Source organism: Hemiscyllium ocellatum, chromosome 12, assembly GCF_020745735.1.
Source record: "Hemiscyllium ocellatum isolate sHemOce1 chromosome 12, sHemOce1.pat.X.cur, whole genome shotgun sequence".
Lineage (NCBI taxonomy): Eukaryota > Metazoa > Chordata > Chondrichthyes > Orectolobiformes > Hemiscylliidae > Hemiscyllium > Hemiscyllium ocellatum.
This window is the reverse complement of record NC_083412.1, coordinates 87,924,327-87,996,415: the sequence shown is the minus strand read 5'-3', so window position 1 is coordinate 87,996,415 and position 72,089 is coordinate 87,924,327.

The window sequence follows — 72,089 nt, the reverse complement described above, 5'->3', positions numbered from 1 at the left end:
AGGGCGAGTGGGAGGGAGTTAGGGGTCTGGAGGGGAGCTGTGGGAGAAATGAGAGAGATGGCTGGTGAGGGATGGCGGATGGTGCAAACCTTAAACCTTTCCAAAAGCTCTGCATCTGGCGAAGGGCTGGGTCTTCAAAATACTCCAGGGCCTGCATTCTTTCTAAATGAGCAAAGTTAGGTGCGGAGCTCAGAGCAGTTTAAAAGAAGTTGAAAAATAAAGAAATGATGAATGGCCAATTTTAGAAGGATTCTGAATTCATGGGTCAGGCAAGGGGTAGTTTTAATTACAGCACCTGTAGAAGATCGTCAAGCTTTGTGCATTTCTTCCTTTTAGTAAATTGAGTGACTTTAACTGAACTTGGCAGACCTTCTCTCAGCCAACTTTGAGAAAAATATCCACATGCTGTCATTCCTTATTGCTCTCCCATTGCAATGTATGGTACTATTTCTTTTTCCCTCTCTCTCTCTCTTCAGTGGAATTTCTGACAGTGCAGCCCAACTTTCTACCAGTAATTTTACAATTTACAGAAGATCTGTTTAATATGTCTTGCAGAGCTGCTTGCAGTTCAAGCAAAAATGCTGAAAAGCTGATGGATTGCATATTGAAGAAAATAACTTGGACTGCAATGTTGAAAGTGGTGGTCCTGAGCCAAGGACAGGCTAATATGGCTGCCTGAATCTGCTGCCATGGCAACCAGTGAAGGAATGCTGTTGTCCTTATGAAGCTATTATCTTGGTTTTGTGTTTCTGCTCTGTTTCAGTAATACAAATACATAATTTGTACTGTCACGACATTAGTCCTGCTGACAAAATGTCACTTCTTTATTCTCCCATGATCCTGTCTGCCTCACTGCTCTTCAGCCATTTCCACATCCATCGTCTACTCCTGCCTCTGCTGAACACTTAACCGACAGTCTCTGTTCTCATCTGTTTTTCCATCCCACTGTCCACTCCAAACTCCGCTGTCTTCATTTCCTCCATTGAGTCATTGCCAAGGCCTTCAGCACTGCAGTTGAAAGCACGTCATGGTCTTGAGGCAACTTTCCCATGGATCATTAAACATATCTTCCATTCCTCTGATCCCAAATTACTTCCCCAACACAGTGCCCCGATTACCCCACTGGCGGTCATTCTCTCAGCTAAAACACCCCTCTTACAGGAAGGATATCATTAAGCTGGAGAGGCGTCAGAAAAGATATACTAGAATGTTGCTGGGAATGGAGGGTTTGAGTTATAAGGAGATGCTGGTTAGGTATAGGCTTTTTTCATGGCAGTGAAGGAAGTGTTGAGGGGGGACCTTATAGAGGTTTGTAATCCATATCCCTTGATACCATTAAAGTTCCACTGATGTGAGTTTGTCTGAAATCTGACACAGCCCCATTCAGCATGCTGGTAACTATACCATCTCAGATTAAATAACCTTTCAAGCATCTGTAGCTGCGATTTTTTTGCTTCCATCACCATAAATCGCTTATAAGCGAATTGGTGGATTCCTCTGCACACAGACTTCCTTGGCTGAATTTCATCCTATTGAATCATCAAATTTTCCTTCAGGGGTGAAGGAGCTAAGGCAGAGAAGCTGAAGTGAGCCACAGATCAAACACAATCCAACTGGAGTTGAAGGCTTGATGGCCTAGTCCTGCTCCTATGTTACTGCGCCCAATATGGTCCTGTAAGGCCTCCCTTCAACACTTCCTTCACTGCAGTGAAAAAAGTCCATACCTAACCAACCTCTCCTTATGACTCAAACCCTCCATTCCTGGCAAAATTATGTGCTGGAGATCTGCAAAGTTGTGAAGTCTCTGCAGATCGTTAATTCAGTTGCAAATCCAGATGTCCATCATTTCTGACAGAGCCCATTTTTTATGTGTGGAGGGAAAGGAGGGTAACCTTCCCTGTGGTGTAGGAGTTACACGTTAATGGAGGAGACAAAACATTCTAGAAGGTAGATGTGTAGAACTACCAGATGGTAAAGTTACTTAAATCTCAGCCTTTTTGTATCATTGACAGCTAATAATCTATATTAACAGTTATAGTGACTGTTTATTGACAGTTCACAGTTCATTGGCAGCTTGTTAAAGGATTTCATGTATGTTATGTGCTGTCATGGATAGAACAACTTGTTTTGTATACAAGATTAAGTACTTGGTGGGTCTTTTAAAGTTTTGCATTTTTTTTCTGAATAGGAGTTTTTTTAAAATTACAGGAAGAGTTTGAGTGGATATTTAGATCTTTAGTCACAGCTCCTGAGGTCTGCCCATAGTGAATGCTGTTGAGTTTGCATGGATGGTATAAAGGCCAAGGGTGGTGGGTGTAGGGCATGGCATGAATTGGTGTAATTTGGCAATGGGGCCATCATGTCCATGGGAGGGTCTGGGTAAGGGAAATCAAATTGGCATAGAGGATATGAGTGTCCGTAATGGCAGGTGAGTCAGTTAGTGGGATGTGAGAGGGATGTGTTAGTGTGGAAGTGAGTGGGATGGGGCATGGTGAGCGAAATGTCAAGGCTTCAGGGCCACTCAGTACTTAACTAGACAGCAGGTACACTGGGCCATTTAAGCACTCCACCTCAGCACTTCAATAACCCCTGGCATCCTCTGATCTGGGTTCAGGGGTGATACACCTGATGTGATCCCACCTCCCGCACTCCACTAGCCTTCCCACTTCAAAGTGAAAATATTGTGGTCAGGGAATTTTCTGACTTGAGATACTTGTCATGGGAATGAAAATCTGGACATCGCTCAGAGTAGAGTCTGACAGAGGAAGATTTTGAAAGTTGGCAGGGTTGGCCAACTGAGTCACCATTGCGTGTCTCCATTTGGTGCCATCATGATTATAGAATGGCCAGGCAAAGATGATATGTATCCACATCCTTTTTTGAACCAGGTTTGACAACCTGTGGCCAGGATCAAGAACTATGAAGACTGTATTGGCTGCCTGGTGCCCAGGATATCTTATCTGTATGCAGGGGAACTTGGAAGGGAGGGGAAAGAGCCAGCCATCATTGTCCATGTCGGTACCAATGATATTGGTAAAATAAGGAAAAAAGTTCTGTTGAGAGAATATGAGCAACTAGAGGCTAAATTAGAAAACAGAATCAAAAAGCTGAATTAGGGTCAGCAAGATTAAAGAAGTAAATGTGTGGCTCCAAAACTGGTGTGGGAGAAACCGATTTGAGTTCATGGGGCATTGACATCAGTGTAGGGGAAGGAGGAAGCTGTTCCAAAGACATTGGCTTCACCTGAATCATGTTGGAACCAGAGTCCCAGCGAATCACTCAGCTCGGGCTATGGATAGGGGCTTTGATCTACAAAATGGGGGTGCTTGTTCAATTGCATGGAATAGTTAAATGTGGGTGAGGGCTAAGCAGAGGTTACTAAAGTTTCCAGAACAAGTAAAAGATAGAGAGTATGGAAAAGGCCAGAAATCTAACTTCAGGTAGGGTGCATAACGTCGCACCTGTAAGAAAAGGCAGTCAATTCAGGGCTGAGGGTGTTGCACCTAAATGCATACAGCATACAAAACAAGGTAAATGAACTTGTAGCACAAATTGAAATTGGCAGGTTTTGTTGGTATCACAGAGGTAAGGCTGCAAGGGGTTCAGGGTTGGGACTAACTATCCAAGGATACACACCCTATTGAAGCGACAGGCAGATGGGCAGAGGGAGTGGGGTCACCTTGTTCATAAGAAATGAAATTAAATCAATCTCAATACATGATATTTATTCATAAAGCCTGGAATCTTAGACTTGAGGTGGGTAGAGTTGAGGAACCACAGAGGAAAAAATGACCCTGATGGGAGTTAAGTACAGGCCTCCTAGAGTAGTTGGGATGTGGAAAAGAAAATAAATCAGGAGCTAGAAAACTCAAGTAAGACAGGCACTATTACAATACTCATGGGGGGACTTCAATATGCAAGTGGTAACAGATCCTGAGAAAAGGAATTTCTGGAATTTCTACAAAATGCTTTTTGGAGAAGCTTGTGGTATAGCCCACTAGGGAACAGGCAATTCTGGATTTGGTGATGTGGAATGAGGCAGGGGGTCTTAAAGTGTAGGAGGCACCAATGCCATCAATTCCTTAGTCCAGATTGTTAATGTATAACATGAATAGTTATGGTCACAAAATGGAATCTTCAGAATTCCACTAGTCACTGGCTGACATCCTGTAAAAGTCCCCTTTTTAAGTCTGGTCTCTGAGCTTCTGTCAGTCAGCCAATCCTCTATGCATGCTAGTATCTAACTGCAAACACCATGGGTTCCTTATCTTATTTAGCAACACAACTATTCAAATTATACATTAATTGTCTGGACTAAGGAACTGAGGGCATTGTTGCTAAGTTTGCAAATGATACAAAGATAGGTGGAGAGACAAGTAACATTGAGGAAGCAGGGAGGTTGCAGAAGTATTTGGACAGGCTGGGAGTGTGGACAAAGAAATGAAAGATCAAATAGTATGAAGTTATGCATTTTAGTTGGAAGAATAGAGGGATCGACCATTGTCTAAATAGAGAGAGGTTCAGAAATCTGAAGCAAAAAGGGACTCAGGTATCCCAGTTCAGAATTTCTTTAAGGTTAACATACAGGTTCAATTGCCAGTTAGGAAAACATTTCAAAAGGGCTAGACTGCAAATACATAACTGTATTTCTGAGGATCATCAGACAGCCTTTGAAAACTTGTGAGCAGTTTTGGGGCCCTGTATCTAAGGAGGGATGTGCTGCTGTTGGAGGGAGTCCAGAGGAGGGTTACAAGAGCAATCCTGGGAATGAACAGCTTGTCATATGAGAAGCACTTGAGGACTCTGGGTCTGTACATGATGGGGTTTAGGACGATGGGGATCTTATTGAAACTTACAGAATACTGAGAGGCCTGGATAGAATGGAAGTGGAGAAGATATTTCCAATAGTAGGAGAGATTAGGATCTGCAGGCACTGCCTCAGAGTGAAGGGACTTTCGAACTGAGATAAGGAGTCAGAGCATGGTTAATCTGTGGAACTTATTGCTTCAGAAGATCATGGAGGACAAGTCATTGTTTATATTTCAGACAGACAGAGACAGATTTCTTGATTGGTGAGGGGATCAAGGGTTATGGGGAGAAGGCAGGAGAATGAGGTTGAAAAACATATCAGACATGATTGAATAGCAGAGCAGACTCAATGGGCTAAATTGTCTAATTCTGCTTCTATGTCTTATGGTAACTGTAGCCAGACAGGTCGCTCAAAATGATAGACTTACAAAGAAAAAGGGGGCATAAAATGAAGCATGCTGGGAAATTGAGGCAAGCCTTGGCCAAAGTGACTGTGCTGAAAGACTCTGAGATAAACAAGCTGTAGGATCAAGACAAGCTGCAGATACAGACAGACAGTATATAACTGACCCAGCAGCTGCAGGCAATACAATAGACACTTGAATTTGAATCAAATGGAATCGACCTGAATGCCATCCCCAGGACGATCGGAAACACTGAGTTGTTTACCAAATGAAGGGGACACCTCACACCTTTATTTGGAAAAGGCTACCTGACCTATTTGCCCCCAACATCTCCAGGAATGGATGCCAAAGGACCATCCTGTCTATCGACATGTCAACGTCTGATTGGGTCCAATTAATCAAAGTGATCGAGCCCTGATTGATCTATTGGTTCACATTGAAGACCCTCCCGAAAGGGCATTAAGACATCTAAGTATAACAATCACTGGAACACCACTCTCAGGGCGGTAATTTGAGACCACCCACCATGAAAAGAAGACACTTCTGGGACCACTGGGAGAAGAAGAGCAGATGATCATTGCCACATGGATCAAGACCAAGATTCGGCGTGGTGGTATATGATCATCCAGAGTTAAGTTAAAGCCCAAGGTTGTTGATTAGATTTATTGTGTAAATTGTTAGTTTATTGTGTATTTTGTTATTATAATATTAGTTAAGTTGATTAACAGTTTCTTTGATAGATATATGAGTTAAAATACACTGTGTGGTAGGCACAACCCTTCTGAAAAGATAATCAAAGTAGAATAAATATTCCAGTATTGAAATGTTGAAATGTTAAACCAAATGCTGAGGCACAACAACTAGCTCCTTGAAATAAAATGCTTGACATGGGAATCATTTTGCGAGCATGAAAATTAATTTAAGTTAAATCACTTGGAGAAGATATTTCAATGTTGTGGTACAGTCAATGTAAACAATGATTTGGCTCAGAACCACAGAGCTGAGTGAAGAAAGATACAAATTTACAATGTTCAGACAGAAGCACCAATACTTGGTCAGCGCAGCTTGAGTTTGTTTGTAACTTCTTTTTTAAAAATAATTGCAATTAACATTTAACAGCATTGTTTAATGGTCCAGGAAGACACATTTACATTACCTGTACATCAAAGAACTCCAACTTTTTTTTTTGTTTGCTATAGTGAAATTTCCTCAATGGAATGCGAACACAGTCCAGAGGATCCCAGGCATAAAGGGCCTGTCATGTGAGGAGCGGATTAGTACTTTAGAACTGAGATGAGGAGGTATTTCCTCATCTGGAAGGCTGTGAATCTGTAGAACTCATTGCTGCAGAGGGATGTGGAGGTCAAGTTATTGAATGTATTTAAGACAGAGATAGATAGGTTCCTAGTGGTTCAAGAGGTACAGGGAGAAGGCATGAGAACAGGGTGGAGAAACATATCAGCCAAATGGCTGAGCAGACTTGATGGGCCAAATGGCCCAAATCTGTTCCTATATCTTATGATTTTATGAAGGCTAGAATAAAAAAAAGGAGATCCAAAAATATAAGACTACTTTTTAAAGGCCTGAGTGATAGAACACAACAAATTAGAGCAAACGATGTGCTAGTATTGCATAAACTATTAATTATGCTATACATAGAGCACTCTATTCATTTCTGGGAATGGGACTCTGTCAGGAAGGAAGTTATCGCCTGAGAGGGGGGTACAGCCATAACCACCTGAATTAAAAGTTGCCATAATCAAACCAGACCATTGTGCTGCTCTCTCACTGGAGAGAGATGACTGGTGGTGGTTTAACCTGAGGGTCATCATGCCCCATACAAAGGGAGAGATTGAGAAGGAGAATCCCTCATGGTGACCTCAACCAATGTGTTGACATTACTCTGAATGAGATATGAGCCTCCCAACCAACTGAACTAACCGAGCCCCCCTCACCTGAAATATCCTGGGACTACAGGGGTTAAATCAGTCAGAAAAGCTCCATTAAGTTGGCATGTATCCCCTTGGGTGTAGAAGATTAAAGGATAATTTAATTGTGCTGTTTAAGATGATTAAAGGATTTGATAAATTAAATAAAGGAAAACTATTTCCTTTAGCGGGGGAGTCTCGGACAAAGGTTCATAACCTTAACATTAGATAGAGTCCAATCAAAGCTGATATCCAGTCAAGCATATACTTCTCCAGAGAAGGAGTGGTGGAAATCTGGAACTGTCCCACTGCAAAAAGTTGATGAGACAGCAGTGAAAATGTCCGAACCACGATGAATTAATATTTCTTTGGACAAATCTATTTAGGTGCATGGTATGAAAGAGGTAAAAGGAGTTAAGATACAGATCCCTTGGCATCTAACTGAATGGAAGAACAGACTCAAGAGACTAACTGGTCTGTTCCTATTCTTATCAAATCATGAATTAAACCTTTGGAAGAAGGGCAGAGGCAAGATAGAGAAACATTGAAAATGTTTACAATAGCAGGAGGGTCTGTAACCAAGGAGTCCAGAATTAAGATAATTGACAGAAAGGCCAAAAGGAAGATGAACTCATTTTTGAGTTATTGTGATTTGGTACATACTGTCTTAAAGAATAATGGGAGTGGAATTAATGGTGACTTTCATCAGAGCACAGACATAGGAAAAAGTAATTCAGAGCTGTGATTGTCTTTTACTGATATGTACATAATAGGCCAAATGGTTTCCTAATAATTTGCTGTAAAAATTCAACAATTCTTTGAATCAATGATTTGTATCTTGATTTTATTTCTAACTCATTCATTCCATATCCTATTCCCTAGAGATATAAAGTTTAATTCATCAAAGAGCAAGCATTCACTGCTTTTGGGGGGGTTAGGTTCCATATTTTACCAGCCTTTAGCATCTTCTAACCTCTCTCCTGAAAGGCCTGGCTTTGACTGTAGGATTAATTCCTCTTTTCTGGGCACCTCCAACAATGGAAAACTTCACTTCATCACTTTGTCTTAAAACCATAAAGACCTTAATAAAATTAGTACTTAAAGTTTGTTTTCTGGAGACTAAAAGTCTAGTTTATACAATCTCTCCTCATAACACAATTCCTGGAGGTTTGGTAACACTCCATTGAAGGCCAATGTATTCTTTCTGAGTTGCAGACCTCACAACTCCACAGTTGGCCTAAACAGGGCTTTGTATGGCTATTCCTAAACTTCTTTCTCTTTACACCCTAGTCATCTCATTATAAAATCGACCATGTCATTAGCTTTTTTTCAACGCTATCGTCCTAACTTTTCATAATTTAAACCACAGGTTGCTGGATCCTTTCTTAATCCAAAGTTGGTGACCTTGAACTTACCAGCATTGAAATCCAACTACAATAATTTTACCTGTTCATTTAATCTATCACGGTCTCCTTTTAACTTTATGCGCTCATTTACGCTGCTTGCTATCACATGAATCTTTGTTTTATTGCCCAGCTTGTTCTATGCCTCTCTTATTGTTTTACCTAATTCCTTAATAGTAGAATGAATAGTGAGGCCCCAATTGTTGCAGAGCACTACAAGCCATTTCCTGCTAATTGAGCTCATGAACAATGCTCTCCTTTCTCTATTGCCCAACTGTTCTTTTTACTAACACAGCAATTTGCCTTCTGTGTGAGCTCCAATTGTACATAAACATTCTCTTCAGGGAAGCCTTATTGGGAGTGTATATAGACTGCATCCATAGATATTCCATATACCTGTAAGATATAGGAGCAGAATTGGGCCATTTGCCCCAACAAGACTGCTTTGCCATTTGATCATGGCTGATATGTTTCTCAACCGCATTCCCCTGCCTACTCCCCATAACCCTTGACCCCCTTACTAATCAAGCACCTATCTATCTCTGTCTTAAAGACACTCAATGAGTTGGCATCTACAATCTTCTGTGGCATTCTGAGTTCACAGATTCACCACCAAAAAGCCCTCCCCTTAGTTCTAAAGGGTGGTCCCTTCACCCTGATGCTGTGTCTTAGGTCCTAGTCTCTCCTATTAATGGAATCATCTTCTCCATATCCAATCTATCCAAGTCTCTCAATAATTCTGTCAGTTTCAATGATGTCTCCCCTCATCCTTCTAAACTCCATCAAATACAGACCAACAGTCCTCAACTGCTCCTCATCTGAAAAGCCTTTCATTTCTGGGATCATTCTTGTGAACCCCCTCAGGACCTCCTTTCTTACATGGCCCAAAACTGATCACAATATTCCAAATGCAGTCTGACCAGACCTTGACACAGCCTCAGCAGTGCATCTCTGCTCTTGTACTCTAGCACTCTTGAAATGAAACTAATATTGTATGTGCCTTCCTAACTGCTGACAGAACTTGCCGGTTAACCTTAAGAGAATCCTAAACTAGGACTCATAAGTCTCTTCGTGCTTCAGATTTCTGAAGCCATTCCCTAATAAAAAAATTACCAATACCTCAATTTGTCTTACCGCTTTCCAATGTTGCATTCCACCTGTCACTTCTTTGCCTGAGATCCACTTTGCTTTCTCAGCATGACCTGTCCCACCACCTATCTTTGTGTCATCTGCAAACCTAGCAACAATGCCCTCAGTTCCTTTGTCCATGTGCACTATTTGTATTCTAATTTCATATAATTTCTTTATACACAACCAACCCTTTACACTAAGGTTAGCTTAAATTTCTCAAAGTACTCAATCACTCTACTTTTAATTATGGATTCCAATCACATCTCCACAAGAGATGTTAGACCATCAGATCCATTATTTTCTGTGTTTAGCTGTCACCTTTTCTGAAAAATGAAGTTAAGTTGCAATTTCATAATTTAAGGGGTAATCCCTGAATCAAGCAACGTTTGGGCGATTAAAGCATCTTGAAAGTCCTCACATACTTTCTTTAAAACCCTAAGGATTTATCAGATTTTGATGCTCTTTTTTCTAGTATAGTTCTCTTCCTCATGTAACCGTTAATGAGCCCAGTACTTGATTTATAATTACTTTTACAGAAATTCTTGGTTTATTATTTTCTTCCTCTACTGTGAGGACTGACATTAAGTAATTATTCAATGAGTTTGCCATTTCCGTATTTTCGTCTACAATATTACCACGTCTGTTTTAAAGGAGCCACATTAACCTTGAATACCTTTTTTATTTCTAACATGATTGTGATTTTGTTTTTGGCAAACCTGCTATCCCTCAAAATTCATTTTGCTTATTTTTTGCAATTCTATCTTTTTGGTCTTGCTTATCTGTTGTATGTATTTCACCCAGTCCCTGGATTCTTGTTCCTTTATAAACCCTTCCATTTAGCTTTATGTTATTTTTTATCTCTTTTGTTGATCATGACAGTTTTATTTGCTATATTGAGCTGATTTCCCTTTGGGGTATACATAGGTCCTGCATTGTTAAAGTTTTTATTGAATGCCTCCCACCAGCAGTTTGAACTGATAATAGTTTTGACAGATTACTGACTCATCTTGTTAACATTACCAAACCTTACAATATTGACAACTGGGTTAAGTTCTTCATAAACCTAACACTGAAAATTTGATCTAGCGTAATCAGTTTTTATATATAATCTTAACAAAATCTGACCGTGCGCTCATTATTAAATTTTATTTGGCCTCCCCAATACTGAATAGAGAACTTACATTTCCAGAAACTATTCTGGATGCAATTAAGAAATTTCAGATGGGAACTGCATTGCAATCAGTACGATAATAAAACTCTCCCATTTGGACAGCTTTGTTATTGCTACAAAGCTCTTGAATTTCAACCAATTCATTGGAACTTTCAGGAGGCCTTCAAATAATTTCCATCAGAGTTTCTAATCATTGAACCTCTGAAGCTAATCTACTGATTGATTTTCTTTGCCAGTAATCATTGCAAGGCACAAGCAAGACCTTTGCAAATAACACAAAATTTGGCTGCTTTGTTGGTGTGAAGACGGAAGCCGGAAACTGTAGGATGCAATTGACGGACTAGGTTGGATGGCGGAAAAGTGGCTGATGAAATTCAACCCAGAGGAGTTTGGGGTGGGAGTGGTGCAGTTGGAGAGGTCAAATAAGGCAAAAGAACATGCAACAAAATGACAGATTACTGAGAGATGTAGAGAAAAGACCGTGGAATGAATGTCCATAGATCTCTAAAGGAGATGTTGATAAGCTGACGAAGCAAATGTATGGGATCTTTAAAATTTATTATAAAATTCAGCACAGCGTGATCTCTCTACTATTTTGTTTTGCATGAATGAAATCAAAAATAATCACGTTAAAATTTCAAAATTCTCTTAAGTCTTCATATGTTTTCAACTCCAGGTCAAACGTTCTGATGAACTTTAGATTATAGGTTACAGAGTCAATAGATGCTTCAAGAGGAGGGGTCAAAACAGATTGATGCCAAAAGGGTGTTCCCCCTTGTGGGAGAAACTTAGAACAGCCTTTCAGGCCCAAACTTTCTTCATACCCTTCAGTCCTAAGACTTAGTTGAGTCAAAAATCTCTGAAAAGCTTCTAGTACAATTACATCCTTTCTTAAAGCAGGGGACCATCAACCACATATTCCATTTCTCTTGGTTTTCCCTTTCAACTGTAGAAGTGGTGTTTGTCAACACTGCTTAAACAGCCCATGATGGATAGTCTGCTTATCACTTTCTCAGTTTCCACAGCAGCACATGCAGAGACATGATGGGCTGAATGGCTTCCTTCTGTATTGTGCTAGTGCTGTGACACCTCTTGATGTCCCTGTGATGCAATGGAAACTTAGGTGGACATTGTGGCAGTTATGAAAGATCAGGCAGAATGGGCTGAGACTAGTTTTCCTGGAGCTTCAGAGGCTGAAGGGGTGAGTAACCAAGGTCCTTTTTTTCCCAGGGTAGGAGAGTCCAAAACTAAAGGACATATGTTTAAGGTGAGAGGGGAATGGTTTCACAGGGATCTAAGTTGCAACCTTTTTAAACATGTATGGAATGAGCTGCCAGAGGAAGTGGTGAAGGCTGGTACAATTACAATATTTAAAAGGCACCTGGATGAGCATATAAATAGGAAGGGTTCTGAGGGATATGAACCAAAAACTGGGAAATGGGACTAGATTAATTTAGGATACCCAGTCGGCATGGATGAGTTGGAATGAAGGGTCTATTTCTGTGCTGTATAACTCTATGACTCCATCAGATAATTGTCATCAGTCATCATCAAGAATAACAACAAAAACAGAAATTGTTGGGAAAACTCAGCAGGTCTGGCAGCATCTGTGGAGAGAAAGCAGAGTCCCACTCATCCCTTCTATCCTGACACACAGCCTGCACTGTCATTTCCTATTACCTGCTGATTCATCAATTACTGTGTCATGGTGATGGATCAGAATTCCAAAACACAATGGGCACTTGTAAATTTTTAATTCTAAAATGTGCTTTTTAAAAAATGACAGCAGAAGTGATTTCAATGCTGTCGGGCAAAGTCCTGTATGTTCCCTATGGAGTGTCACATCTGTAGAAAGTGAAGAGAAATTCTGCCACAGATAGAGACAGAGACAGAGACAGAGAGAGAGCGTGAGAGAGAGGGAGGGGGGGAGAGAGAGAGAGAGAAAAAAAGATATAAATTAAAAGAAATAGCTGGAGAAACTCAGCAGATCTGGCAGCATCTGTGGAGAGAAAAACTCTTCTTTAGAATGCATTGACCTATTGGCTTGATTTGATTTGACTTGACATTATTGTCACATGTACTGAAATACAGCAAAAGATATTGTTATATGTACTATCCAGTCAAATCTTACTTTACATAAGTATATCAGGGCAATAGAATGGAATGCAGAATTTAGTGTTGTAGCTACAGAGACGTTGAAAAGAAAAATCAACCCAATACATGAGAGGTCCATTCATAAGTCTGATAACACACAGGAAGAAGCTGTTGTTAAATGTGAAGGTATGTGTTTTCAAACTTTTGTGTCTTCTTCCCAATGGAAGTGGTTGAAGGAGAGTATAATCAGGATGGGAGGAGTCTTTGATAATGTTGGCTGCTTTCTCAAGGCAGCAGGAGGTATAGACCAAGTCATTGGATGGAAGGCTGGTTTTCATGATGGGCTGGGATGTGTTCACAACTCTCTGAAATTTCTTGTGGTCTTTCAAAGATAATGGGTCATATGGCTAGATTCCGCACTCCGTGATCCGACGAGTTAAATTTGTAGTCTTGTGTGTCTACCTTTGAAATATAAAAAAATTGAGTCAAAATTCAGACACGATGAAATCCCAAGCTGCTTTTCTGGATCAGTCATGCTCAAAAGCAGGTTGCTGCGCAAATTGGAACAGACCAGCTTTCAAAACACAATCCATGCTGAAGGTCTTTGATGGTTGCTGTCACAAGTTGGCTGCTTCCAGTCTGAGCTGTGAGCTACTGATGGCCGTTTTCCTCCTGGGTTCATCAGTGACCTCACAACACAGAGCCCGTTCGGAGTCCTGCTTTGATTCTCAGCCAAACCTCATGCCTCTCGGAAAGGAAAAATCAACTTGCAGACAAAGAAAGAAAAAATAACATGGATTAAAAATGACTAGCCTTTTGGCAAAGCTTTACACACTGCACTGTGTGCCTGTAGAACCTCTCGCAGGTAATCTAATTGCCTGGAACTGTTCCCTGTTATCTCAGGATTAATGTTGAATCATTGACTAAAGACACCAACTGAAATAACACAAAACAACTGAGATGAAAGAGTGTGTTTACTTCTACTCCAGCTCTAGGGAAGGGGATCCTTCTATGTGTGCTGAGCTGTAGCTTCAGTATCATTGTCATCTGGACGCTAATCACCACTCAACATAATCAGAGCTGATTCTCTATCTCAATGTCATGCTACTGCACTCACCCCATTTGCCTTTACGTTTTTGGCTTCCAGAAATCTATCTACTCTTTCCTAAATATATTCAATGACTTCACATCTTCAGCCTCACATGGTTGAGAACTCCACAAGTTCACCACCCTCAGAGCGAAGAAGGTTCTCCTCATCTCAATATTTACTTCAAATGTTGTGTCCAGTTCTGGAAAGATGCAGAGGCTTTGGAGAGGGTGCAAAGAAGGTGCCTGGACTGGAGGGCTTGTCTTATGAAGAGAGATTGACTAACCTCGGACTTTTCTCTTTGGGGAGAAGGAGGAAAAGAGGTGATCTGATTGAGGTGTACAAGGTAATGAGAGGATGGTGTTGAGCTAGCACCATCCTCAAGACCTGTCCTACCTGCCAAACTTCCTTCCCACCATCCGCTCCACCCTCCTCTCTGACCTATCACTTTCATCCTCACCTCCAACCAACTATTGTACTCTTGGCCAGCTTCTCCCCAGCCCCACCCCCCTCCCATTTACCTCTCTGCCCCGGAGGCTCCCCATCCTCATTCCTGATAAAGGGCTATTGCCCGAAACATTGATTTTCCTGCTCCTTGGATGCTTCCTGACCTGCTGTGCTTTTCCAGCACCACTCTAATCCAGACATTTAAGTGACTGCTGGACATGCATATGGACAGCAGTGAATTGAGGGGGCATAGGTTAGGTTATTTTATTTTAGACTAGGATTAATCCTCGGCACAACATTGTAGGCCGAAGGGCCTGTTCTGTGCTATACTTTCCTATGTTCTATGTTCTACGTTCAATCCAAAGTGATCTTCTGCTTAACCTGAGACTGTGAGTTCTTGTTCTGGATCACCAGGCCATGGGAAACATCTGAATAGACCCTGCATCCAGTCTATTCAGTCCTGTCAGGATTTTGTTTGTTTTAAAGAGATGGTCTCATTCCCCTGGAACTCCAAATTCAAAATCAGTCAACCCAATTTCTCCTCATAGAACATACCTGTCGTCCATGCAATCACCCTGTTGAACCTTCACAGCACTCCCTCTATAGCCAGAGAGAAATGAACTGCACCAAGCACTCCAGATGTGGTCTCCTCAAAGTGCTATACAGCTTCAGCAAGACTGATTTGCCTCTTCACCTGAAGAAAGATGGAAAGCAGGAGCAAGATGAGGCCATTCACCCCCCTCCTGAACCTGTTCCATCTTTCATCATGGCCAATCCTCTGTCTCAATGCCATATTCTTGCTTTCTCTCATTGCCCATTGATACTTTTTAAATTTAGAAATATTATTTATAATTTCTTGAGTATATTCGCTGACCTGCCGCTCACAGTCTTCTGCAGCAGATAATTCCACAGGTTTTCTACTTTTGGAATGAATAATTCCTTCTTCAGCTCAGTCCTCAGTGGTCTATCCCACATCCTCAGACTGATGCTCCTGGTTCTAGACTCCCCAACCAAGGAAAATCTTCCCTGAAACTGGTTTCTCCAGATCAAACTTTATGCATTTTAATCAGATCTCTGTCATCCTTCTAAACTCTAGAGAATACAGGCCCATTTGAACTAATGTCTCCCTATAGGCAAATCCTTCCATTCCTCAGTATCTGCTCAGTGAACCTCCAATACTCTCCTGCTAAGTACATATACCATTTCTGAGATATGGCACCCAAAGCTGCATACAATACTCCGGGTGTAATCTCACCAAAATGCTATGTAACTGCAGTAAGACATCTCTACTTATAAACGCAAACCGTCTTGCAATAAATGCCAATATATCATTTGCCTTCCTAATTTGTTGCTGTATTTGCATGTCTAATTTCATTGACTGGTGCACAAGAACGTCCAGATCCCTTTGTGCATTTAGTTTTCTCAAAATTTCACCACTTGAGAAATAAACCTCCTTTCTATTTTTCACACTGAAGTGTGCATCTTCACATTTAGCCGCATTATCCCATGTGTGTGCCTATTTACGAAACTTTTCTAAGTCATCTTGAAGCATTGCTGCATCATCCTCACAATCCTGTTCAGTTTTGTGTTATCAGCAAACTTGGTCATTTATACATATTTGGAAAGGCAAATCAGCGCAAGACTTATACATTTAATGGTAAGGTTCTGTGGAGTGTTGCTAAACAAAAAGATCTTGGACAGCAGGTTCATAGTTCCTTGAAAGTGGAGTCATAGGTAGATAGGATAATGAAGAAGGTGTTTGATATGCTTTCCTTTATTGGTCAGTGCATTGAGTATAGGAGTTGGGAGGTCATGTTGCAGCTGTACAGGATATTGGTTCGGCCACTTTTGGAATACTGTGGTCAGTTCTGGTCTCCCTGCTATAGGAAGGATGTTGCAAAACTTGAAAGAGTTCAGAGAAGATTTATAAGGATGTTGTGGTTCTGTTCGCCGAGCTGGGAATTTGTGTTGCAGACATTTTGTCCCCTGTCTAGGTGAGCTCCTCAGTGCTTGGGAGCCTCCTGTGAAGCGCTTCTGTGATCTTTCCTCCGCCATTTGTACTGGTTTGAATCTGCCGCTTCCGGTTGTCAGTTCCAGCTGTCCGTTGCAGTTGTCGGTATATTGGGTCCAGGTTGATGTGCTTATTGATTGAATCTGTGGATGAGTGCCATGCCTCTAGCAATTCCCTGGCCGTTCTCTGTTTGACTTGTCCTATAATAATAGTGTTGTCCCAGTCAAATTCATGCTGCTTGTCATCTGCGTGTGTGGCTACTAAGGATAGCTGGTTGTGTCGTTTCGTGGCAAGTTGGTGTTCATGGATGCGGATCGGTAGCTGTCTTCCTGTTTGTCCTATGTAGTGTTTTGTGCAGTCCTTGCATGGGATTTTGTACACTACATTGGTTTTACTCATGCTGGGTATCGGGTCCTTTTTTCTGGTGAATTGTTGTCTGAGAGTGGCTGTTGGTTTGTGTGCTGTCCTAGTGGTCGCAGTAGTCTGGCTGTCAGTTTGGAAATGCTCTTGATGTATGGTAGTGTGGCTAGTCCTTTGGGTTGCGGCATGTCCTCATTCCGTTGTCTTTCCCTTAGGCATCTGTTGATGAAATTGCGCGGGTATCTGTTTTTGGCGAATACATTGTATAGGTATTCTTCTTCCTCTTTTTGCAGTTCTGGTGTACCGCAATGTATTGTGGCCCTTTTGAATAGTGTCTTGATGCAACGTCTTTTGTGTGTGTTGGTGTGGTTGCTTTCGTAGTGCAGGATTTGGTCTGTCTTACAGTTACAACCGTCAAAAGACATTTGTATAAGTGCATAGTTCTGCTCATTAAACCAACCACCCAGGAAAACTCACTTCACCTCATAATACATTAAAGTATGAGTGACAGAGAACTTCCAAATTCCACTATTTAAAATAAAAAGTCTATTTATTCTTTAACTCTAAAGGTGAACATTTAACAACAACAATTTACACTCTTAAGCCTCCTGTCTCTTAAATGTTTGTTATCTACCTCCAATTCTATAACAATATCCTGTTCCAACAAAAGTTCATGTTAAAATTGCATCAACTTAATTTTCAAAACCAGACGGTGGCTGTCATCTCTGGTGTCGGTCTTCCTCTGGCTGTCGATCTCTTTGGGTCATCTTTGGTGTTTTGTTGCAAAAGTATTTCATATGAAAGTGGTACCTTTGAGAGAGCGTGTTTTACATGGCAGTTGCTTGATAGATGGCACATACTCTCACTGTGACTAATTCTCTAAATGTTTGCTTCTTTATACCCCAAACGTTGGATTGTCTCATCAGTTCTATGTAAACAAAACAGTAAAATTTTAATTCGATTGGGTTTTACTATCTTGGGGCATAATTTAAACTGATTGGTTAAATTCAAATTGGTGTCAACATAGCAACCAAAACTTAGGTATTATTTCACAGCCAAATGTTACATATTTTTAATTTTTGTATACACTGAGATTTCTAGTCAGTCACATGGCAAGCTCTCTTCCACTCCCTCTTAAAGATACAGTACATGCCTTCAATTTTGCAACAGGAAACAAATTGAAACTTTGTTTTGTTGTATGTTCTGAAATCATTCTAACTGTAGTTTATACTTAGATATTGATTTAGATTAGATTAGACTTACAGTGTGGAAACAGGCCCTTCGGCCCAACAAGTCCACACCGACCCACCGAAGCGAAACCCACCCATACCCCTACATTTACCCCTTACCTAACACTACGGGCAATTTAGCATGGCCAATTCACCTGACCCGCACATCTTTGGACTGTGGGAGGAAACCGGAGCACCCGGAGGAAACCCACGCAGACACGGGGAGAACGTGCAAACCCCACACAGTCAGTCGCCTGAGTCGGGAATTGAACCCGGGTCTACAGGCGCTGTGAGGCAGCAGTGCTAACCACTGTGCCACCGTGCCTCCCACAAATCTTCTTTTAAAATTTCTTGTGCTATTAACTTCAATTCTATTGTTAAAGAAAACCTGCAGCAACGTGTGAACATGTCTCAATGACTAATCACCACATTAGCCAAATAAACAAAAACATATGATACATCGAGCCAGATTTCATTCTGGGATCTGTCTTTGTAGTACCATGCCTGGTATCATAACAATCTGGATTAATATCATGCCTCATGTCCACTTGGGACTTCATGAGTGGGATTTCTTTTTTCTCTTTCAACTTCAGGCTCTTTTGAGAAATAATTCTGCTCAGTCTCTGTAGGAACAGTACACTTCAGGACATTGGCACTGTTGTTTCATGGAGTCCTCTGGGGCTGTCACATCCAGCCTAACTATTTCTGTAACTTGGGAAATCAAAATCCTCTGATTAATTCCATATGCATTTCGAAAGTTGAGACCAAAAGAATGAGCCAAATGTGTTGCATTTATCAATTCCCAGACCTCAGGCTGCCATGGAACCATTGGGTTGAGGTGAGAGATTAGACTCTCTCCTCTCCGGACAAACACTTACCCCATTCGCTGTCAGATCAGGATTTTAACCTGGAGCCCAGACCCAACATTCATGTTTGCATCCATGGTCAAGATATAATGCATGATGCGATTGTATCTCTCCTCATCACCAATGCACCCAGGCATTTCCAATCATATCTAATATCATTAACGATAACATTTTCTTCCATCAGTGAAGCCCTGTCACATTGTGCCTTAATCTTAGAACTGCCAATGAAAGATAAATAGAAAATAGATCAAATTGGCCTTGGGTCTGAACTTCATGTGAACTGCACCAATTGGAGAGATATACAGACGCATCATATTTTCCATATTTTTCTGCCATCTTTCAATGAACATTTTAAGAAACACAGCTACTGGCCAGTTTCCAACAAGGGGTATGGTAGAAGTGAGGACTGCAGATACTGGAAACCAGAGTTTAGATTAGAGTGGTGCTGGAAAAGCACAGCAGGTCAGGCAGCATCTAAGGTGCAGGAAAATTGACATTTTGGGCAAAAGCCCTTCATCAGCCCAGGGGCGGCACAGTGGCTCAGTGGTTAGCACTGCTGCCTCACAGGACCAGGGTCCCAGGTTTGATTCCAGCCTTGGGCAACTTTTGTGTGAAGTTTGCATATTCTCCCTGTGTCTGTGTGGGTTTCCTCTGGGTACTCTGGTTTCCTCCCACAGTCCAAGGATGTACAGGTCAGGTGAATTGGCCATGCTAAATTGGCATAGTGTTAGGTGCATTAGTCAGAGGGAAATGGGTCTGGGTAGGTTACTGTTTGGAGGGTCAGTGTGGACTGTTTGGGCCAAAGGGCCAGTTTCCACACTGTAGAGAATCTAATCTAATCTTATAGAGGTTTACAAAATCATGAAGGGCATGGATAAATAGACAAAGGACATCAGATATCGAAGAAATTTAGCATGCACAGCAACATTTTGAAGAAAATATGAATGTTTGTGGATATGATGGGATGTGATATAAACAGGCTAGCATTGCACTATTATCGAGATTTGCTAATCAAACTGTTCAGATGCATTGTGACACACCTCTTGAGCAGCTGGGATTTGAACCCAGGTCTCCTGTATACAGGTATACACTGCACCACAGCATCTAACCCAGTGCCGAACAGCCTCCATTCATTCCTTGAAGAATGACTGTGATTTTTATACTGTAATCAGAGCACTAAGGGTGACACATGCAATGTCAGATATCTACATCAAAGATAGTGCCGGTCATTCAAATACAGAAGATAGTTTCCCTTGTTGAGGTGCATCATGGTATCCTTGTTCACATGCACTCAATGGATACTGACAGAGAAGAATACATGAGACCATAGGGGTAGGAGGAGAGTTAGGCCATTCCGCCCACTGAGTCTGCTCCACCATTCAATCAGATAATGATTAATCTCATTCCAATCTCCCAGAATGTTTTCTTGGCTGCTAGGAGGTTGATGTAAAAAATGAGGTCTGCAGATGCTGGAGATCACAGCTGAAAATGTGTTGCTGGTCAAAGCACAGCAGGCCAGGCAGCATCTCAGGAATAGAGAATTCGACGTTTCGAGCATAAGCCCTTCATCAGGATGAAGGGCTTATGCTTGAAACATCGAATTCTCTATTCCTGAGATGCTGCCTGGCCTGCTGTGCTTTGACCAGCAACACATTTTCAGCTGCTAGGAGGTTGATACCAATTCTGTTAGACTCCCAACCATTTCATATCTATAACTGTATACATGAGTACGTGGGGGAGATAATACATAAGTCTGTGGTGACACAAAGTTCGGGTGGGCAACAAATAGTCAGGAAGTAGTTTTTAGGTCACAGGAAGGTAGATGGTTTGGTCAGATGGGCAGATCAATGGCAGTTGGAATTTAACCCTGATGCACTTTGAAAGAACAGACAAGGGATTACTCAATGAATGGCACAACACCAAGAATCTGAGAGGAACATAGAGATCATGGGATGCAAATCCCCTGAAGGCAGCACGACGGGTTAGTATGGTAGTTAAGAAGGCAGATGGGACACGACTTTATCAGCCGTGGCATACGTTATAAGAGCAGGGAGGTTATGTTAGAGCTGCTCAAGTCCTTGCTTAATCAGAGCTGGAGGACTGTGTGTGGTTCACATGGTCAGAAGTGGAGATGCTCATTGATGATTGTGCAATGTTCAACATCATTTGCAAATTCTCAGACCCTGCCCTAACAGGGTTGTGGCTTTACCTACAGAACATGGACTGCAGTGGTTCAAGAAAGCAGCTCAGCAACACCTTCTTGAGGATAACTAGGGATGGACAATAGGTTCTGACCCAGCCAGTGACACCCATGAATGAATGTGGATGATCAACTTAACGTCCAGTGATGTCCACATCCTGCGAATGAATATAAAGATTAGAGTTCCAAATGAGGCCAGACTCATCTAAGATGAGACTCATTTAGCCAGGAAAGCAAAAGTATATTCACATTATTGATCTGGATTGGAATGCATGGCCCAGATATGAAGGAATCACATCCAACTTCCTGTTGCATCCAGTACTCTGGGATGTTCATTAACTGATCACACTGGAGTTGCATTCTAACTGCAAATTGCCAAAGAGCACGCAATTATCCATCGCAAGTACATGACCTGGCAACTTGTATCCAATGTCCCGCCAAAATCTGTGAGTGGATAACTACAACAGCAGTGTAGAAAAATAACCACATATTATAGCAAACAAGTGAGATCTCCATTGATTACTAAAATATATCTTGAAAAGAAACAGGCTAAAGATTATCACTGTCCTAAACAAAATACTTGGTGAACAATAGCTTTAGGGCTCTTGTTTTCATCCGGAGCATCATAATTCTCGCATAACTTCATTTATCGTGAGTTACTTTTGCTCCTCGTAGCCAGGGAATAATGTGGGGAGCTGAATTTCACAATGCGATCCTCTCAGATTTGCTGTCATGGATGAACACTTTAACTCCCCCTCCCACTCCACCAAGGACATGCAGGTCCTTGGACTCCTCCATCGCCAGGCCATGGCAACACGACGCCTGGAGGAAGAGCGCCTCATCTTCCGCCTAGGAACCCTCCAACCACACGGGATGAATGTAGATTTCTCCAGCTTCCTCATTTCCCCTCCCCCCACCTTATCTCAGTCCCAACCCCCGGATTCAGCACTGTCCTCTTGACCTGCAATCTTCATCCCGACCTTTCCGCCCCCACCCCCTCTCTGCCCTATCACCCTCACCCTCACCTCCTTCCACCTATCGTATTCCTAGCACCCCTCTCCCAAATTCCCTCCTCCCTACCTTTTATCACAGCCCGCTTGGCACACCAGCCTCATTCCTGAAGAAGGGCTTATGCCCGAAACGTCAATTCTCCTGCTCCTCGGATGCTGCCTGACCTGCTGTGCTTTTCCAGCACCACTCTTTTCAACTCTGATCTCCAGCATCTGCAGTCCTCACTTTCTCCCTGCCATTTTATAAGCCAGAGCAGAGCACAAACATGGGGGAAGACAAAGACAGTCATTAGCACTGGGAGGATGGGGTGTGTTGATTTGTGCAGGTCATTACAGGCAAATAAACCGTTCAGTTAACAGACAAGTAATTAAGTCAACTGGAATACAGCAAAGGAAGGAGTGAACGGCTGTTTTGGTTTTGCAGCTTTGTGGAGATTCTTTTAAAGACAAAGTCAATGCTGCCATCTTCAGGTAAAGATTGCCCAGATCCTGGACCTGATTTTTTTTTGGGTGTTACAGTGAGCTGTTAAAAAAAATTGTTCTGATTCTGCTGTTTGAAAATTGAAATTTTAAAAATTCATAAGGCCATAAGACATAGGAGTGGAAGTAAGGCCATTCGGCCCATCGAATCCACTCCACCATTCAATCATTGCTGATGGGCATTTCAACTCTACTTACCCGCATTCTCCCCGCATTCAATTCAAAATTGAAACACTTGAGAAGTAACGTATGAAGTAATTATTGATCAATAATTTTGATGTAACAGTCAAGTCATCAAACAGACTGCAGGGTTGCTCACTATCTGAGAGAGAGAGAGAGAGAGAGAGAGAGAGAGAGAGAGAGAGAGATGATTGTTGGTAGTTTAACCTGAGGGTCACCACACTTCGGGTGAGGAGAGAGATTGAGAAGGATAATATCAATGAGGATGGCCGTGTAAGCTAATACACAAAGTAGTCAGCTCACTGCTCATCACTAAAAATCCTCTCTTGCCCTTCAACGTGGTACAAAAATGTGACATTTTACCTGTGATTTTGTGAAGCTCCTTACTGTTGATCTCAAGTGATTCTTCCAACTTTATTGCCATTGTCGATGGGGTCAGTGTCTGGGAATTTTGCACCAGGTGTCAGCAATTCCTTCCCAGTGATCCTGTTAGGCATAGTCGCATTTGCTCCTCAGAGTCAAAGATTCTGGGTTCATTTGCCTATCTCCAGACTTGGCTCATTCAATTCTGATGTCTGTGTGTCACAGGGGCTGTACACTTTAATAGAGGTTGCTTTCAGACCACACTTAACATCATAAGACAAATAATATTTTAGCTACTTTGACCTACAAATATAATAAGAAAGACATAGAGAATGAATAATAATGAGGAGAAATACTCCTTTAAAGTTTATTATAACCCAAATTTAGATAAAAGCAATAAATTTTCAAGTGATCTGCAGTTGGCAGGTATCCACTCCGATTTAGATGTTGAGAAATTCAATGATAGATCAGTCATCACAAGAAGAAGCATTGTTTGGGATAGAAACCTGCATCAACGCACCTTTTGATTGTCTAGTCATAGATTACAGGATCCCTACATTACAGAAATTTGATCCATTGGGTCTGTACTGACTGTCTGAAGAGCATCCTACCCAGACCCTTCCGCTCCCACCTTATTCCTGTAATCCCACATTTACTATGGCTCACCCACCTAACATGGACTGTTGAAGGAAACCGGAGCACCTGGAGGAAACCATGCAGACACGGGGAAAACATGCAAACTCCATGCAGTCAGTCACCCCAGGGTGGAATTGAAGTCAGGTCCTTGGTGCTATGAGGCTGCAATGTTATCCACTCAGCCACTGTGCCTTTTAGCATAATGGATGGACTGGGAACTACCATTTTGTAGCCACTTTTCAATAAAATCACAGAATAGCATGGTATCTTGACAGTTCGAATCAAACCTTCTTCACTGGTATACACTGAGGGTCCTGTCATCTCTTCTCAGCACCTTCTAATCTTGGTTTTTAATTGTGCTAACGCACCAGGCAACACACTTTCTTTACATCTCTTCTTACAAAAGCTCGATTGGCGGAGTGATTGGTTAAATCCCTTTCACTTGTTCCTAAACAACTGCCTTCCCTAAATCGAAACAAATAAATAATTTAAAATGAAAGTAATACTTGGAAATGTGGTACTGGTACGTTGTTCTGAGGGACACAAAATCCTTTTACCTAGTGTGCGTCTTTCACATGTTTTACTGGTTTTGTTTTCTGGCAATCCACTGGCATGGAGCTGACTGAAGGCCACTGTCTCCCAGGGTTACAAGATGAAGTCCCCATTACACAATATCTTTATTTATGGTGCGTAGGGCTCTTGGTATTTCTGCAGTTTCAAATAAGGTTTTTTTTTAATTAAATAATCGCTGGAAATGAAGGCAGTTTTTAGATTTTCCATTTAAGTAAACCTTATTAATTTCTCTGCTGTTCTTCACTTTAGTTTATGATTCCTTCCTGAGACTTTGTCCTCCACTACACAGGAAATAGCCTGGGGAGAGGCGAAAGGTCATTCCTGCTGTTGGTGAAGCTTCTCACCTTGTGTTTTCATTCATTCACGGGATGAGGGCATTGCTGGCTGGGCCAGCATTCATTGCACATCCCTAATTGCCTGGAGGGCAGTTAAAGATCAACCACATTGCTGATGGTCTGGAGTCACATGATGGTCTGGAGTCACATGATGGTCTGGAGTCACAAGGATGACGGTTTCCTTCCCTGAAGGATGTTAGTGAAACAGGTGGGCATTTTCCTGACAATTAACAGTGGCTTTGTGGTTATCATAGACTCTTAACTGCAGATTATTATTGAAATCATATTCCACTATCTGCCATTGGCAGGATTTAAATCAAAGTCCCCAGAACATAACCAGGGTCTGTTGGTTCATAGTCTAGTGATTGTATCACTAGACTTTCATCTCCCAATCACTTATAAACTACACAGCTGACTGGGCATGAATAAATGCTGCACATTCAACACAGTGTTATCAAGATGTCAGCACATACACAGAATACCTGTTCCATGTTACAGGAGCTATTCTGCAGACAGATATAATTCATATTCATGTTAGATAATGAACTTTTTCTTTGACTGTTCTGATATGCTGCACTTTAAAAGGGATAACCATCATTTCTATTTGTTGCAAGACACCCAACTCCAACTTATAAATGTGAAATGATGCACTTGGGCAAGACAAGCAAAGCAAAGGGAATAATGATGCACAGGAGGACCCTGGGAAGCATCAAAAGGGAATTTGGTGTGCATGTTCATCGATCTCTTCAGGACAGGTAAGTTTCAGAAGGCCTGTGGAATACTAGCCTTTATAAGCCAAGGTATAGAGTTTAAGAGCAAGGAGGTGATGCTGGAATGGCATAAAAAGTGGGTTGGGTCATAGCTAGTGCAGTTCTGGGATCCACATCATAAGAGACACGTGATTGCATGAGAGTGTGTGCAGAAAAGACTTATGTTGCGTGGGCTGGAGAGTTTAGGGACGAAGAGAACTTGGATAATTTAATTTCCCTGGAGCAGAAGAGGCTGATGAAATGTATAAAATTCTGAGGGACATAAGCTGGGTGGACAGAAAGGAACATTTCCTCTTGGTGAAGGGATTAATGATGAAGGGGCATAGATTTAAGGCAAGGGGCAAGAGGTTCAGAGGAGACACGAGGAAAAATATTTTTATCCAGAGAGTGGTGGGGATCTGGAACTCACTGTCTGCATGAGTGGTAGAGATAGGAATCCTCATAATGTTTAAGAAGTATTTCAATGTGCACTTGTGTTGCCAAGGCATACAAGGCCATGGGCTAAGTGCTCGAAAATAGTTAGATGGCACAGACTCAATGGGCCAAAGGGTTTTTTCCTGTGCTGTGGATTTTAATGACTTTATGAACCACAGCATGTTTTAAACAGTGCCAATGAGTGGGCAAATTATATTAGCGGGGCCTAACAATTCAGGCTTTGTTTTCCTTCAGTCATTAAGTTTCATGAATCACTATGTGTCCTCCACATTGAAAGGCCTTCTTGCATTCCATTCACAATAATGCTCCTACTTTTGTCCAGATCATTAATTATAAGGACTTGCATCTGACTAAAGGAGGTCAGAATTTCCGCTGTTTCATACACCTTGAATGAATGGTTTCACAGTACAGTACCCATAATGGCTACGATTGCAAAACTTGTAGCTACTTTTACAAAAGTCTAATTTTAAGAGTGGTCTTACTTTTCCTGGAACAGAGCACTAAAATCTTTGTTATGAGTTGCACAGCAGCTTTAAAATAATCAGGATGTTATATCCATTGTGATTTGTAAAGAATCACCATTTAAAATATACAGAGATCCATTGCTAAAAATTCCTGAAACTTCCACTCTCACAAGTCTTTAATTTTCTCTTCATGACCACATTTTGTTAACATAATTATTCTCTCTTTCTCTTCTTCCCCTGCTTTTCGAGGTTTTTTTCATCGTATAATGGCATGGATTTCAGATCAGACAAGCATTATACTTTTAAACCAGTTCCATGACCTAATACAAAGTAACATTCTGATGTGAGGGTAGGTGCTTCACCCTCAGTTAGTCTCTCCGTGTCAGGGGGTCAATGTGCTTTCAGTCCTATTCTATGTGTGTAGAGGACTGAAAGGCGCAGTTTGTTGACACTGGAACTTTGGGGTGACTGTGAGTAAGTGCTCACAAGGCAAAGTGCATGTGCACAGTTCCAGGCTCTGTCTGTTTTAACATCATGCGCAAAATCTGCACTACGATTATACCTAAACTGGGCATGCTCGAAACAGGAATCTGAAGGGATCTCAGGAAAGAGAATGAATGGGGACGGGAGGGGGTGGGGTGGGGTGGGGAGGCAGTAAGGGAAAGAAAGAGATAGAGATAGAGAGAGTGTGAGAGAGAGAGAGAGAGACAGAGAGAGAATGGACCGGGAAGGAGGAGCAGACAGAACAGATTGAGGTGAGGGCAAGATTGGGTCCATCAGGGAAGAGAATGGGCCACATCCATTCTCTCTTTCCCTTCCCTGTCCAATTTCTTCACAGTCCAACCATTCCCATTTCCCACTCCCCAACCCTGCCTTACTGGCAATCCCTCAATGCAGTCCTCACCTCACCTCCCTCCTGTCCCTTCAACCCTGTTCTCCACTCACCTTCCTCCCGCCCTCTCCAATCCTGTCTTTCCTCCTGTTCCCAGCAACACAGTCCTTCCCTCACCTTCTTCCTGTCTCCATCAATACAATCCTCCCCTCACCTTCCTCCTGTCCCATCAATTCAATCCTCCCCTCACCTCTCTCCTGTCCCCTTCAATCCTGTTCTCCTCTCACGTTCCTCCCACTCTCTCCAATCCTGTCCTTCCTCCTGTCCCCAGCAACACAGTCCTCCCCTCACCTCCCACCTGACCCTTTCAACACAGTCTATCCCTCACCTCCCTTCCAACCCCTTCAACACAGTCCTCCCCTCACCTCCCTCACATCCCCCTCCAAGTCAGTTGTTCCGTCACCTCCGTCATGGTACCCTCCAACCCAATCCTTCCACACACCCTCAACCCAGTCCTCCTCCACTTCTCCAACTCCCCCATCCCACTACTGCAACATGGTCCTCTCCCAATGTGTTCCCGTTCACAGCCTCATCGTTAATGCACACACATATATTCACAGAGTCTGGTGTTAGGTGCCCTTAGCATCAGGGAACACACCCTTTTTCACATTGTCAGGCAGTGCACATCTGGGCGCTGTTCAATAAGTCGCCTTGTTGGTTCCACTTGCATCTCCTTCGAGCATGCTGTACATTATCCTTTCCAGAAGGATTTCCAAAAGCATTCAGTAAGATGATACACCAAAGGTAGGCATTCACAGTATTGGGCAATGCATTAACATGGGTTGAGGATTGGTCAACCCACAAAAGGCAGAGTATTCGGATGAATGGGTCTTTTTCAGCTTGGGAGACCTAACAAGTGAAGTGTCACAGGGGTCAATCCTTAGGCCTCAGTTATTTACTTGGAGGAAGGGCAGAATGTAGCCAAATTTGCTGATGATTCAAAACTAGATAAGAGGGTGGGTTGTAATTAGGGCATAAGAAAAGTGCAAGGGGATTTAGGTAGCTTGAGGTGAGTTAGCAAAAACCTAGCAGATGAAATTTAATGTCAGAAAGTGTGAGGTCATGCACCTTGTTTGGAAGAACAAACTATCATATAAATCAGGAGTGACTTCAACAAAGTGCCTAATGGAGGATCTGGATGTCCTTGTCCATTGAACATCTGCACTGCAGAAAAATGATGGAGAAGGCGAGGGCAACACTGACCTTTCTTGCTTGTATGATGGGTGTTTCAAAGTAGGGACATCTTGCTACAAAGGTACAGGATATTGGTGAGGCTGCACTTGCAGTACTGTGTACAGGCTTACTCTCCATATTTAAGAAAGAATGTGCTGGGTTCTGGTGCATGATTCCTGGGATGAAGGTATTCACTTCCAAGGACAGGGTGACCTTTATTTGTGATGAGTGCTCTCACTGAGACAGACAAAATTTTGAGAGCATTTGATGGGGTCATGTTGAGAAGATATTTCCACGAGTGGGAGAGTTTTGAATGAGAGAAAATAGTGATAGAATAAAGGGCACTCATTTCAAACTGAGATGCAAAGAAAATTCCTCTCTCAGAGTGGATGGATGTCTGAAATTCTCTACCCCAAAGGGTGGTGGAGGCTAGATCACTAAAAGTATTTAAGGAAGAGAGAGGTTGATTTTTTGAAATTCTGCAAGTTGTGTTCTATAATGAGCTGAAATGAAAGATGAATTGTGGCCTGGGGCAGATCAGCCATGATCATATTGATTAGCTGTGTTGAATGGCCGAATTCTAGCCCGATTTCTGATGTTCTTTTGTAGTAACCACAGAGGAGAAAGTGAGGAAAGTGATTCCTGAAGAAGGGCTCATGCCCGAAACGTCGACTCTCCTGCCCCTTGGATGCTGCCTGATCTTCTGCGTTTTTCCAGCAACACACTTTCAGCTAGTAATCACAGAACCTGGGTGTGTAAATGGTGATATTGCAGCCCCTCTCAACAGCTGGTATTGTAAGTAAACCTCAAGGATTATTCACTTGCCTCAACAAGAGCTCAACTCCCTGAAGCGATATGGTGGCTCAGTGGTTAGCACTGCTTTCTCACAGCGCCAGGGACCCGGGTTCAATTCCCGCCTCAGCCAACTGTCAGTGTGGAATTTGCACATTCCCTCTGTGTCTGCGTGGGTTTCCTCTGAGTGCTCCAGATTCCTCCCACAGTCCAAAGATGTGTGGGTTAGGTGAATTAGCCATGCTAAACAATTGCCCGTAGTGTTAGGTGCATTAGTCAGAGGTAAATGGGTCTGGGTGTGTTGGTGTGGACTTGTCGCGGAGAAGGACCTGTTTCCAAACAGTAGGGAATCTAAAAAAAATGTAAACATTACATAGATGAACATAAAGAAAACCACAAAATGCATCCGATCTCTTACTTCCTGTCTGTACAGGGCTGAGATCAGCACGACTCCACCTTTCAGTTTGCCTTTTTCCACCAGATCCTCGGAACCATTTGAATAAATTGCTTTTGTATTCTGTCCAGTGCACTTACATCTCTCCTGTAGTGTGGCACCCCGAACTGAGCACAATACTCCAGATGAGGTCTAACAATTTTCTCGTACAACAGAGAGACTGTCGTGTATTGTGGTTCACGAAGACTTTGCTCACTCCTGCTACTCCTGTCTGACCCTTACAAACTGATGGATTCTCTGCACATCCTATGGACCGCACGGCATTCTCGGGTATGGTTAAGGGCAGTGGGGTGTGCTTTCTCAGCACCACCCTCTGGTGCTCAGGTATAGTGACCCTGGCAAGCTACTGCCTCTGCTGACTTAGAATACCTTACAATGAAATGCCACCCCTATGATCTACTTTGAGACAGCAGTCTACATACCACTCCATGTGGATGTGAAGAATTCTCTAGATGCGATCTACACCATCACAAAGACTCTAGAGATTCCCCTTGGCTTTATTCATTTCAATTTCACCCAGACCACCCTCAAAAGGATCATGCCAATGTACTATCATAGGTCCTACCCCACCAGAGGACCGAACATCCTAGACCACTACTGCACTGTCGTCAAAGACACCTCCAGCCCCATCCTGCACCCACACTTTGGAAAATCAGATCACGGTGCTGTGTCCCTCCTCCCAGCTTACAAACAGCTGCTGAAATGGGAGGACCTTCCACAAAAAGCATTACAATGCTGGTCTGAGATTGTGGAAGACCATCCCTGGTACTGTTTGGAATCAATGGATTGGACCGTGTTAAATACTCACTGGACGAGTACGTCACCACCATTACAGACTTCATTTGTAAGTGCAGGGAGGACTGTGTACCAAAGAAGTCAATCCTATGTTTCCCAAAAGGAAACCTTAGATAAACCAGGATGCCCACTTTCTACAGAAGACCAGGCATGTCGCATTCATGTCGGATGACCCAGACCTACGCAGGAGCTCCAGGTATGATCTTCGCAAAGCCATCAGGGATGCCACGAGGCATTACCAGACAATGTTAGAGGCCCGAATCAACCACACAGTTTCCCACTGCATGTGGCAAGGCCTAATGAACATTACAGGATACAAAATGAAGTAGAGCAAGATAGCAGACAGAGATACATCCCGCTCTGATGTGCTCAATGCTGTCTATGCTTAATTTGAGCAGAATGCCAGCCACGCGATGTTACCTGCCCTGACCATCCTGGACACACCTGTTCCCTTGGTCACTGCTGCAGATATCAGATCGGTCTTCCTGGGAGATCAGATCAGTCTTCCTGCAGATATCAGATTGGTCAACCCAAGGAAAGCAATAGGGTGTCCCCGACTGGGCACTGGGATCCTGCAGGGACCTGCTAGTGGAGGTACCCAACAACATCTTCAATCTCTCCCTCCTACAAACCGAAGACTCCAACTGCTTCACAAAGACCACCATCATCCCCGTACCTGAGAAAGTACATGCAACGTGCCATAATGACAACCACCCAGTGGCACTGACCTCCCTAATCATGAAGTGCTTCAAAAGGCTGGTCATGGCCTACATCAACTCCAGTCTCCCAGCCTGCCTCGATTCTCTATAATTTGCCTACCAATGTAACAGGTCCACAGTGGATGCCATATCCTTAACCCTGCACTCATGCTTGGAATATCTGGAAAAGAAGGACACCTATGTCAGACTCCTACTCATTGACTGCAGCTCCACCTTCAACATCATTATCCCTGCCAGACTGATCTCAAAACTCCCAGACCTAGGTTTTGGCTTTGCCCTCTGCAACTGGATCCTCGGCTTTCTGACCCACAGACAGCAATCAGTGAAGACAGACAGCTGCACCTTCTTCACAATAACACCCAACACTGGAGCTCCCCAAGGATACATCCTCAGCCCCCTACTCTACTCCCTGTATACCCACAACTGTGTTGCCAAATTCTGAACAAACGCCATCTACAAGTTCTTTGAGAAGGTGACCAAACAGGTGGATGAGGGTAAAGTCATTGATGTGGTATAAATGGATTTCAGTAAGGTGTTTGGTGAGGATCCCCATGGTAGGCTATTGCACAAAATAGCGAGGCATGGGATTGAGGGCAATTTAGCGGTTTGAATCAGAAATTAGTTAGCTGAAAGAAGATGGAGGATAATGGTTGATGGGAACTGTTCATCCTGGATTTCAGTTACTAGAGGTGTACCACAAGGATCTGTTTTGGGTCCACTGCTGTTTGTCATTTTTAGAAACAACCTGGATGAGGACATAGAAGGATAGGTTCGTAAATTTGCGGACGACACTAAGGTCGGTACAGTTGTGGATAGTGCCGTTGGGTGTTGTAGGTTACAGAGGGATATAGATAAGCTTCAGAATTGGGCTGATAGGTGACAAATGGAATTTAATGCAGAAAAGTATGAAGGAATAACAGGAACGCAGAGCACTGAGCGAATGGTAAGATTCTTGGTAGTGTAGATGGGCAGAGAGATCTCTGTGTCCATGTACATAGATCCCTCAAAGTTGCCACCTAGGTTGAGAGGACTGTTAAGAAGGCATACAGTATGTTATTTTTATTAATAGAGGGATTGAGTTTCAGAACCATCAGGTTGTGCTGCAGTTGTACAAAACACACTTGGAATATTGCATGCAGTCACTGCGTTATAGGAAGAATGTGGAAGCTTTGGAAATGGTTCATAGGAGATTTGCTATGATGTTGCCTGGTATGGACGAAAGGTCTTATGAGGTAAGGTTGAGGGACTTGAGGCTGTTTTCGTTAAAGAGAAGAAGGTTGAGAGGTAAATTTATTGAGACATATAAGATAATCAGAGGATTAGAGCGAGTGGACAGTGAGAGCCTTTTTCCTTAGATGATGATGGCTAGCACGAGGGGACATAGCTTTAAATTAAGGGGTGATAGATATAGGACAGATGTCAGAGATAGTTTCTTTAATCAGAGAGTAATAGGGGTGTGGAACGCACTGGCTGCAACAGTTGTAGACTCGCCAACTTCACAGGCATTTAAATGATAGTCAAATGGACGAGAATGGAATACTGTAGGTTAGATGGACATCAGATTGGTTCCACAGGTCGGCGCAACATTGAGGGCCGAAGGGCTTGTACTGCCCTGTAATGTCCTATGTTCTATGTTCTATAAGTTTGCTGATGATACCACTGTAGTAAGACATATATCAAACAATGATGACTCAAATTACAGAAAAGAGATAGAGGCTAAGTGACATGGTGTATGTAAGAACAACCTCTCTCTCCCAACGTTGGTAAAACTGAAGAATTGATCATTGACTTCAGAAAAAAAGGAGGAGAGCACGCTCCCATCTACATCAGCAAAACTGAGGTTGGGAGGGTGGAAAGTGTCAAGTTCCTAGGACTGATGATAATGAACAACCTGTCTTAAACTTTCCATTTAGCTGAGACAGTCAAGAAGGCACAATGATGCCTCAGGTGGCTCAGGAAATTCAGTATGTCCATAAGAACCCTCACCACTTTCTACAACTGCACCACTGAGAACATACTATCGGGATGCATAATGGCCTGGTATGGCAACTGCTCTGGCCAGGACCCTAAGAAACTACAGAAGGTTGTGTGCTCAGCCCAGACCATCACAGAAGCCAACCTCCTATCCATGGACTCCATTTACATGGTCAGTTGCTGTGGAAAGGCTGTCAACATCATCAAAGACTCCTCCCACCCCGTTAATGCTCTCCTACAACCTTTTCCATCAGGCAGAAGAGACAGAAACTTGAACACACACACACACACACACACACACACACACACACACACACACACACACACACACACACACACACACACACACACACACACACCTTCTTCCCAGCCATTATGAGAACACCAAATGCTTTGTTTACTGCTCTCTCCACCTACCCTGTCAGCTCCAGTGATCTGTGCACACTTACACCCACGTATCTCTGCTCCTGCATTCCTCATTGTGTCTGCACCAACCTATCAACACCAATCCCAGTTTCCAGCACTTAGTCTATAGCCTTGAATGACATTTCAAGTGCTCAACCACATACTTTATAAAGGTAGTGAAGTTGCCCTCCTTTTCTGTCTTCCCGATCAGTGCATTTTAGGAAGCTTAGAATCTGACTGAGGAGAGCTCAGCCGTTGAGAGAATAGCCAATATAATTTATAAAGGAGAAAGGCAGATTTATTGTTGAACCAAATGCACCATTCAGACAGACAGAAATTGAAAAAAACTGGTAAATGAATACATTCTGATATGTCCTGCTCATTTCCCTACTTGAATACAGCACACAAGTCACATCTTGACTTGTTGAATCCTTTGTTGACATCTCTTGCTTTCATTATTCAACTGGTGTCTTAGCCAAATGCTCATCTTATAATCCTGTATCAAAACTACTCCAGGAATTAATACCGTAAAACCATTACAGAGAATTATTACTCATCATACTTGCCAGGAACGAATGGGTCAGCAAACTGTGGGAATCCCACAAGTTGGGATTCCCCCCCAGGGTTGTGCAATCTTAGCTTGAGTTGTAAATCCAGAGGTTGGGTGTGATGCACGCCTCGAGGGTTAGACTAAACCCTTCCAGTCAGAGATGAAGCAGGTTGGTGCAGAGTGATGGGACAAGGTGGGTCTGTGATCAGAAAATGTTGGAAGGTGGGATCAAGTGTGGGCAGATTGCAGCATGGGGTGGATCACAGTGCTGGAGTGATCTCAGTTTTGAGTGAACAAAGAACAAAGAACAAAGAAAATTTACAGCACAGGAACAGGCCTTCCAGTCCTCCAAGCCTGAGCTGATCCAAATCTACTGTCTAAACCTGTTTCCCAATTCCTAAGCATCTGTATCCCTCTGCTCCCCACCTACTCGTGCATCTGTCCAGATGCATCTTAAATGAATCTACCACATCAGAGTGTGGGGTGAATCTCAGTGTGGAGTGGCTCACAGTACGGGAATGATCTTGGTGATTAGATTAGATTAGATTCCCTACAGTATGGAAACAGGCCCTTTGACCGACCAGCTGCACACCCACCCTCTGAAGAGTAACCCACCCAGACTCATTTCCCTACATTTACCCCTGACTAATGCACCTAGCACTATGGGCAATTTAGCATGGGCAATTCACTTGACCTGCACATCCTTTGGAATGTGGGAGGAAACCTGAACACCTAGAGGAAACCCACACAGACACGGGGAGAATGTGCAAATTCGTGGGACTCAAACCCGGGTCCCTGACACTGTGAGGCAACAGTGAGCTAACCACTGAGCCACCATGCCGCCCTGGTGTGTGACACTGTCTGGAGTGATCACAGTATGGGGTGATCATGGTGTGGGGGTGATCATAGTGTGGGGTGATCACAGTGTGAGGGGCATCTCAGTGTGGGGTGGATCACTTTGTGGTGTGGATCACAGTGTGGGGTGGAATTCATTGTGGGGGACATTTCAGTGTGAGGGGCATCTCAGTGTGGGGCGATCTCAGTGTGGGGGGCATCTCAATGTGGGGGTGATCACAGGCTGGAGTGATTACATTGTGGGGAGAATCTCAGTGTGGGAGTGATCTTAGTGTGGGAGTGATCTCAGTGTGGGGTGTGATCTCAGTGTGGGGGGTGATCTCAGTGTGGGGTGTGACCTCAGTGTGGGAGTGATCTCCGTGTGGGACTGATCTCAGTGTGGGGGGTGATCTCAGTGCGGGAGTGATCTCAGTGTGGGGGGTGATCTCAGTGTGGGAGTGATCTCAGTGTGGGGAGTGATCTCAGTGTGGGGGTGATCACAGTGTGGGGTGTGATCTCAGTGTGGGGGGTGATCTCAGTGTGGGGAGTGATCTCAGTGTGGGGTGTGACCTCAGTGTGGGAGTGATCTCAGTGTGGGGGATGATCTCAATGTGGGGGTGATCACAGAACGGGGGTGATCTCAGTGTAGGAGTGATTACATTGTGGGGTGGATCACAGTATGGGGTGGAACTCAGTGTAAGGTGGATCTCAGTGTGGGGGGTGATCACATTGTAGAGGTGGGTAAAAACATGGACTGCAGATGCTGGAAACCGGAGTCTTGATTAGTGTGGTGCTGAAAGAGCACAGCAGTTCAGGCAACATCTGAGGAGCAGGAAAATCGGCGTTTCAGGCAAAAGCCCTTCATCAGGAATAGAGGCAGAGTGCCTGCAGGGTGGAGAGATAAATGAGAGGGGGTTGGGGGTGGGGAGAAAGTAGCACAGAGTACAATAGGTGAGTGGGGGTGGGGATAGAGGTGATAGGTCAGAGAGGAGGGTGGAGTGGATAGGTGGAAAGGAAGATAGGCAGGTAGGACAGGTCATGGGGATAATGCTGAGCTGGAAGTTTGGAACTGCGGTGAGATTGGGGGAGGGGAAATGAGGAAACTGGTGAAGTCCACATTGTAGAGAATTTATATTAGGCAGGAAATGGTGTTGGAGAGACTGTTAGGTCTGAAGGCTGATAAGGACCTGATGGTCTGCATCCCAGGGTACTGAAGGGTCTAAAAATCGTGGATGCATTGGTGATCATTTTCCAATGTTCTATAGATTCAGGATCAGTTCCTGCAGATTGGAGGGTGGCTAATGTTGTCCCACTTTTTAAGAAAGGAGGGAGAGAGAAAACAGAGAATTATAGACCAGTTAGTCTGACCTCAGTGGTGGGAAAAATGCTGGAGTCAATTATAAAGGATGAAATTACGACACATCTGGATAGCAGTAACAGGATAGGTCAGAGCCAGCATGGATTTATGAAGGGGAAATCATGCTTAACTAATCTTCTGGAATTTCTTGAGGATGTAATTCTGAAGTTGGACAAGGGAGATCCAGTGGATGTAGTATACCTGGACTTTCAGAAAGCCTTTGATAAAGTCCCATGTAGGAGGTTAGTGAGCAAAATTAGGGCACGTGGTATTAGGGGCAAAGTATTGACTTGGATTGAAAATTGTTTGGCTGACAGGAAACAAAGAGTAGTGATAAACGGCTCCATTTCAGAATGGCAGGCGGTGACCAGTGGGGTACCGCAGGGATCAGTGCTGGGACCGCAGCTTTTTACAATGTGTATTAATGATATAGATGAAGGTACTAAAAGTAATATTAGCAAATTTGCTGATGACACAAAGCTGGGTGGCAGGGTGAAATGTGAGGAGGATGTTAGGAGAATACAATGTGACCTGGACAGGCTAGGTGAGTGGACGGATGCATGGTAGATGTAGTTTAATGTGGATAAATGTGTGGTTATCCACTTTGGTGGCAATAACTGGAAGGCAGATTACTACCTAAATGCAGTCAGGTTAGGTAAAGGGGCAGTACAAAGAGACCTGGGTGTTCTTGTAGATCAGTTGATGAAAGCACGCATTTAGGTACAGCAGGCAGTGAAGAAAGCTAATAGCATGCTGGCCTTCATAACAAGACGAATTGAGTATAGAAGCAAAGAGGTTCTTCTGCAGCTGTACAGGGCCCTGAGGAGACCACACCTGGAATATTGTGCGCAGTTTTGGTCTCCAAGTTTGAGGAACGACAATCTGGCTATTGAGGGAGTGCAGCGTAGGTTCATGAGGTCAATTCCTGGAATGGAGGGACTATCTTACACTGAAAGATTGGAGCGACTGGGCTTGCATGCGCTAGAAGTCTGAGAGGGCATCTGATTGAGATGTATAAGAGTATTAGAGGATTGGACACTCTGGAGATAGGAAGCATGTTTCCGCTGATGGATGAATCCCGAACTAGAGGACACAGTTTAAAAATAAGGGGTAGGCCACTTAAAACAGAGTTGGGGAGAAACTTCTTCACCCAGAGAGTGATGGGTGTATGGAATGCTCTGCCCCAGAAGGTTGTGGAAGCCAAGTCTCTGGATACTTTTAAGAAAGAGTTGGATAGAGCTCTTAAGGATAGTGGAATCAAGTGTCATGAGGATAAGGCAGGAACAGGATATTGATTAGGATGATCAGCCATGATCATAATGAATAGTAGTGCTGGCTCGAAGGGCAGAATGGCCTACTCCTGCACCTATTGTCTATTGTCTATTGTAGAGGTGATTGATCTCAGTGTGGGAATGATCTCAGTGTGGAGGATGATCTCAGTGTGGGAGTGATCTCAGTGTGGAGGGTGATCTCAGTGTGGGGATAATCACATTGTAGAGGTGATTGATCTCAGTGTGGGAGTGATCTCAGTTTGGGGGATGATCTCAGTGTGGGGATAATCACATTGTTGAGGTGATTGATCTCAGTGTGGGAGTGATCTCAGTGTGGAGCGTGATCTCAGTGTGGGGGGGGTGATCTCAGTGTTGAGGGTGATCTCAGTGTGGGAGTGATCTCAGTGTGGGAGTGATCTCAGTGTGGGGAGTGATCTCAGTGTGGGGGGTAATTACATTGTAGAGGTGATTGATCTTAGTGTGGGGGGTGATCTCAGTGTGGGAGTGATCTCAGTGTGGGGGGATGATCTCAGTGTGGGGGGTGATCTCAGTGTGGGAGTGATCTCAGTGTGAGGGGTGATCTCAGTGTGGGGTGTGATCTCAGTGTGGGAGTGATCTCAGTGTGAGGGGTGATCTCAGTGTGGGAGTGACCTCAGTATGGGGGGTGATCTCAGTGTGGGTCTTGATCACTGTTTATCATCATCACTCCCTGTGTCATAGCTCCATCTTCTCACTTCTACCTTAGGGCATCGAACATATTTCTCATTATGACATCGACTTTGATTTGACTTTGATTTTAACATTGGTTTTGATTTTATTGCCATGTGTACTTTACAATCGGTATATAATAAAATACATGGCTTTCATTTGTTGCCATGAAATGGCACTATTTTGATCAGTTTAAGAATAAAGAAAGAAAGGTATAGCCTGAAGAGAGCTCATCAGTCCTAATCCAGTTCATCACCATCAACAACACCCATACCACTATCCCTCTGCTGCTGTCTTCACTGGACCCAACCAACATCGAAGTTGCTGATCCTCAGGTGCCATCTTTTGTAGCTTGGCCCACCTCCTCGATGTTGCCCCTGTTGAGGTAGCAACTGCGGACTCCAGCTCTTATTCTGGCTCTGGAAAAGCAAGTAGGGACTCACTGTCCTCTGCACTGGACCCACTAGAGGTCCACACCCTGGGCCTGGCTCAAGACTACTCGAAGGCCTCACGTTGGACTCTCTGCTGCTGCTGATGCCATCCAAGCTCAGGACAAGGTAAGTAGATAAAAAAAAGGAAAACAGGATGGGGGACGAAAACGCAAAGCAGTTGGAGTGGATGGGTTCTAGCACAGGAGCCCAATCTCATCACAATCTTTGACCAGTGTTACCAGCTCATTGTAACACATTTTGATCTAAAAAGGTAACAAGTAAAGTCATTGTTGTCTTACCAGACCATCAGGCTGAGGTCTTATTAGAGGGCGATAATTTATGGTGTTTTAATCTGCGAGTCACCATGCTTCAGGCATGAGGAAAAATTGAGCAGGAGAGTCCTTCATGGTAACTTCAGCCAGTGCAGAATGTACCTTCAATATGACCTTAACCTTGATTGAAAACCATAAGGAAATATTAAGCAGGAGAAAGATAATGATATCAGTTTGATTGTCCAACACACTCAGCTTTGGGATTAATTCCCCTTATAATGTTGATTGAATCCGTTGATTTATCTAATGGGTGAATGGAGACTAGGAATACTGTGGTGAGAAACTCGCCACCTGACTCCCCAAAGCTTGTCCAACATCTACAAGGCACAAGTCAGGAGTGTGAAGGAATATTCTCCACTTGCCTGCATGGCTGCAGCTCCAACAAGACTCAAGAAGCTTGGCACCATCCAGAACAAGCAGTCTACTTGATTGGCGCCACATCCACAAATATTGACTTCCTCCATCCTTGATGCTCAGTAGCAGCAGTATGTACCAACGACAAGATGTATTGCAGCAATTCACCAGAGCTGCTCATAGAGCACCTTCCAAACCCATGACCATTTCCATCTAGAAGGACAAGGGCAGCAGATGTATGGGAACATCACTACCTGCACATTTCCCTCTCAGCCACTCACCATCTTGACTTGGAAATATAACATTGTTCCTTTAGTGTCACTGGATAATATTCCTGGAATTCCCTCCCTAATGGCATTGTGGATCTACCTACAGCATGTGGACTGCAGCAGTCCAAGGTGGCAGCTCACCAGCAACTTCTCAAGGGCAATCAGAAATGGGTAAAGCATCTCCCATACGCCGTGAATGAATAAAAAACAATGCAAGAACTTTTTCAGTGAATACCTTTCTTTTCTATGGACCCTGGCACAGTGTAATATCATCATTGCCCTTTTTCCAACAAAGTGTCATAGCAGTAATGTCACTGAACCAGTAATCTAGACACCAAACTTCTAGGGACCTGGACTTGAATTCAAAGAACAAAGAACAAAGAAAATTTACAGCCCAGGAGCAGGCCGTTTGGCCCTCCAAGCCATTGCTGAATCAAATCCACTGTCTAAACTTATTGCCCAATTCCTAAGGATCTGTATCCCTCTGTTCCTCTCCTACTCATGCATCTGTCCAGACACACCTTAAATGAATTTACCGTGCCTGCCTCTACTACCTCTGCTGGCAGCGCATTCCAGGTACCTATCATCCTCCGTGTGAAGTACTTGCCACGTGTATCCCTCTTAAACACTTCTCCTCTCACCTTGAACGTGTGATCTCTCATTATTGAATCCTTCATCCTGGGAAAAAGCTTATTTCTATCCACCCTATCAAACCCTTCATGATTTTGTAGACCTCAATCAGGACCCCCTCAATCTTTTTTTTTCTAATGAAAACAATTCTAACCTACTCAACCTCTCTTCATAGCTAGCACCTTCCATACCAGGCAACATCCTCGTAAACCTTCTCTGCACCCTCTCCAAAGCGTCCCCATCCTTTTGGTAATGTGGCGACCAGAACTATACAGTATTCCAAATGCGGCTGAACCAAAGAACAATAAAATTTTAACATGACCTGCCAGCTCTATTCACCTGTGCAGCCACCTTCAGGGTACAATGCACCTGAACTCCCTGATCTCTCCGCTCATCAACTTTTCCCAAGGCTCTTCTGTTTACTGTATAATTCGCTCTAGAACTAGACCTTCCAAAATGCATCAACTCACATTTGCTTGGATTGAAATCCATCTCCCACTTCTCCGCCAAACTTTCCAGTCTACCTATATTCTCCTGTATTCTTTGACAGTCCCCTATGCGTTCTGCTATTCCACCAATCTTTGTTTCATCTGCAAACTTACTAATCAGATCACCAATGCCCTCTTCTAGATAATTTATGTATACATAATATACATAAATGATCTGGAATAGGGCATTTGTGAAAGATATACATTTTAAAAATTCCACGAAGGCAAATGGTGAAATTTGAATTCATCAAATATTTGGAACTAAAAACTGGTTCAATTGCAACCATGTGCAACTTTAGTTGATTATTGTAAAATCCTATCAGGTTTATTCCTGGACTTTAGGGAAGGAAATCTGTTGTCCTTACCTGCAGGTCTGGCCTACATGTGATTCCAGACTTGCAGCAAATTGGTACATCATTAGCAATCCTCTGTATTGACCTGGAGGTGCAATCTGTTCAAGGCATCTGGGGATTGGTATCGAATGCGAGCCTTACCAGTGAGACACGCCCATCCCATAGAAGAACTTTTTAAAAATGTAAGTACCTTAAATGACCTGCATTTTGTCTTTATTGTCCTTGTTTCATAAATCCAATCTTTGAGTTCTGTTTTTGCAGCATCTTCTCCAATTCCCATGGATCATGTTGAAGTGTGAGGATCAAAGATGCACCAAGGATTTGAAGTGAGGATTGACCAGTACCGGAAGTATCATCCATGGCTCAGCAATTGACATTCTCAGTGATAGGTTGTGGGTGCAAATTCCATTCCAGAGAATTAAAGTGAGGTATTGTCAGAGGGCTTGTCTTTCTTATGTTAACCTAAGGGTCCAGCTGCCCTTTCAGGTAATGTACCAGTCCCTTGTCTCTCCTGCAGAGCCGAGAATGGAAGTTATCTTGGTCATCCTGATCAATATCTATTCATCAACCAACATCATTAAAATCCAATTACCAGCTCATTGTCTCAACATCGCCACTGAGAGCTTTCTGTACGTGAATTGGCTGCCACAATTCCAACATTACACTTCAAAAGTACTTTGTTGGTCATAATGCACATTGGGACACATGGGGTCATGAAAGGCAAATTGTTTCTTTCTACTGGTGTCTTACAAAGCCTGAATTCAATTGTAAGGCTGGCATTAACTACTCAGCAGGAAGACTGTGGGAGCTGATGGAAAGCAAAGATTGTTCTTTTATAATCGGTTCCCTGTGCAGGGACGTGCGAGAAGTTGTGAAGGATTTCACTCAGAATGGTTTAGATTGGTGGTAAGGCTTTACTCATGAAAAAATACCCTGCAACATTTTAGCTCTTTAATGTGGTCAGTCTTGTCGAACAATGGAATTACAGGACTTGACAGACATGACCCCATTCAGAAGCAGACACTTCAGTTGACTCACCATCCACCAAGTAAAAAGAACAGAGGCATATAAAACATTTATAATTTAACAAGCACTGCGCTTTTAATAATTATCCATGAGGTAATGCAATATAATAAAATACCACAACTTCTTTCAAACACTAACAGCTGAGTCCTCGCTGCCTGATTACTGTTTAATTAATATCTGGAAAAGATTAAAAGAAAGACCAACAAAATGCCTTTGTCAGTCTTTTGCTTGTCGGATGTTGTGATTTTTAATGTCCTCCTGCATTGCAATGGATAATGGCATTAAGTTAATGCAATATCTCATTGCTTCGACACTTGAATGTCAATTCAGTTTGCAATGTAGACTTAACAACAGAGCTTGTGTCTGGAGACAAAGAGTATTAGATCTTATGAAGCAAGAGGAAATTGAAATAATAAGTGCCTTTCTTCCCTCACTCCAAATTCTGTTTACAGTGGGCAGACATTGAATTAAAGAGTATTCTGGTTTTCTATTAGTAAGTCACTGGCTTCTGGTTGAACAGTTTTATGTTGAAAGGAAGAGAAAGTACAACTCGGAAGAGGAAACAGAGACAGAACAGGCAAAGGTAAGTAAAGGTCTGGGAGAGGGAAGGAGAGAGGGAGAGGAAAGACTCAATAGAAGGAAATAAAACCCAGGGAAGGCATGGAGAGCTGAAAGTAAAGAAATGATTAGAAGAAGAAGTAGGAAGCGAGAGGTTGGATGTGGAGAGTGGAAGTAAGATGGAAGATAGTGAAAACAACAACTTGCCTTCATGTAGTCGTACTCAGACTCCCCTCCTACATCTCTTCCCAGCACAGTAATGATGACGTTGATGTTGCTTCCTGCTGTCACGTGGAACTGGGAAAAAAAAATCAATTCCACTTCCAATTTCTACCATTCTTTCACCTCGACATGCTGAAACGTTGACTTTTCCCTTCTTTGACTTCCCTGTCTTCATTTCTGGGACTGGATCTTCACTAATATACATTACAAACACAGTTACCTTGCCTACACCTCCTCACATCCTGCTTCCTGTCAGAATTCCATTTCATTCCTCCAGTTTCTTTATCTCCATCACATTTATTCTGATCATGCCACCTTCCACAGGGGTGATTCCATTTCCTGTCGGCCAAAAGAATCCCCATACCTTGGTTTACAGAACCCTGAACCATGTTCAACACATTTCCTGTGCTTCTGCCTTCACCCCTTCTCCTTCCTTCCAAGGCAACCATTAGGTTCCCCTTGCTTTCTCATTCCATCACATCAAACTCCACATTCAAAAATTGATGATTAGATTCCTTAAAGTATGGAAACAGGTCCTTCAGTCCAACAGGTCCACGCCAACCCTCCGAAGAGTAACCCACCCAGACCCATTCCCCATGCCTGTATTTGCCCCTCACTAATGCACCTAACACTATGGGCAATTAGGATGGCCAATTCACCTGACCTGCACATCTCTGATCGTGGGAGGAAACCAGAGCACCCGGAGGAAATCCATGCAGACACGGGGAGAATGTGCAAACTCCACAGACAGTCACCTGAATGGGAATCAAACCTGGGTCTCTGGTGTTGTGAGGCAGCAGTGCTAACCACTGAGCCATTGTGCCGCCCCAAATTCCTCCACTATTTCTGCCATCTCCAGCAGGATTCCACCACCAAACACATCTTCCCCTCGCCTCCACTGTCAGCATTCTACCGGGACAGTTTTCTTTCTAAAACATCAGGTTTATTCATCAGTCACTCCTAACACCTCTTTACTACCTCTGCATAACCATTCTCCCCTTCGTGTTAAACTGACCTCTTTACATCTTCCCTCTTTAGTTACCCAAGGCCTCAAACACACCTTCTAAGTGACCACGCCTCATTTCAATCCAGTTTACTGTATTCCCTGCTCACAATACTGTTTCCTCTACATTGGCGACATCAACATAGACTGGGTGACTACTGCATTTCTGAGGGAGTGCACAAATTAACCCGACATCGCAGTTGTTCGCCATTTCACAACATTGTCTTGCTCTGTCCTAGACCAGCTGCTATATACAATGAACCCAATGTAAGATAAAGGAATAACACCTCATTTTCCACTTCAGCGCTCAATAGAGGTAGCTAGACTTAACGTTGCCAATCAAACCAGGAACACAGATCCTCCATAGATCTTGAATGTTTCCCTGATGTTTTGGGGCCTACAGTACATATGTAACAGTGCATTTATCCTCTTTGTGTTGTCTATGTCTGTCTTTGATGATTCTTCCAAGGTATCATCCCTGCTCACTATCTGACTATTTTGCTGATGTCTCTCCACAGATGCTGCCAGACCTGCTGAGACTTTCCAGCAATTTCTGTGCTTGTTTCTGATTTCCAGCATCTGCAGGGTTTTTGTTTTAGTTTTATTTATTTACTATCTCAGTTATCTTCTTTGAACCATAGCACTGCTGAGGAAATCATGTCAAAGCAAGATACTGTGGACGCAGAGAATGCTGGAGAAACTCAGCAGCAGCAGAGTTTGTGTTTCATGCCTGGTATGACTCGATTCTGAAGACTAATACCGGACTTAAGATGTTAACTCTGTTTCTCTGCCCATAGATACTGCCAGACCAGCTGAGTTTTTCCAGCATTTTCTGTATTGATGATTGAAAGAATTGCTCGCTTCTATCAGATTGCTAAGTTTTTGCTGAGGACGGCAGTTCCAGCTTACATCAAATCGACACCAGAGACTGAAGGAGTATGAGTCTGCATCGTTTCTGTGGTTTATAATGTGGAAGAAATATGTGAACTGTCTGCCTTTTGAAGAAGCTAGCCTGTTCAGATATTAGACCGTGCCCGGATGGTCTGCTAATGCAGAGCCGAGTTTCTTGGGACTAACTCTGAGGACAATTCCAGCGTTAATCTCCTTGTTTTGAAGCAATGCAATTAATTTTGGCACGTTTTATGGGATTGAAGTAAACTTAATGTTAAACAGTGTTCTTTCACTGAACAAAAGACAAAGAACTTCAGACACTGGAAATCTGACAAAGAAGCAGAAATAGCTGGAGAAAGGCAGCAGGTCTGGCAGCATCTGTCCTTCAGAAGAAGGGCCTCGGGGGCCAAAATTTTAGCTCCATTTTCTCGGCACACATACGGCCAGGCCAGCTGAGATTTTCCAGCTAGTCCTGTTGCTGTTTCAGGAGAATGTGAATGCTGACTCATTTAAACAGCTCATGCAGAGAGGCCAAAACGCTGCTTACCCACAACTGATACTCAAGTCATCACCCTTGCTTTGTCAGGCCTTGTCATTGCTGAAAATGCGTTGCTGGAAAAGCGCAGCAGGTCAGGCAGCATCCAAGGAACAGGAGAAGAGCTTCTTGAAGAAGGGCTTATGCCCGAAACGTCGAATCTCCTGTTCCTTGGATGCTGCCTGACCTGCTGCGCTTTTCCAGCAACGCATTTTCAGCAATGACAAGGCCTGACAAAGCAAGGGTGATGACTTGAGTATCAGTTGTGGGTAAGCAGCGTTTTGGCCTCTCTGCATGAGCTGTTTAAATTTTCAGCTCTGATCTCCAGCATCTGCAGTCCTCGCTTTCTCCCCGCAGGCCTTGTCATTGTCAAACAAAGGCCCACCCAGGATTGGTCTGGAGCTCCCAGGGATGAAAGTTTGTGAGCCATCATGGTGGCTCCATGGGTAGCACTGCTGCCTCATAGCGCTAGGGACCCACGTTCGATTCCACCCTCAAGTGACTGTCTGTGTGGAATTTACATATTCTTCCGTTGTCTGCTTGGGTTTCCTCCAACAGTCCAATGATTAGATTAGATTCCCTACAGTACAGAAACAGGCCCTTTGGCCCAACAAATCCACACTGACCTTCCCAAGAGTAACCTACCTAGATCCATTCCCCTAGCCTATATTTACCCCTACGTAATGCACCTAACACTATGGGCAATTAGCATAGCCAATTCACCTGACCTGCACATCTTTGATTGTGGGAGGAAACCAGAGCACCCAGAGGAAACCCACGCAGACACAGGGAGAATGTGCAAACTCCACACAGACAGTCACCCGAGGTGGGAATTGAACCCAGGGCCTTGGCACTGTGAGGCAACAGTACTAACCACTGAGCTACCATTCCGCCCAATGATGTGCAAGTCAGGGTGGATTGACCATGTTAAATCGCCCCATGGTGTCCAGGGATATGCAGGCTAGGTGGATTAGCCACAGGAAATGCAGGGTTAGAGGGATGGGGTGGGTCTGGGTGGGATGCTGTTCAGAGGATTGGTGTGGACTTGATGGGCTGAATGGTCTGGTTGCCCACTTTGGGGATTCTATGAAAGATTAATTTCCAAAGCACCTTACTGGGAATGTGGGAGGACAGAAAAATCATAAGACTGTTAAAAAAGAAGTCACAGGTTGAGAGGTTAATGTCTGGAGTATAAGGACTGGCAGTTGGCAGAGATGTGATGAAGCCTTCGACCAAATCTCCAACCAAACTTGGAAGCTGAGGGGCAGCCGTCACTGGCCTTTGATCCTAATGTGGCCTCCCATTAGTCCACACCTTGTCATGAATGATAGACTCCATTACATTCTATCAAACTTGAGGCAGCCTTGAGTGTAAATTTAAGTGACCTGACCTTTCTTATTTTAGAAAGCAGTGGAGTTGGTTTGGTTTGTAGAGGATGGAGCTGAGGGCAATCAATCTAAACTGTCCAGGCTTCAACATTATGGGTTCACAGCACATACTTTGACAGGGTTTGAAATTCCACAGAACTATTTTTCCTCACGGGATAGTGAATACCAACAAAACACTGTCAATTTAAGCATGGGCAAGAGCTATTAAGGATCGGGTGTGAGGGTTATCGAGACACTGAGGTCGTCATGCACAATTCTATGCTTTTGAGTGTTGGATACTTTTCCATTGTGCTGGGATGGTTGCTACTGGATGAGAGCAAGGGTCATCAGTATGTATATTTATAATGGAGAAGGAGAGAGGGGGCAAAACCAAGAGGGGGTGGTCCAGAATTGTTGTATCCATACTTAAATTTTATACCAGTCTCTGCTTGATCACTTCATTTCAAATGGGTACTGCTAATTTTTTTTTATTATTCACTCATGCCACATGAGGGTCAATGGCTGATCAGTATTTATTGTCCATCCCGGGTTGATCTTGAGAAGGTTGTGGTGAGCTTCTTGAACTGCTACAATCATGTGCGTAGGTTTACCCACAATATCCTTAGGGAGGGAATTCCATGATATTGTGTCAGTGACAGTAAAGAAACCTTGATACATTTCCAAGTGGGAATGGCAAGTGGCTTGGAGGGGAACTTGTAAGTGGTAGTGTTCCCATGATCTGCTGCCCTTGTCCTTCTAGATGGATATGGTCATGGGGTTGGAAGGTGCTGTTTGAGGATTTTGGTGAATTTCTGCAATGCAACTTGTAGATAATACACACTGTTTCTACTGAGTGTCAGTGGTGGAGGGAATAGATGCTTGTGGATGTGGTGCCAATCAAGTGGGCTGCTTTGTCCTGGATGGTATCAAGCTTCTTGAGTGTTGTTGGGACTGTACCCATCCAGGCAAGTGGGGAATATTCCACCCCACTCCTGAATTGCGGTGTTTAGCTTGTGGAGTCTTTTGAGTATCAGGAGGTGAGCCACTTTTTGCAGGTTTATGATCCTCTGACCTTCTTTTGTAGCCACGGTATGTATTTGGTTAGTTTTGTTCAGTTTTTGGTCAATAGAAAAGCCAAGGATATTGATTGCAGCTCTACTAATGTCATTGAATAACAAGGAGTGATTGCTGGATTCTTGCTTTCTTGTTCATTGTCTAGTACTCTGCCATTAGTGTTACTTGTCACTTGTCAGTCCAAACTTAGATATTGTTCAGGTCCATCTGAGTTTGAAAATGGACTATTTCAGTATCTGAGGAGTGGCAAATAGTGCTGAATATTATGCAATCATCAGTGACTATCCCCACACTGACCTTATAATAGAGAGAAGGTCATTGATGAAACAGCTGAAGATGGTTGGGCCTGGGACACTACCTTGAGGCACACCTGCAGAAATGTCCTGGAGCTGAGATGACTGACCTCCAACCACCACAGCCATTTTCCTTTTTGCCGTGTATGATTCCAACTAGCAGAGTTTTCCTCCTGCATTACTGTTAGGGATCTCCACACAACTCCCACAAGTGATTTATTGCAATTATCATTTCTCATCTTAATCTAAACTTCTTACTACTTCTACAAATGCCTGGTTTCCTTAACTTAGGGTCATTGTGCTAATAGCATCATTAAGTAACAGGGCCATTGCTCCATCTTTTTGAAACGTATTGTGACTTACATCCTTCAATATTCAAAATCTCAATCCAAGTTATCCTTCCACTGTGACTCTTTAATGGCTATTAGATCATATTTATTCATTTCTCTTAGCACTGTCATTTATAGAGTCATAGCGATGTACAGCATGGAACAGACCCTTTGATCCAACCCGGCCATGCCGACCAGATATCCCAACTCAATCTAGTCCCACCTGCCAGCACTGGCCCATATCCCTCTAACCCCTTCCTATTAATATACCCATCCAGGTGTCTTTTAAATGCTGCAATTGTACCAGCCTCCGCACATCCTCTGGCAGCTACACGCGCTATTTTCTGCATGAAAAACTTGCCCCTTAGGTCTCTTTTATATCTTTCCCCTCTCACCCTAAACCTATGCCCTATAGTTCTGGATTCCCCCACCCCAGGGAAAAGACTTTGTATATTTATCCTATTCATGCCCTTCATGATTTTATAAACCTCTATAAGGTCACCCCTCAGCCTCTGATGCTCCAGGGCAAACAACCCCAGCCTGTTCAGTCTCTCCCTATAGCTCAAATGCTCCAAACCTGGCAACGTCCTTGCAAATCTTTTCTGAACCCTTTCAAGTTTCACACGTTTTTCCGATAGGAAGGCAACCAGAATTGCATGCAATATTGTTCTAAGTGTTGTCTGAATTCAGATACAGAGCTTTTAGTTTTCTCTTTTTCAATCATGTTTGTAACTTTATCTATTGATGGACTCTCCAGTTTTACTCACTATCCTTTCCCCTCTTAGTTTATCATTTCCCACATTTATATTCTCCCCTGTCTTGTTTCTTAGATTTTGCCTTAGATTTATTACATCTCTTAAATTTGATCATTGCCTTTGCTATTTATTTTAAAACTTTATTTCCCTCATTACATGGCTTGCTCGAATATCAGCTTCAGCATGGTCAGGAGTTGGCTATGTCATCGGTACAAATTCCATTTTCTCCAGGACTCCCATGAACCACATTGTGTCTGAGTCACAAAATCTTCTGTCTATTCTTCTTTGCTCTAAGCCACTTTGGGTCATGGCTCAGATCATTATCTTTAAGATTCTGTTTTATTACTTGGTCCTGCACTCCTCATAATAATTGCATGGAACAGCCTCACCGTTTAAGTTCCTGTGTAGCCTTCGTAGATGCCCTGAACCATGGCACACAGCAGATAATACAGCCTTCTGAACTCTAGTTCTTTGTTTCAGGAACAGAGTCAGTTCACTTCACTATACAATCCCCAACTACTACATTCTGTTTCGCTATCCCATCCTTCTCCCTTGAATGTTTTCTTGCATCATGGAGCTATGCGCACTCAGCTGACACACCTCGCTCCCCTCAATTTCATCAGAAAAATCAGAAAGAACCTTAAGTCTGTTGGACAAGTGCAATACCTATGGTTCCTGTATCCCTATCCTCTGGGTCACCTTACTTATTTCACTAGCTGTCACACTCTCCTGTCATTGACCACTAACTAAATCAGAAGGTCTACCCTAGGAGGTGTGATTGCCTCCCATTGTAAAGTATCCATCTTCCCACAACCTGATGTGTTGGAATGTCCCAATTCAGTCTCCAGTTTATAAATGCTGAATCAAATCTCACCTAGCCACAAATACTTACTGAACCTGGATCACAATGTCATCCAGGAACTCCCACATGCTTCAGCCACCATGCATCATCTTCCCTGCCATCTTTTATGCATTTGATTAAGTACTAGATTATTCAATTCAATGAATTAATTTCTTCTTAATTATATTTTATTAATCTTACCACTGGCAGCAATAGTATTTTAAACATTACAAAGAAAATTATTAATCACTTCCCAAATACTCACCAAATACTGGTAATGGAGTAGGAATTAATTCCGAAAAGGTGAAAAAGCTTTAACATTCTGTTATTTTGGTCTGACAAATTCCACACTCATGCAGATCAGAAACTGGATTTTAAATTAGCAACTATTACGTACAGATGAGTGGTTACATCTCATCTCAATTTCAGGAACTCATGAGTTCAGGTTCACTCCAGATTTGGCCAAGTGATGTAGGCTGACACATTTACTAAAATGCAGCATAAACACTGCACTGTGGGAGCTGCCATCCTGTAGCCATTAAACCGAATGTTAAAGAGTGATGAAGACATAAAATAGGCAGTTTGCTCTACAATTTGCCTACCGACAGAACAGGCCCACAGTGGTTGGCATTTCCCTAGTCTTGTGCTCATCCCTGGAATATCTGGATAACAAGGGCACCACGTCAGACTTTTGCGCTTTGACTAAAGCTCCACCTTCAAAACCATTATCCCCTCCAGATTGATCTCAAAACTTCAAGACCTAGGTCTTGGCTCCACACTCTGCAACTGGCTCCTCAGCTTTCTGACCCACAGACCGCATCACTGAAGATAGACAACTGAACTCCTCCACAATAATGCTGAACACTGGAGACCCCTTCAGGATCCATTCTCAGCCCCTGATTGTACTCCCTGTATACCCATTACGGTGTTGCCAAATTGCAAACAAACATCGTCTACAAGTTTGCTGGTGACACCATTGTGATAGGACAGATATTAAACAAAGATGAGACAGAATACAGAAAAGAGATAGAGGACTTGGTGAAATGTTGCAGTGAGAACACCTTCTTTCTCAATGTCAGGAAAAGCAATGAACTGATAATTGACTTCAAAAAGAAAGGAGGAGGACACACCCCTATCTACATCAATGGAGCTGAGTTGGAGAGGGTTGGAAGCATTAAGTTCCTCAATGACGATCAACGACAAACTGTCCTGGACTTCCCATGTGGATGTGATGGCCAAGAAGGCATAACAAGGCCTCTTCTTCCTCAGGAAGCTCAGGAATTTTGGCAGGTCCACAAGGACCCTCACCAACTTCTACAGGTGAACCACTGAAAGCATTATACCTGGGTGTATACCTGATATGGCAACTGAACTGCCCAGGACTGTAGGAAACTACAGAAGGTTGTGTGCACAGCCCAGACCATCTCAGAAGCCAACCTCCCACCCATGGACTCCATTTACACTTCTAATTGCAGCAGAAATGCTGTTAACATCACCAAAGAGCCATCACACCCCATTAATGCTCTCCTACAAGCTTTTCCATCAGGCAGAAGATACAGAAGCTTGAACATACACACCAGCAGGTTCAGGATCAGCTTCTTCCCAGTTGTTATCAGCCTGATGAATGACATCTTTATCTTCAAATCACGCTGATCCTGTTTATGTTGATCTTGCCTGGTGCACATCCTGTGTGATGTATACATCTATCTAGTTTATTTTTCACTCTATGATCTGTATGCCCTTTCCTACTAAGATCTGCCTATACTGCTAGCAAACAAAACTTTTCACTGTACTTTGGTGCATGCGACAACAAATCAAATCAAACCAAATGAACCTACCAATTTTTGTTTTTGTTTTCATGGTATGTGTGAGTTAGTGACCAGGCCAGTATTCATTGCCTGTTCGTAACTGCTCTTGAACTTGGGGCTTTCAAAACTAAGGGGTACTTTTTTAAGGTTTGAGGAGAAAGATTTTAAAAAGAAACAGTTTTGCACAGAGAATGGTTCATGCATGGAATGAACCTCTGGAGGAAGTGATGGACAAGGTTACAGTTGCAATGTTTAAAAGACGTTTGGGTAAGTACATGAGTAAGAAATATTTGGGGGGATAGGGGCCAAACACAGGCTGGTGGGAATGGTTCAGTTTGGGATTATGTTCGGCATGGACTGTTTGGACCTGAAGGGTCTGTTTCCGTGCTGCATGACTCTATGACTCCATTTGACCATTTCAGAACACAGACAAGAATCAGACACAATGTTGTTGGTCTAGAGTGCCATATAGGCCTGACCAGATAAGGACGTCAGATGTTCTTTCCTCATTTGTGAACCTGATGGGTTTTTGTAACGATTGGTGACAGCTGTTACTGAAGCTAGCTTTATACGCCAGATTAATAACTGAATGTAAAAATTCCACAACCTACCATAATTACATCAGGAGACTGTGTGGGGTGAGTAAACTTGAATTAACTAATAACCTGAGTTAAATAATGTCTGGCGAAGTAAGAATGGGAATGTGGTGCTGAAATGTTGCATGATCTGATAATTTACATCAAATTAGTTAGCCCTGTGTTAATGATGCTATCTGTGTATTCTTGTCACTGCTGATGATTTTTCATCCAAATCCATTGAGACCTGGTCAGTAATGATATAAAGACACACTCAGCAGCTCCTCTTGTAGCTGCAGCTGTGATCTAACTGCTGTCTAGAGAACAGGCAGCTTCAATGGAACCTAGAGAGAGATGCTGTGTTTTGTTGCAAGATTTCATTAATTTGTTTAAACACTGTTATAAAAGTGCTTGTGGAAACAGCATTGCACCTCTGAAGCATAACCAGGATACATTTCAGCATGGCAGCTTTCCAAAAGGTTTACATTTATTAGATTAATGTCATGCTTTCAGAATAAATTGCCAGGGAGTTGAGACGGTAAACCACAGCTGAACTGTACAGACCAGAGTTCTGTTTAGACGCGAGCTGTGGTTCAGGTATAGCACTCTTGCCAAAGGCTGTAGTCTCAAATCCCACAACAGAGACTCGGACACTGAATTGAAGAAGATATGTTTGTGCAGGAGTGGCAGGAGACTGTACTGTCAGAGAAATCACTCTTCTGATGGAGCATTAAACTGAGGTCCTGTCTGTCCTCTCAGTTTGATGCAAAAGGTTCCACAGCAACTTGTGAAGAGTCTTTTAGCGTGGACAGACATTTTGGTTGGCATGGACCATTTTGGGCCAAAGGACCTATCTCTGTGCTGTAGGACTCTATGACTCTAATCAGGAAGTTCTCTCCAAAGTCCAGCGCATTACTTATCCCTTAATCAACACATAAAAATAGATTATTTTGTTATTATCGCATTGTTGTCATCCTATTCTGCAGTGTGTAATTTGGTTCTTAAAGCTCTCTACCTTACTTTTGTCCATCTCATATACTTCACACTAAAACATTCAAGATGTTCCGAGGCCATCACAGAATCATAGGATGGGTGCAGCACAGAAGAGACTGTTTATCCCTTTGTTTCTATGCGGGAACCCAACAAAGTGAACTCATCCAGCTCCACCCCCCTGAATTTTCCCCCAGTCCTCCAACACTTTTTTTCTCTTCATGTAATCACATCATTCCAATTTAAAAGCCTGAATCTCCACAATATTCATGACTGCTCTGGCAGGTTCTGGATCCGAATCACATTCCACTTCTCCTCTCGTTGCCTTGGCTACTTTTGCTATTCATTGGTGTCCTCTGCCTCTAGACCCTCCCTTTAATGCAGTCTGTTTCTTTCTATTTGCTCTGTCAAGATTTCTCATGACTTTGAAGACTTGTATAAGTCTCCTTTCAATCTTTTCTACTCTAAGGAGAACAACCCAATACTTTCTATTTTATCTATGTAACTGTGGGGGGATACTGGAGCACCTAGAGGAAACCCATGCAATATGTTTACATTCACGCCTTCTTGTTATGAACTCTTCAACTAATGGAAACTGAACTTTCTTATCCACTCTATCTCTACCCTTCAGAATGTTATAGACTTCAATTAGTTCTCCCACACTTCCTTTGTTCAAGAGAACCTGGATGCCTAGTTCTGGAAGAAATGAATCAGCTCATGCCAAATTGGAAATGTTCATTTCACAAGAAACACTTAAGATAACATCAAATTGCATAATTAGCCAGAGAGGAGATGTATTAACATGACCAAGTCTACATTAGTAATGTTTAGGTGAAATTTATATGCTGCAACCAAATGTCAAAGAATTCATTGAACAGTTATAATAAGTTTTAAGCCTTTTGAATTTCAAACTGTGATTCTAGGTAGTAGTCTTGATTTATTTTGCCCTTTGTATCACTGTTGAGTTGAAAAGTTGTGGGGGATGATTCAGTCACCCCTTGTCCATATGGGCATCATCACCTCTTTGGAAAGTCCATGATCGGTCAATGGCAAACTTGGGAAATTACACAGCATGCACATTACCACATGCACTGAGCACAGCTGCAATAACATGAGTCCAGGGAAGTAAAGAAGGAAAACAAAATAATAGCGCAACGATCAATTCCCATAGCTGCCGGTGAATGACCTAATGTCCTGGTTGAGTGTTGAAATAATGCTGCCACTTCTGATGATCATCTATCAGATCTTCCACTATTTAAATCCATCGATCTGTATGAGTGATCAATTGTCAGTTTATTAGTTAAAACCAACACTGGGGTTAAGAAAATAACAAAATGAGTCTCACTGAAGCAGGGCTACTTGTGATGTTCACCGTTAAAGAGACTTTTCTACTGCACCCTTCACATTGAAATATAGTTTACTTTGTTACTTGCTGAATGTCTGAGGATAATGAGGCATCTAGGATTTTCATGAATGGCAGGAGCAATAATCTATTTCCTAAAACAATGAGAATGAAGGAGCTGGAAAGAAAGAAAGGAGCCACAGATGAGAAAAGAGGGTCAATTAGAGACAAATCAGGTGCAGAGAGAATGGAAAATAGATTGGATTACAAGTCAGGAAGGAAATTTTTTTTTTAAAGTTTGACATTGTAAAATTCAAAATAGAGAGTTAATTGCACCCCACTTTTCATTATCACCAGACTCCTCAAAGTGTTTGACAGTCAGTGAAGTATGTTTAAAGTATATAGCCACATGAATCAATTAGAGGGGTGGAATGGGCTTTAGGTAAAACCTTTTTACCAGTGAAGCTGGTAGAATAATGGAATGTCTTGCTTAATATGGCCTGTAGTTGCAAGGGATTATGGGAATTATTACATTAGGATAAGATCAGAATGGCGAGACTAGATAACCCTTCTGTATGGCGCTAAATGAGAATTGTAGAGTCATAGAGATGTAAAGCATGGAAGCAGATCCTTCAGTCAACCCCTCCATGCCGACCAGATATTCTAAATTAATCTAATCACATTTGCCAGCATTTGATTCATATCCCTTTAAACCCTTCCTTTTCATATACCCATCCAGATGCCTTTAAATGTTGTACTTGTACCAGCCTCCACCACTTCTTCTGGCAGCTCATTCCACACATGCAGCACCCTCTGAATCTTGCTACCATTGATCTTGCCGAGGGCACGCCCTGTGCAAGGTAACCTGTATGCCTCTGTCTAAACCTTTTTGATCCATACATCCTTGCTTACTATAACCTGCTTGTACTGCTCAAAAACAAACTTTTTCATTGTACTTTGGTGCACGTGAAAATAAATACATAAATAAATGTTGCTCCTTATGTTCCTTTTATGTCTTTCCCCTCTTAACTTAAACCTATGCCCTCTCGTTTTAGACTCCCCAACCCTGGAGAAAAGACCTGGGCCATTTATCCTATCCATGGCCCTCATGATTCTACTAACCTCTATCAGGTCACCCCTCAGCCTATGATGCTCCAGGGACAATAGCCCCAGCCTGTTCAGCCTCATCCTATAGCTCAAACCCTCCAACTCTGGTAACATCCTTGTAAATCTTTTCTGAACCCTTTCAAGTTACATAACATCTTTCCTACAGCAGGAAGACCAGAATCCTATTTTTCCAAGATTACCATATTATAATGGAGCCTTTCTATTTATTTCTTAGATCATTGGGTATCTTTACTTGAATCTTTATGTTGGATGTAATCTATCGGTCAACTGAACGTAGTTCAGACAAATTTCATGAGACACCGATGGGAATTGTCTGTTCATATATATCCACTGTCTGATTTCCGAACATCTCCCCCACCAAACCTCATGGAATTTCAGGGAGTACAGATCAACTTCATTGACCCCCCCTGTACAACTTCTGTAAATTCAAGCAGAATCATTGATGTCCCCTGTTAAGTCTCTTGAAATATGGACACACTTTGTAGCAATAGATAAAGAGGAATGGGTCAAAGTGCATGGGAAAGATTCACAGTCTGATGATACTGTGCCTTTAAGAGGTTATTTCGTCCTTTTTTTGAGGAAAGGTTGAACGATAGGTGTCAAGTTGTCTGTAGAAAGTCAACAGCTTGTGAGGCATTTCTAGAGGCATGGCACTCATCCACAGATGCTATCAACAAATACATTCACCTAGACCTAATATACCGACCACTACAATGAACAACTGGAACTGGCAACCGGAAGTAACTGGAATGGAACTAAATAAATTCCAGAAAACACAGTATGCTTCATAGGAGGCTCCAAATCACTGACACCTAGACAGGGGATGAGACATCTGCAAATCTACTTCCCAGCTCAGTGAACATACCCATCACCATGGCAACCAGCACTCAAGCTACAAAGCTTTATGCAAACCTTGAGCTTGTGAGGGTTTGGTCATTTTTTTAACTTTGAACAATACAGGCAGTTTGGTTGGATGGGGCAACTCTCACAGACCAGGCTTTCTTGATTTCTTTTTAGTTTCTAAGATTTAACTTTAAGCAGTTGCTGTTGTGGGCTTGAAGAAGGTATAGATAAAAGCTGGGTTTCTCTGTTACTGGGTTACCTATGAGACAAATCCATTTTTCTGAATTTTTCTTTTTGCCAAGGGGTGTGTTTCTGGATGTTACTACATTGGAACAGTTAATTAATAATAGTTACCGTGTCCATTATTCTGTTAAGTTCACCATGAGAGTTAAGATGTTCTAAATTCATCTTTCTTTGGTTGTACTTTAACCACAGTGCTAAAATAAATTATGTATTTGCCTCCCGTTTAGTAATTTGACCAGTCACATTGCATCTGTAACATAGCATTTCACATTTGTCTTCAAAGTAAGAAAAACTTAGGTTCTAGGTTACCTTCTTAAAATATTTTAAGCCTATCTAATCTGGTCTGCTCCATAACAACTCTGGCAGAATGGAGCTGAGTTCCTTTAGCTTTGTGTTGGAAATTCTATGTGATTATCCGTGATGTGTTTCTTTGACTGCAATGAATGAATGGATCTGCTAAGTGGGATGTTCAGATTTTCAGTGGGATTGCAGTAAGGAGTGATGAATGGCTTTGTGTGCAGACTTCTGTTATGTCACATTGACCACAGGTTTGATGCAACACAGAACTCTTGGAGAAACAGAAAGTTTTATTGTTTCTGAGCAGAGGGAGCTAAGTTCATGGCAATTCTGACACAGCATATTTTGGCTGACTCTCCATCCCCTGGCAAAGCCAACTGCAAAAGTAGCACAAATTTGTAACTTGGAGAAGCAAGTAACAGCTTTACAACATCAAGAATGGACATATTCTGATCTATTAAGAAAAAGACTTTTACAATGCTGTGGCTCTCTGCATTGGTTATTAGCATGATGATGCCAACATTGTTGCAAATCACTTTTTGCAGCATTAATGGCAATGGGCAATAAACAGCAACTTACATGTATATAACACTTCTACCATTATAAGAAACGTCCTTTGTTTCACAGAAACATATGAAACAAACAGAGCATTAGGCCTCTGCTAAAAAAAATACAATACTCTAAAGACAAAAAAAGCATGGTTAAAGAGCTAAGTTTTAATAATTTTTTTCAAAAGACAAGAAGGTTGAGTAGAAAGACAAAGATGTTTATGAAGAGAAATCCACAGCTTGGTGCCTGGTCAAGGGAAGGAAAGACCACCAAAGTGGAGAGATGAAAATTGGGGATGTTCAAGAAGCCACTGGAGTGCAGATCTCTCGGAGGGTTGTAGGCCTGGAGGAGGTCACAAGGACAGACCAGCAAGAGGCCTGGGAGGAATTTGGAAACAGAGATGAGAATTTTAAAAATTAGATGTCATTTGATCAGGAGCCTCACAACACCAAAGACCCGGGATCAATTCCAGCCTCTGACAACTATCTGTGTGGAGTTTGCACATTCTCCCTGTGTCTGCGTGGGTTTCCTCCCACAATACAAAGCTGAGCAAGTTAGGTGGATTGGCCATGCTAAATTGCCCACAGTGTTGAGGGATGTGTAGGTTAGGTGCATTAGTCAGGGCTAAATATAGGATAATAGGTTCGGGGAATGGGCCTGGGTGGGTTGTTGTTTAGTGGGTCGGTGTGAATTTGTTGGGCTGAATGGCCTGTTTTCACACTGTAGGGATTCTATGATTCTAAGCTAGGTCAGTCAGCGCAGGGTCAACAAGGAACAGAACAGACATGAGTTAAAACAAGGAGTTTTGGATAACCTTGAATCAAAGGAGAATGGAATATGAATGGCTGGCCAGGTGTATGGATGCACGGTCAGATCTAGGCGAAAGACTGAATGAGGACCACAGCAGAAGATGGGCTGAGACTGGAACAAAGTCAGACAGTGTTACAAAGGTGGAAATGGTTGTTCTTGATGGTGGCATAAATATGTGGTAAGAAGCTCATTTGGTGTCAAATGTGACATAAAAGTTGCTCAATCTGAGTCTGTTCCCAGGGAGATGGATGCCATCAGTGACCACTGACTAGAGATTGGAGGTAATAATATTAAATATTATAATATTACAAATGGTACAAATAAAGAAGTCTACTTTCACCTTTCCAAAGTCGAAGGCTGCATGAAGTTGCTGGGGGTCCTTCTGCGTGAGGTTTAGATCCTGGAGTCAGTGGAATATACAAAGATACAAGGACACTGCCTATCGACCCAAATGCCACCAGCAGCTCTCTGAACCCAACAATGAGGAGATCAATCACTTATTGGGTGGCCTCACTCATGTCTAGATCAACATCCAGCCCAATAGTCTGGCATATGATCCTACCTAAAGAATTGGTCTCTGGACCAGCCTGAGATTCGGACAGTTTTTAAAACTAATAAAGAGGGTGAAAGTAGAATGTGAGAATAAACTAGCAAGGTATATAAAAGTTGACTGTAGGCATTTCTACATGTATGCTAAATATAAGAGAGTAGCAAAAAATAACACAACAGAATAAGCTAAAATGGGGAATGAGAAAACAGCAAATGTTAACCAAGTGTATTGTGCTTGTCTTCCCAGTAGAAGACACAAAGGACATATTAGAAATAAAATGGAACAAGCAGTTTAATGAAAGTGAGGCACTTCAACTATTTATGAACAAAGATACATACAAAAGTTCAAAAAAGAGCTTGTAACAAGACCATAAGATATAGGAGCAGAATGAGGCCATCAATGAATGGGTCTAAAAGGTAAGCATTCCTTTGGATTGTATGATCCATATTCTGGGATCTAAAAGATGTATATGCAAAGATAGTGCTTTGCTAAATATATATTATTTTGTTGTGTATGTTACTGACTTCTGGATATAGGTTTGCTCGCTGAGCTGGAAGGCTTGTTTTCTGAAAATGAACCCTCCAGCTCAGTGAACAAACCTACATCCAGAACCTCAACCTGAGCTACAAATCTCAAAACTCACTAATGTTATCTACTTGGATTGACAATGTGCTAAATATTGAATCCTCAGTGCTGGGTAAATCCATGTTTGGTCACCATGAATGGAGCTGGAGGAACATAAGTTCAGATTTCACAGCTGATTTCCACTGGCTAAGATTTGGACCGGTTTGGTAGACATGATAGATTATAACCCGATTTGAACTGGAAGTAATGTTGGGTTCACCTTATTAAATTCCTGCCTCAATGTTCAGTTTCCCTGATTTTCTCCAAAGTCTTTTGCAATATGGATAGATCCCTGAATACTATCTGGAATGTACCAGGTCAGTCAGTTTGGAAAGTTGAAGGGAAAATATGTTGTGGAGTTGGGAACTTCTTGGCAGGTACATTGTAAAAGATGTTGTTAACTTCAAATGATATAATTAGAAGTTTACTTTTTGTTTGAAATGCAATGATTGATCATTCTGAAAAAGTAGATGACTAAAACTGTGGAACTTCAAAAAGAAAGCAAAAATCTTGCCTTATTGTGATAGAACATAGAAAAATACAGAGCAGTACAGGCCCTTCGGCCCTCGATGTTGCGCCGACCAAAGCCTACCTAACCTACACTAGCCCAATAACTTCCATATGCTTATCCAATGCCCGCTTAAATGACCATAAAGAGGGAGAGTCCACCACTGCTACTGGCAGGGCATTCCATGAACTCACAACCCGCTGAGTAAAGAATCTACCCCTAACATCTGTCCTATACCTACCACCCCTTAATTTAAAGCTGTGTCCCCTAGTAACAGCTGACTCCATTAGCGGAAAAAGGTTCTCATCTAAACCCCTAATCATCTTGTAACCATTGTTGTAAAAGTCACAATGATCTGCCATCCTTACCTGATCTGACCCACATGTGACTCTAGATTCACAGCAATGTTACTGAGTTATATCTAATCACTATGTAGCCTGGTTTCGAAAAAGTGAAACAAGACAAACAAACTGGTATCAACCAGGGCACCACAATGGAATACATGCTCTAGTCAACCTTGCAAAATCCTCCTAACTTCTGAGGGTTTGTGTCAAAATTTGGAGTACTTCCCTTCAGACTAGTCAAGCAACAGTCTGAGCAATAGTTCTGAGCCACAGTCAAATCAAACACAGAATGTTAACTTTGTTCCTCTCTTCTCATATGCTGCCAGAACTACTGAGTTTCTCCAGCACCTAAGGAGGTAAATCAGAGTTAATGTTTCAGATCAAGTGATGGGATCCTCTGAGGAAGGGTCACTCGATCCAAAACGTTAATTCTGAATTCTCCCCACAGGTGCTGCCAGACCTGTTGAGTTTTATCAGGGATTTCTGGTTTTGTGTCTGATTTAAACAAACCACAGTTCTTTTGGTTTCTCCAGCACCTTCTGTTTTTACTTCAGATTTCCAGCACCAGCAGTGTGTTTTCTTTATAAAGACTATACTCATGGAATCAGCATGACCAGTGCCAGCACTTCCATCCCAGGGTAATAAACCAAAGATAGCAGCACAGTGGCATTCAGTCAGGACAGAGATATCCCAGGAGGCCTCAACATTTACTCCAGATTCCATCTGCTTCAGGAGGTAGCAGCCTCAACAACATCCATATCCCTCACCACATGGGAAAAATAACGTCAGCATCCAGAAGGCAGGAATGTGATGTCGAGAAAATGGACCATCACGATTTCAGACTCAAAGGCGAAAATTTTGACCTATGACCTTTGATCATTTTAGCTTCTTGAGAATTTGAAATCAATCTCAAGGAATGTTGGAAGTAAAAAGCCCATTGCTTCACCCTTGTCTTTTGAGGAAGGTGATCTGCTGTCTTTATTCAGTCTTGAACACATGTGACTCCATTCTTACTTCAGTACAATTGATTCTAACTGAATTTTTTAATGGGCTTCTAGTCATAACAACTAGGAATTGTAACTAAGCTGTTCTTGCCTCAAGAAATGAATTAAAAACAGTTATCGGACTTATACACCCAGAAAGGGAGAACGTAAAGACCTAAACAATGACATTTTCCTTTCTCATGTGCAGTCTTAGTGGATCGATGATTTGGAGATGTTGGTGTTGGACTGGTGTGTACAATGTTAAAAATCACACAACACCAGGTTAGAGTCCAACAGGTTTAATTGGAAGCACTAGCTTTTGGAGCACTGCTCCTTCATCAGGTGGTCCACAACGCTCTGAAAGCTAATGCTTCCAATTAAACCTGTTGGACTATAACCCGGTGTTGATTGATTTTTAACTTGGTGGATTGAGAAAGGCTTGTTCCATTCTGATTTGATGGCTCAGAGGTTAATCAAAATCTATAGACTGTGGGGCAGTTGGAACCTGGAGGATTGGGTAGATGAGTTACTTGGAGGTTTTGAGCCCCTTCAAATGCCTCAACTTTACTTCATCATGTTCCTGATGCAGTCTCTCTTTGTGCTTAGTACCTTTCTAAATGACCCTTTAGGTCAGTCGTTATCCAGGGACCTCTTTGAGTTGTCGGTGATGTTTGATCTTCTCAAGGGAGTTTTGAGAATGTCCCAAAAGCCTTTTTGTTGTCCTCCAGGGAGTCTCTTGCTATGGTTGCATTCCAAGTACAACAGTTGCTTCAGGGGTCTTTCCCACAGATGCTGCCAGACCTGTTGAGTTTCTCCAGCAATTTCTGCGTTTGTCACAGCCAGGACCTACCCTGCATTCAGTTGAAAAACAAAATCTAAGCTCAATTATTGGGCTTTACTTTGGAGGTCACACTTGTGTGCCCACTCAATCAGAAACTGGGTTCTTAGGATGCTGCTGAATCCTTCTTAAAAGGAATCAGAACCTGGCTTCAACCAACTCCCATAACATAACACTTTCTTGGTTAATTAAGATCAACAGTAAGAGGCTGGAAAATCTGGGCTGTTTTCCATATCTTGGGCGTCTCCTCAGAACGAAGACAGACATAGATGATGAAAATTATCAATGTCCCAATATGACAGCTCAGCCTCCAGTCACTGTGGAAAAGAGGACTTTTTTTATTCACTAATGGGGTATGGCTATCTCTGGCTAGGACAGAACTCATTTCCTATCCCTAACTGCCCAGAGGGCAGCTAAGAGTCAGCTTGTGGGTCTGGAGTCACATGTAGGTTACATCAGATAAGGATGGCAATTTCCTTCCGTTAATGAACCATATGGGTTTTTCCAACAATTAACAATGGTTTCATGGTCATCATTAGACTCTTAATTCTAGATTATTTACTGAATTCAAATTCCACCATCTGCTGTAGCAGGATTTGAACCCAGGTTCTCAGAACACTACTTGAGTTTCTGGAATAATAGTCTAGAGGTAATACCACTGCACCATTGCTTCCCCTAATTAGGGGAAGGGAATCTCAAACCTCACTTCAAGGCCATGGTTTACAAGGTAGCACTGAGTCCTGTGCTTCATATGTGCACTAGAGATCTGGACAGCGTGCAACTCAAAACACTGCAGAAGCACCACAAACAGTTCTTTGGTATAATCCTTCAAATGCAGGAGCAGGATTTGAGTCAAACAGCAGCATCTTTTCCAAAGTCAATATGCCCAACATCAAGCTGTAAATCACACAAAACATATTTTCCTGTATAAATCCTTATCCAGTAAAGTGAATGGGTTGTGAAAATAGTCTGTACATGACATTGATTACAAGGGTGCATACAATTGGACTGTTGACTGACACAGAGTGGGGAATGGATCAGTACAAACTGTCCAGAATGAATAGTAAGAAGAATTAGGAAATGTAGAAGCTTTAAAACATCTGTGAAGTGTCTGACTTAGTTATTCATATTGGAAAATTCAAAGACGTAGGACTAGATTGGCTACGCTCACTGAACAATTGAAATTAATTCCTGTTGTCCCGAAGCTTATTCCTGTGTTGTGACTGCAGCGGAAAGAGAACATGAGGTAAATTCTGTCTTGGAGATTTGAGTCAGAGTTTAAATTGTTCTCCATGTGCAGAAGTTACTGGAAGATAGGGCTGAAACTGTGTCAGCAGTAGCTCAGTGATTTCCCTCCTGCTTTCCAATTGTTGATTCAAAAGTTCTATGCCAGAGACCGAAAGCACAAGACTCCAGGCTGGGGTGGATTACTAAAGGAGTCTTGGTCTATTGAAGGTTTATCTGTAGACTTATCTCTGTGGATGCTGGAGCTCTAATAGCACTGTTTCAAAGGCAAACAGCAAAGTGACCTCAATGCCCTGGTCAATATTTACTGCTCAATCAACTTCACAAAGATTGTCACTTTTTTGGTGCTAGCTGTGCACCATGATGTCTTAATTTATTTATACTTTCACTTGTTTTAGGCATCATTTGGGCATTTAAGCTGCTTTTCTTACATTATGTCTGTGACTGTACTTAGTTCTTCACTGCATGTAAAGTACTGTGCAATATTCCGAGGCTGGGAAAAGTGCGATGTGAGTTTTTAATTTCTTCTTTATGAATTAGATGGTCATTGCAGCCCATTCCCTTTGAATATGACAGAGACAGCTGAAGGTATGAATCAGCAGATTCCCAGCCAGATCATTCCACTGATATCTCAGTGACAAGTTTTCCATTGAGACTGCTTCCTCCCTTCAATGCTGCAGGGTTCACACAGGATCCTGGATTGAAGTCTAGCCCTGACTGATTGAATCCCCATCCCTAATTGTCCTTGAATTGAATGGCATGTTATCGCACTACAGAGAGCTGCTAAGCGTCAATCACATTGCTGTGGGTCTGTAGTCACAGGTAGGTCAGATGAGGTATGGACAATAGATATCCTTCCTTGAAGGACATTAGTGAGCCAGATTTTTTTTTCAAATGATACTTTCCTGGTCACTGTTAGATTTATGTTCCCAACTTAACAATGAAATTTAATCTTACCAGCTGCTGTGGATATGTTTAAGCCGATGCCATCTGCAACATTAGGTTGGGCATCTGGATTACCATACTCAAAGGTTGATTGGGCATAGGTAAGGGGACAAATGGCATGTGGGAGGCGTTCAAAAGCAAGGGAATGGGAATTCAAGGACAGCATGTTCCTGTTGGAGTGAAGGGAAAGGCTGGGAGAAGTATAGAACACTGGTCTCTAGAGATATTGAGGCTCTGGTCAAGTAAATGAAGGAGGTAGAAGTCAGGTATAAGCATCTGGGATCAAAGGGATCACTTGAGGAGTATAAGGAGTATATCTAAGAGGGAAATCAGGAGAGGAAAAAAGGTGATGTGAGATAAAATTAGCAGATAAGGTTAAGGATAATCCAGAGAGATTCTACAAGTACATTAAGGGCAAAAATGCAACTAGGGCATGAATAAAGCTGCTTATAGATTAACAGTACAGTCTATATGTGAAATCGCAGGACATAAACAAATATTTACTGTCAGTATTTATTAGTGGGGAAGGATATGAAAGCTAGGGAAGCTGGGAAAATAAGTAGTGATGTCTTTGAAAACAGTCCACGTACAGAAGAGGAGGTACTACATAAAATGCACAAAGGTACATAGATCCCCAGGACCAAGTCAAGTGTATCCCAGGACATTGTATAAAGCTAGGGAAGAAATTTTGGGGCTCCTAGCAGAGATATTTGTATCACCCACAGCCATGGGTGAGGTGCCAGAAGACTGGAGGGTGGCTAATGTTGTGTCTTTATTTAAAAAAGGCTGCAAGGAAGAGCCTGGGAACTACAGACTGGCGGGTAAGTTGGGAGAGGGAACATTCACCTGGGAACATCAGTGGTGGGTAAGTTGTTGGAGAGGACTCTGAGAGATAGGAATTATATGCATTTAGAGAGCCAAGTACTTAATAGGATAGTCAGCGTGGTTTTGTGCATGTCAGATTGTATAACACAAACTTGATTGATGATAGATGAGGGCAAAATGGTAGACATTGTCTACATGGACTTTAGCAAGGCCATTGACAAGATTTTGCATGGTAGACTGGTTAGTAAAGTTAGATTATGTCAAATCTAGGGACAGCTAGCCAACTGGGTACAAAATTGGTTTGACGTTAGGAGTCAGAGGATGGTGAAAAGGTGTTGTTTTTCAGACTGGACATCTGTGAGCAGTGGTGTGTTGTAAGGATCGGCACTGGGTCCACTGTTATTTACCATTTATATAAATGATTTGGATGAGAATATATGAAGCATAGTTAGTATGTTTGCAGACATCAACAAAATTGGTGATGTAGTGGACAGTGAAGAAGTTTATCTAAGCGTACAATGGGATCTTGATCAGCTGTGTCAATGGGCCGATGAGTGATAGATGGAGTTTAATTTAGATAAATGCAAGGTGCTACATTTTGGTAAGGCACGATTAATGGTAGAGCCCTGAGGAGTATTGTTGACCAGAGAGATCTAGGGGTTCAGGTCCACAATTCCTTGAAGGTAGCATCACCTTGAGGATAGGCAGGATGGTGATGAAGATGTTTGTCACACTTGCCTTTATTGGTCAGAACATTAAGAATAAGAGGTGGGATGTCATTTTGCAGCTGTGCAGGGCATTGGTGAGGCCATGTTTTGGATTATCGTGGATAAAAACAATGACTGCAGATGCTGGAAACCAGAGTCTAGATTAGAGTGGTGCTGGAAAAGCACTGCAGGTCAGGCAGCATCCAAGGAGCAGGAAAATCGACGTTTCAGGCAAACGTCCTTCATCAGGAATCCTCTTGCGAGGATGCCTGCCTGAAGAAGTTTTCCTCCTCTCTCTACAAAAATCTCAATGAGTCTCTCTCTCGCTGCAACCCCCAGGTCATCTCCTCCTTTTCCTGTTCCTTGGATTGTAGTGTGCAGTTCCAGTTCTCCTGCTATAGGAAGAATATCATTAAATTGGAGAAGATGCTGAAAAGGTTTGCAAGGATGCTCCGGGGACTGGAGAGTTTGAATTCTAAGGGGAGGCTGAAAGCCTGGGGCTTTCTTCCTGGAGCGTAGGAGACTGAGCGATGACCTTACAGAGTTTTTATAAAATCATGAGGAACATAGATAATGTGACTAGCAAGTGTCTTTTCCCTAGGGCATTGAAAGTCAAACTAGAAGCCATTGATTTAAGGTGAGAGGGGAAAAAGATCTGAGAGGCAACTTCTTTATACAGAGAATGTTCATGTGCGGAATGAACTACCAGAAAAAGTGATAGATGCAGGTACAGCTACACCATTTAAAATACATTTGGGCAGGTACATGGATAGGAAAGGTTTAGAGGGGGATGGGCCAAAGGCAGGCTAGCTTAAGTTGGGAAACCTATCGGCATGGAGGAGCTGGACTAAAGGGGTCTGTCTCAGTGCTGTATGACTCCCTGACTCTGTAACAGTGACATTACCACTGTGCTACCATCACTCCAGTACAAGAGTGGACTGTGAAAAGGACTAAATAATCAGTGGTCAAACTCAATGTAATAAGTCAAACTCTCTGTTCTGAGTCAGGATGATGAAAGATCAAGGGATTTGAGCAAGTAATGCAGGGCAAAAGTTCAGTCTTGAGAGGAGGCAGAGGAGTTGTTTTCCCAATAGAATAAATTGTCCTCTCATGGAGATGGGTGTGATCCCATGGAACTATGCAAAGAAAAGGATTCCACTCTGGAGCGCCAGCCAAATAGTTATCTCTCAGCCAAAGTGACCGAAACAGATTGTCCACTCATTTATCACACACTGATAGAAGAATGGGAGAAATGGAAGCTGGGGAAAGCTGTTCGGCCCTTCAAATCTGGTTTGCAGCTTCATTATATCAGATTCACCTTCCCACTGTTCCACTGTCTCCTACAATTCCTTTGGTACTTAAAAACTGTGTTGAATGTACTCAACAACAGAGTATCGAAAGACTCACAACCCTTCGAGTGAAGAAATTGCTCCTCAACTCAGTCCTTGGTATTCTGAAGCTGTGAACATCACCACCCCCCTCCTCCCCAGATTACCCTTGAGAAAACATGCTCCCAGCATTTGCTCCTTTAGCCCCCACCCCGCCCCTGCAGAATGTTAAATGTTTCAATCAGGATGCCTTCCACTCTTCTGATGCTCACGAAGCTAATTTATTCAACTTCCCTGGTCAGTTTGTGGGATCTTGCTTTGCCTTTCACCAGGCCTTTACCACACCTGTTGCTATGGAGGGAAGATGAAACAGCAGAAGATGCTTTAGGTTGAAGATGCTTCCCGAAGTTACACCTCTCACTGATGTGCCCGACAGCCACATTAATTGTTTTACCTCTCCTTCGAGTAGGACGGAGAAGGAGATTGCAGGGGGAGGCAGTAAAGGGGGAGAGGAGCAAAAATATTGACTCAGGCTTTCCAATTACATCAGAACAGATGTAATCCTCAGTAAGTGACAGTGTTGGGGAGGCAGGTTCACCTCAAGCATTCAGGACAGTATCAGATGATAGTTTAAATGGAAGTAATGTGCGGGGGGGGGGGGGGGGGGGGGGGACTGCGGTGTAAACTGAGAGAGTGGTGCAAAGACAAACAGTTCATAGAGCTTGCACAAACACAACTGGCTGAATGGCTTCCTTCTGTACCATCACAATGATGCTGACCTGTGAATGACTTTTCCATCCGGAATGTTGGTTTTGGCCTGATCCCAATGGGTCCATCAGAGGAAACTAGGGACAAATCTACTCAGTGCAGGAGCAGCTTTGCTGGCCAAGACATGGACTCTTTTCTGTATGGTGCTTATTACTGTTGTCTTTTAGTAATTAATTTATTTAAAGGTTCCAAAGCCAATTTGGAAGTCACTGTATAAAGTAAGTGAGGGGATATGGTGGCAGATGAGTCCGTAATGGGTAAGGTGCAAGGTGTATAAAGCAGTATTTTACCAGCTAGGCAGGGGTAGGGCATTAGTTTGGTATGGATGTGGGGATGGGTATAGGGGTGATATGTAGGTAGGGAGATCAGGTGGGTGAAGTGCCAGGTTGTTAAATGGATAGATGGCCAGTGGATTAGGGGGTAGGATGCCAGATATGTGAGGAGTAGGTGCAAAGCTATTCAAGTACCAGGGTGAATGAGGGGTAGAGTACCGTGTGGGTGAGGGGTAGAGTGCAAGATGGGTGTTAGTTCAGTTGAGGAGTTCTGTCTAGGAGGTGAGAGGCTTTGGGTTGGGTTGAGTTGAGGGGTAAGGGTATCAGGTTGAAGGGGTCACTGTCCCATCAAGGATGTTGTCAGCTCTGGAGAAGGTTGATTCAGAGGTGAATGTTGGATCAAGGGGTTGTTGGGGCTGATGGGTTCATGCAGAGGTGGTGATGGATTTCACGTACATTGGAGATTTTTTTATCCATTCATGAGACGTGGGTGTAGCTGACTGGGCAGCATTTATTGCTTGAGAAGTTGGTGGTGAGCTACCTTCTTGAACCACTGCAATCCATGTGCTGTAGGTCACTCTATAATGCTGTTAGGGGGGGAATTCTGGGATTTTGACCCAGCAACAATGAAGGAACAGCGATATGTTTCCAGGATGGTAATGGCTTGGCGGGGAACTTGCAGATGGTAGTGTTCCCATGTTCCTGCTGACCTTGTCCTTCAAGACCGGGGTGGTTTTGGGTTTGGAACAGGCAGTCTAAAGAGCCTTGGTGAATTTCTGCAGTGCAACTTATAGATAGAACACACTGTTGCTCCTGAGTGTCAGTGGTAGAGGGAGTGGATGATTGTGGATGTGGTGCCAATCAAGTGAGCTGCTTTGTCCTGGATGTGTCAAGTTTCCAAAATGTTTTTGAAACTGTCCCTTTTCAGGCAAGTGGGGGGTATTCCATTACATTCCTGACTTGTGTCTTCTAGGTGATGGACATGGGTTTGAGGAGACAGGAGGTAAGTTACTCAGCACAGCATTCCGAGCTTTTGACTTGTGGAGAGTCCAGTTGATTATATGGTCAATGATAACTTTTAGGATGTTGATAGTAGTGGATTCAGCTATGTGATTTCATTGAATCACAGGATGATTGTTAGGTTGGTCATTGATCATTGCCTGGCACTTGTGTGTCAGGTAGGGATTGTCAAGCCTGGAGCTATTACAGTTTGGGAGTGCTTGAGCATCTGAGAGGGTGGGCATACTGTGGTGAGTTGGGTGCTCAGCTCAGTAGATATCAGTAGTTAAAATGTATGTTTTTAATATTCTAACCTTTAGTGAGAAAGTACTCAACTGAAGTGAGTTGGCATCCTGAGAAATCTACAACTTTAATGAAACTTTTCAGAGACTTTGAGACACCCACCAAAAATTTTAATTTTCCAAGCAGTTAATGCTGAACTTTTTATTTTGCTCTTTGTCTAATTAATTCCTATGATCTGTAGTGCTGGACTTTTCACTTCATTATTTTTCTTTTCTTTCTTTCAAAAGAATTAGTACTGATGAATCTGTACCTAGGTACCTTGAACCTAAAATGGCACTGTACAGTGGCATCTTGTAAACTTTACACTGTACGCATTTGAGTACATGTGATAATAAAGCTCATTAATTAATTCATTATTCATTCATTCATTCATACAGTTTGCAAAGATTCAATAGAATCAGGATTTTTGTATGGTCCCCATGAGTAACTTCAGACTTCACTGTAACTATAAGGCCATTGGAAATGCTTATTCACTTATTCAGATTTTCTCTTTTACCTGGTCCTTCTCTGGCCCTGCCAGTCAATTGTGTATAAAAGCAAATATAGTACTTGCTGGGGACTGTAAATAAAAACACAGAATATTGGAGAAACTCAGCAAAACAAACAGCATCTGTAAAGAGAAAACCAGAGTCAATGTTTCGAGCCTAATCCAGTGTTATGAAGAAGAGCCATATAGGACTCAAAATATTGGGTGGAATCTTCCTCAGTCTGAACAACATGGACCATGTTGAGAAATTGAGCAGAATCATGTGAGATATCTTGCAAGGCCTTTCTCAACAAGTTTCAAGTTGACTTGATTTTCCAAACTAGTTCTCAAAGGCAAGAAGAAATTGTCACTCATAAGTGATGTGAGGCCTCACAACCAGGATTAGCGGTCATTATCACCCTCAGTACTACCCAATCTCACCTCATAATACAGGCTCCCATTCTCCCAATCCCCAGGATGGAAACTAAATGCCAAGAGTACCTGACTAAAAGAAGACTGGAAGTTAAAATTTTTTGTTTTGAACTCATCAGAACTTCGAGACAAGAATCAGATTTTTAAAAAAAGACACTGCTTTATACCGCATGCAATTTGTGTCATGCTTGCATACAAACAGCTTGACTATGGGAGTTGTGTCAAGTTGGAATTAATCCAGTCTAGTGTCAAGAGTGTAGTACAGGAAAAGCACAGCAGGTCAGGCATCATCCGAGGGACCGGTAAATCAATGTTTTGGGCATAAGCCCTTCATCAGGAATGAGCCAGTTAGGAATTAACCCAGTCTAGGCCAATGTTTCACTTTTGATTAACACAATTGTTAATTACTTGCTGTTAATGAGATATTATTGGTGCAGGAGGGATGTAGTTTGCCCTCGATAATTCTGATGCACTCTGTCATAGAATCATGATATACAGCACGGAAACACACCCTTAGGTCCAACTCATCCATGCTAACCAGATATCCTAAACTGACTTAGTCCTATTAGCCAGCATTTGACCCATATCCCTGTAAACTCTTCTTATTCATGTACCAATCCAGATTCCTTTTACATGTTGTAATTGTAACTGCCTCCACCACTTCCTCTGGTAGCTCATTTCATAGACGCACCACCCTTTGTGTGAAAAAGTTGTTCCTCAGGTCCCTTTCAAATCTTTCTCCTCTCACCTTAAAACAATGCCTTTAGTTTCAGATTGCCCTACCTTGGCAAATAGACTTTGGCTATTCACCTTATCCATGCTTCTCATGATTTTATAAACCTTTATGAGATAACCTTTCAGCCTCCTTCACTCCAGGGAAAAAAAAACCCAGCCTATTCAGCCTCTCCCTATAGTCTTCAAAGTTTGCATCACATATAGACAGGGTAGTTAAAAAGGTGATGAGCATGCTTGCCTTCATTGCTCAGTCCTTTGAGTATAGGAGTTGGGAAGTCATGTTGAGGTTGTATAGGACATTGGTGAGGCCTCTTCTGAAATATTGTGTCCAGTTCTGGTCAACCAGTTATAGGAAGGATATTATTCAGCTGGAGATGGTTCAGAAGAGATTTACCAGGATGTTGCTGGGTATCAAAGGTTTGAGTTATAAAGAAAGGCTGGATAAGTTGGGTCTTTTTTCACTGGAGCATACGAGGTTGAGAGGCGACTTGATAGAAGTGTATAAAATAATGAGATATCGTTCATGGTAATTGTCTTTTTCCTAGGAGGGGGGATGTCAAGACTAGGAGAC